At 43.2% G+C, this 70,400-nt stretch overlaps 6 protein-coding genes across 10 annotated transcripts in view; 1 reads left to right on the top strand and 5 right to left on the bottom strand.

Annotated features, from left to right (window-relative positions):
* Positions 1–2,649, bottom strand: part of LOC133129624 (cytochrome b-c1 complex subunit 6, mitochondrial-like) — a 3,039-nt gene extending 390 nt beyond the window's left edge. Inside the window, exons 1-3 of the mRNA XM_061243839.1 lie at positions 2,496–2,649; positions 1,054–1,191; positions 425–586 (exon numbers count right to left, since the gene is read on the bottom strand). Coding sequence (XP_061099823.1) covers positions 425–586; positions 1,054–1,191; positions 2,496–2,543 — 348 coding nt within the window. The 5' untranslated portion in view covers positions 2,544–2,649. The remainder of the gene's footprint in view (positions 1–424; positions 587–1,053; positions 1,192–2,495) is intronic.
* Positions 2,650–3,564: 915 nt separating this feature from the next.
* Positions 3,565–5,804, bottom strand: LOC133128588 (zona pellucida sperm-binding protein 3-like). Its single transcript, XM_061242229.1, has 9 exons — positions 5,305–5,804; positions 5,117–5,235; positions 4,788–4,891; positions 4,537–4,714; positions 4,336–4,453; positions 4,173–4,258; positions 4,015–4,103; positions 3,809–3,922; positions 3,565–3,730 (listed from the first exon to the last, which is right to left on the bottom strand). Exons 1-9 carry the CDS (start codon positions 5,752–5,754, stop codon positions 3,621–3,623), a joined length of 1,368 nt encoding a protein of 455 aa, XP_061098213.1. The 5' UTR covers positions 5,755–5,804; the 3' UTR covers positions 3,565–3,620.
* A 2,348-nt stretch (positions 5,805–8,152) lies between these two features.
* On the bottom strand, positions 8,153–10,513 carry LOC133128576 (zona pellucida sperm-binding protein 3-like). Its single transcript, XM_061242207.1, has 9 exons — positions 9,994–10,513; positions 9,806–9,924; positions 9,346–9,449; positions 9,095–9,272; positions 8,894–9,011; positions 8,731–8,816; positions 8,573–8,661; positions 8,379–8,492; positions 8,153–8,300 (listed from the first exon to the last, which is right to left on the bottom strand). Exons 1-9 carry the CDS (start codon positions 10,456–10,458, stop codon positions 8,191–8,193), a joined length of 1,383 nt encoding a protein of 460 aa, XP_061098191.1. The 5' UTR covers positions 10,459–10,513; the 3' UTR covers positions 8,153–8,190.
* A 4,192-nt stretch (positions 10,514–14,705) lies between these two features.
* Positions 14,706–21,743, bottom strand: pif1 (PIF1 5'-to-3' DNA helicase homolog (S. cerevisiae)). Of its 5 annotated transcripts, XM_061243375.1 has the most exons (14): positions 21,669–21,731; positions 21,412–21,458; positions 20,503–21,133; positions 20,226–20,355; positions 19,846–19,971; positions 19,235–19,388; positions 19,024–19,138; positions 18,554–18,660; positions 18,075–18,214; positions 17,616–17,722; positions 17,444–17,531; positions 17,091–17,233; positions 15,453–15,644; positions 14,706–15,142 (listed from the first exon to the last, which is right to left on the bottom strand). In XM_061243375.1, the coding sequence occupies exons 3-14, from the start codon at positions 21,058–21,060 to the stop codon at positions 15,089–15,091; spliced, it is 1,914 nt and encodes a 637-aa protein (XP_061099359.1). In that variant the 5' UTR covers positions 21,061–21,133; positions 21,412–21,458; positions 21,669–21,731; the 3' UTR covers positions 14,706–15,088. The 5 variants fall into 5 exon arrangements, with proteins under 5 accessions (XP_061099359.1, XP_061099358.1, XP_061099360.1 ...); XM_061243374.1 differs by lacking the exon at positions 21,412–21,458 and having other exon boundaries at positions 21,669–21,743; XM_061243376.1 differs by lacking the exon at positions 21,412–21,458 and having other exon boundaries at positions 20,503–21,151.
* A 14,837-nt stretch (positions 21,744–36,580) lies between these two features.
* On the top strand, positions 36,581–51,613 carry LOC133128932 (prostaglandin E2 receptor EP4 subtype-like). Its single transcript, XM_061242740.1, has 3 exons — positions 36,581–37,429; positions 38,024–38,479; positions 51,491–51,613. Exons 1-3 carry the CDS (start codon positions 36,581–36,583, stop codon positions 51,611–51,613), a joined length of 1,428 nt encoding a protein of 475 aa, XP_061098724.1.
* Positions 51,614–51,799: 186 nt separating this feature from the next.
* LOC133128931 (artemin-like) lies at positions 51,800–59,423 on the bottom strand. Its single transcript, XM_061242738.1, has 4 exons — positions 59,378–59,423; positions 58,324–58,412; positions 55,248–55,428; positions 51,800–52,218 (listed from the first exon to the last, which is right to left on the bottom strand). The coding sequence occupies exons 1-4, from the start codon at positions 59,421–59,423 to the stop codon at positions 51,800–51,802; spliced, it is 735 nt and encodes a 244-aa protein (XP_061098722.1).
* Positions 59,424–70,400: the final 10,977 nt, after the last annotated feature.

The raw sequence follows: 70,400 nt of genomic DNA, 5'->3' as shown, positions 1-70,400 counted from the left end.
GTCCATTGCACCATAAGTATAGCTTATAGACATTATAACTTGTGTTTGATTTGCACTTTGTTGTACGTCGCTCTGGATAAGAGCGTCTGCTAAATGCCACGTAATGTAATGTAATCTATAAAGTGTCCTTCAAAACAACATAATTACAGTAAAGGTTATTTATTTGTATTGTTTTTTTCCGTGCACCTTTTACTGATATACCCAACATAACAAGACGTTTCTCATTTTTGAATCTGGGAAGCAGAATATAGCAGCCCTTAACATTTCTGTTTATATATACTTGACAACATGCCTTACGTTTTATTTCTGATAAAAAACAGCACTTCACCGTTTCTGCCAATGCACATCCCCCGTGATGGTTGCAATCGTGTGGTTGTCAAGACACCCGTGTTGATGAGATGCAGGCAGTAGCCCTCTTACTCACACAGTGGTCCCGGGCGTGTAGGAAGTCGAAGAGCTCCTCCGTGCAGTCCTCCTCGGTGTTCGACCGCGAGCTCACCCTGCTCTCGCATGCGTCCAACCTCGCCCGCACGTGCACACAGTGTTCCGTCTGCTCGCATTTCGCACGGACTGTGTCTAAGGGGTCCTACAGGCGGCACACAGAGCCTTCAGACACCCAATAAGGGAATGTTCTCCTTATGTGCTATATACACACACCAACATATATGCACATGCCAACATACGTATGTGTGCGTAATTAAATACACTATTTACAGTATAACAGAGTAAGCTAATTAGTAATACATAAAATGTAGAGAAGTAAAAAGATTGTATAACTAAAATACTTATATTGGTAGTATTTTTAGGTTGAGTCTTTGAAAATATTGTACAGTAGTTTCTATCATCAAAAGTAGCAGCTGACACTGCAAAATGGCAAATTCCTGCAAAATTTTGGATAAATGTATTACTTCTGCGTTTTAACCATTTGGCATATATAACATTAGCAGATTTGACACTGAACCTGATGACCCCAACTGACAAAAAGTAATCACTGTTATGCACTCTTTTCACAACCCAAAGCGGGCATTTTTTCAGCGATCTTCAGATTCGTACCACCAAATCTTCCTCCTCCTCTTCATCTTCTTCATCTTCTTCATCCTCCTCTCCACCTCCCTCACCTTCCTCACCTTCCTCCTCCTCTCCACCTCCCTCCCCTTCCTCATCCCCCGGCCCTCCCTCCTCTTCTTCCTCCTACAAAATACCAACAGCAGCTGGTTAGGAAAAAAGCATTTTTCTGATAGGTAATGGTGCTTAAAATGAAGTAGCCAGTTAGCAAGGCAGGCAAAATGTATGTACCAGTAAACATCTGCAGCCCAGCGTGCTATAATTAGCCACGTAAGCCATGTGTATGCTATAGGTTATACTTGCACTCGTGTATAATTATTTTAGTATTCAGGATATTTTAGCTGGCAACCGTGGTACGCTACTTGGAAATTTGATTTACTCTTCATGTGATCCATCTATGTGTTCGATCTAGGACTTGGAATTGCACTTTCCTCTAAGATCTCCAAAGCACTTGTCCCTGGTTCTGATTTGCACTTTATTGTACGTCGCTCAGGACAAGAGCGTCTGCTAAATGACTAATCTAATGTAAACCGTTTTGGGCAGCTGCACGCATTTCAATGCTTCAAACTCCATATAACATGATAATCAGATGAATGGTTATACCGGCCAATCCAGTTCGCACAGTCAAGATTGCGACATGCTTGCGATCGCGTATTAAACAATTTAATCAAATGTACAGCATCGCTCTATTTAGCTTCCGAGGAGGACAAGAGAGAGAGACCTGAAATGTCAGTGTCGCAACTCGGTAGCTTGGGTAGCAAAAAAAAAAAAAGACTTTCATTCACACTTGGTAGGGTGGTCCCAACGCAACTTCCACGTCGGAACCTCGGGGTGCGTCCACCCAGTTCCACCTTCTCTCACTTCTGAACGTATGTGGAGGAAAGGAGGGCAGGAGACGAGTGGAGGAAAGAAAGAAACATTTTCCCAAGTATTGGGACGACAGCGATTGGGACGCACCCGGCATTTGAAGGCAGCGCATTTCGTTAGCTATAAGAGTGACATATGGCTGTCCCAGTTATACTACAAGCCGATTTTTTTTTATTTCACGAGGAAAAAACGTTAGATAGCCCAGCTGATAAACATTTAGCCGCTTGTAGGTTCTTAACTTATTTTGCTGTTGATTACATTGCCAACTAACCGTTAATTTACATTACTACTAGGGAATTTGAAATGTACGTTACAGGACTGGCTAGCTAATTACCCAACATAACAGTAACTTAGTTAAATAAAAATAAATGAATGAAAATAAAAAAGCAAGCTAAATAGCTAGCACATCAGGGTAGCCAAGTTAGCTAATTCGCTAAAATCACAAAAGGAATTGGCGACGAGTAACATGCTAATGCAGGCCTGAACCTGACGGGTCAGAGTTCGCAGACTGTCACACCAGTTATGGCAGTTGACTGCTCTTTAAAATGATTTCATAAGCATACCTCGTCGTCAGGCTCTCCATTTGTGATCATTTTCTCTTCAAAAACCATCGTTGGAGGTTTGGCTTGCGTCACTGAGGTAGTTAAGTATTGCCTAGAAGCAGTCAGGGACGAGACAGAAGCTAACGCTACCGTCCCCGGATCTCTTCTGGAGGACGTTTTAGGTCACATCCAGGAAACTACGAGATTCCACCGGAAGTGTTTTCGCCTTTTTCCTCAAGTCAAAGATTGTGGAGGGAATTTTTAAGATACAACGTAGTTACAAGTTCAGACTTGTAGTTGAAACAGAACAATCTGTCAGTCGAACATTTACATGACTATTCAAATAGAATACATGACACAGCAGGGATGGGAAGCTAGTCCTAGAGGGCCAGTGTGTAGTTTGTGCTTAATTTTCAAAACCTTAGACACAAAACAGTCAACTTGTAACACAGACTGTCCCATGTTCAAAACCTTGCATTGTGCATTTGTATCTTTGAGGAAATCTTTCACTTACAAAATCATTGGAGAAACCTTTAGCATGAAATACTATAGGAACATTTGTTTAGATTGCCCAAACAATACCTATAGCTTCACAGTTTAGTTTTACAATACAGGTTTCAATATGGTTAAGAAAATAGTTGAAACCATAGAAGTGTAGAATTGAACAGAATTAACTAGTGCTGCAATTTAAATTTTTTGAAGATATGGTCAGCATTTTGGTAGTTGTGTGTATGCAAGAATTGGCATGCCAAACTGGGTTTTTAAAATTGTAATTATAGCTACAAAGTGGGAAAATAAAGCAACTGCAGCAAAAGAGTCCTCTACCACATAGCTCTGCGTCACACCATTCAATCTCTAGTCTACCTTGGAACATCTGCCAACTCCATGTGGTTACTCCTTAGCTTTAACGAGACTGAAGTACTTGCTACTAAAGGAAAGTAGTGGCCCTATGGTTAAGGCACACATTCCCAGAAGCAACCAAATATGTTGCTACATCAGCTGCAAATTGCAATGGACTGACCAAATTAAGCACTTGCTAAAGCAATTTAATCCACAACTTAAACTGTATTCTTCAGGGAGAGAAGATGCATTTCACAAAAGGGTAAAGTTTATTAATTTTATTAACCAAACTCCCAGCCATGAGCATTACAAAGCTGTAGATTTGGATCTCCTGAGCACCATCACCAGTGCAATCATGCAGACCAGTCCCACTGCAGCCACCACTCCAGCCATGACCACAGCATCAGGGGAGAGACCTAGAAAGCGGAAACCATTTCATTGACGAGGAATTTGCCAGATGGCAAGCACTAGATGGCAATGATCAGGATGGATACCTGCTGCCCTGTGATCTTCTGCCTTCAAGGGAGTGCTCAGCTTTGGCAAAACTTCATTAGTAGGTCTCTGGACAGTGATGGGTCCTAGGAAGGCACTGGCACTATACTGTGCAGCTGGAGAACAAGAAACATTCATACCTTGCCAAGTTTATACATAAAAAATTTTTTTTTAAAAAGTTGAGCAACATGAGACCAACGGAAGTCACCTGCAGGTTCCAGACTCCTGCCCTTCCTCACAGCACAGCCAGTGTCACAGCAGCTACATACCTGGTCATCTCCAGAAGCACTAACCCACCTGCAAGAAGGACAGGTTAGTCAAGCAGGGGATGTAGTCGCTTGATCATGTACATGGTAGATGACCAACCCATCCTTTGACGGAAGGAACGAGCAGGCCTTCCCCTCAGAATCCGGCAATGCTGCAGTGGCTCTCAGGTGACAGAAAATGTAGATCTACCAAGAACCAGAGAAACGTCAGTCACAGTGCAAAGCATGATGACCAAACGCATGCAGTTGAAGGCATTACACACCTCGCTCCTGGTCTCCTGGGCAAATCGGAAGGCATCTAGCTGAACTTGCAGCTTTTCATCCCGTTTCCTGGACTGGAACTTGGAGCGGGAGCTAGTCAGCTTGGAATCAATTAGACACCTGGAACAAAAGCTTAGTCCTCCACTTGCAGGACAAGTACATATTTTTTGCAGGGGTGGGACCTGAAGGCTGAACCTACTCACCCTTGGTAATCAATAAATGCATATCTGGGGACTGAATCCATGCTGGGAGCCAGAGTGGCCACACAGGTGTCCATAAAGACACGGAGGGGCACATGATTGGCCTGGATCACAGAGGCTTCAATGTTAATGAGGTCTCCCAGGAAGAACACGTTGGATGTCCTCTCCAGCTGCCAGTCATCTAGCATTTATGGAAGGGTAATGATCAGTGAAAAGGCAAAAATGCTGCAACCAAGCATTAGATGGCAACTCACCAGCCATGAGCCTCAGGGAAAAGACAAGGAGATCCTCAGCAGACAGGGTAGAGTGGTAGGGAATCCAGGTTGGGTTCAGTGCATTGCTACTCACATTGTGCAGCCTATGGAAGTAGCAAAAGGGTTAGCGCTATGGTCACAACAATACAACCGTTTCATGGTAAAATGATTGAGCAGTAGTCTCTTCAGGAGAGAAAAGACTATAAAGCTTATTCAGTGTACCAGGACATTGAGGTTAGACAGCCTTCCAGAACAAGTGACCAGAACCCCACACCAACATTTGAAGTCCCAAATATGGGCCATGTGCCTAGTGACAGGAAATGCTTCACCTCATGTAATGGCACTGGACACCAACCACTGCGTCACTGGTTCTGATGATGGGAGTATCCCCAATTGCTTTGGGTTGGTAGTTGATGGCAAACGTGTAGATGAGTGTATCTGCAGTCATCTGGAAAGAGAAAGTGATTACAGGAGTCACTGGCACACCACCATTTCCAGCTCTGCAAATGCTTCATACCGTCAGCGTGCTGCCACAAGCATGCAGCTCAGCCACAAAGAGGAGATGAGAATGATCCTGTCCAACAGGCCCACAGCCTCCCAAGGTGATGTCAGATGGCTGGATCAGAATACCAATGCCAAGCAGGTCCACATCCACTTCCAACTGCACTAAGGTTTCTCCACAATGGACATGGACAGAATCTGGCCTGGGTAGAGTGGGTTCCAGGATGGTGGTTCCCTTGGGCGCCCCAATAGTTGGGTGGGGTGTGAATAGACCCGGGGGAGATGCTGGCCTTCCAAAGGTTGGCCGGGCTGTGGCAGGTGCCTGGGTGGTTGCCGGTTTTCGGTGATACCAGGGGGTTGTTGCAAGACCGTGGGGATTCACAGGCTCATGGGACTGCCGAGCATTACATAAACAGCCAAAAAACCCAAGAATCACGATTCCAATACACAACCGCTCACCCGCCATGATGACTCTATGTCTGCATTCACAAAATCCAGCAATATCCCTGGTGCTTTGGTGAGGTAATTTTATACCCAGCTGAATGTCATTGATTGGACTAAATGCTTCAGCCTTCTTTCATCCTCTCTTGCTGTAAAGCATTAATCAAGCAATTTTACCTCTTCCAATTTGTCCAGCTGTTAATTTCAGTGTGCATGTGATTGGACCTACAATTGATTTCACCTGAAAGTCACAAGTAATTAATTAATTTGGTGATACACAGAATGACCACTCAAAGGGTACCTCATCCTATGTGGAATGAATATTTAATTTACCTGCCCAGCATTGCGTAACTAAGGCCTAATTTAGTCACCCTGCCAGAGCCATGGCAAACTCAAAAACATGTGGCAATTTACCTTCCCAAATGAAACCTGGCAGTAGGGCTGCAGATTGAAATAATTGAGTTCACCTGGCCGCACTTTTGAAGTTAGAATCGATGCTCCTGCTAGACTATCGTCGAATGTGCTTTGACGGAACTCATTTGGCTTATTCCAATTGCTTATTCTACTCCTTGCTCCACCCACAGGGAGAGGCAAAAAAAAAAAAAAAAAAAGGCTAGAACCACAGACTATGGTCTGATGAATTGAGAGGAATCCTGTTGCCCACTGGCTAAGGTGCATAACTGGGACCTGGAAGGTTGGCGGTTCAAGCCCAGGTATACCTGTGGTTAGATATGCACAACTGTAAAGCTCTTCAGGCCGCATTGCTCTAAGGGGGGGGGGGTTGTTTCCTCCTTAGTCTTATCAACTGTGAGTTGCTTCTGGTAAAAGCTTTGGCTAAATAACTATTGTTTTTGCAAAGAACATTTTAGAAAGAAGACAGACAAAATATGTTCACAATACATTCAAAGATATTGTGTCTATAAGCAGGGGGAAAAAAAGCAGTCCCATACATTGACAAAGTATTTTGCTTTAAATTAAATTAAATTTTAATTAAAGATGAAGGTTTTGGATCATTGAAGTGCTCATTTACTCAGCGTTTGCTTGTCCCCCCCGCTTTCCAAAATATACTAAATTGTCAAGGAGATGATTGACTTTACTAACAGGCTTACAAAGTACTAGCAAGCCATGAAAAATCGGTCTATATGAAGAAAAGCTCATCCTCAGTTCTTTGCCACACCAAATTGCTATGTAGTTGAGCTTGTCATCAGCTCACCATTTGAACTTAAACTAAGAATTGGCTGTCTTACCCTCAGGCCATTTCAAATTATTTGAACATGTGTATATCGGACAGCTGCTCTAATTTTTAATGTGGGCACTTCCCACTACTTACAAAACCGTCATACCCCTGCATAACATTAAAAAATGGAGCATGTCCACAGCAGTAATTTAGCATGCAAGTGTTGCTTGCATGCAAATAGCAGTCCATCCCTAATTTAGTGGTATTCAATATTGAGGTGGTACAAAGATTGTGTCTAAGAGGATGCTTGAGGCATTGGTGACCTCAAGCTGGCAGCAGACTGAAGTCAATTGCAAGGGCAGACAAACCAGTGGCTCTACACAGTTCTTGGCATATTAATCCAGAATTTAGGTTTATCCAACTGCATTAAACAAGATTTAGTTGCAACTAGTGGTACTTCAGCAATCAACTGAAGCTTGAACCTCCAGCAGGTAATCCTCCATAAATTTTAGAACGGAGCAAATGTTTAATGATTGAGCAAGCTACAGTGAAACTAAAGGTTTAGTCAAGAAATGGTATTCCTATTGGGTCAAACCATGTAAAGACCAGTGAAGCTACTGGGCCCGTCTTCCCATATTCCACCTGGTGTAGTGGGAGGTGGGCAATGGGGACTGGTCCCCAGATCAAAAGCAATGGTCCCAAAAGCCTGTCCTACACTTGTGCATGCTGGTTTGTTCAAACGAGCTTATGAACATAATGATTATGATTTTCTTTGCCATTGCAAAGCCATTTGTCAACAGTTTAAGGTAAAACCCTCTAAACCAAAGAGGGAACGATTACCAGCTTGTTCCTTTTTGAATGGAAATTGGAGAACAAACAGCATACAGGGGCATGCCAGGAAGGAGTTTAGGAGCCACTGGAAGTTGCATTGGATAGAAGCAGCCAAATGCCTGATTGTATAGGCTACTGATTGGTTTCACTACAGTGAAACCCCACTTGTGGATCAAGTACAGAGTCACTGCAGAATAAAACCTGCAATTTAAAAAAAAAAAAAAAAAAAAAAAAAAACCAAAACCTAGCCATTTGGAGATATGCATTCCAAAGCCCCTTCCTACTTGCACATGCCTACTCATCTGCAAGGATAGGCGTCACCAGTACTTGAGCACACGATAAAGCAATTTAAGCTACGTTTTCAAATTCGTATTCTGGTAAACCTACAAAGATTAGGCCAAGAAATAAGGGGGGGGGGGGAAGTCATGTTTATTCATTATCCAAACATGTGGGTTACAAAGCTGTACGTTTGGATCTCCTGAGCACCATCACCAGCACAATCATGCAGACCAGTCCCACTGCAGCCACCACTCCAGCCATGACCACAGCATCAGGGGAGAGACCTAGAAAGCAGAAACCATTTCATTGACAAGGAATTTGCCAGATGGCAAACACTAGATGGCAATGATCAGGATGGATACCTGCTGCCCTGTGATCTTCTGCCTTCAAGGGAGTGTTCAGCTTTGGCAAGACTTCATTAGTAGGTCTCTGGACAGTGATGGGTCCTAGGAAGGCACTGGCACTATACTGTGCAGCTGGAGAACAGGAAACGGTCACACCTTGCCAAATACAGGTAGAGCAAAATGGTCATTTTATAAATCAACTGAAGTCACACCTGCAGGTTCCAGACTCCTGCCCTTCCTTATGGTACAGCCAGAGTCACAGCAGCTACATACCTGGTCATCTCCAGAAGCACTAACCCACCTGCAAGAAGGACAGGTTAGTCAAGCAGGGGATGTAGTCGCTTGATCATGTACATGGTAGATGACCAACCCATCCTTTGACGGAAGGAACGAGCAGGCCTTCCCCTCAGAATCCGGCAATGCTGCAGTGGCTCTCAGGTGACAGAAAATGTAGATCTACCAAGAACCAGAGAAACGTCAGTCACAGTGCAAAGCATGATGACCAAACGCATGCAGTTGAAGGCATTACACACCTCGCTCCTGGTCTCCTGGGCAAATCGGAAGGCATCTAGCTGAACTTGCAGCTTTTCATCCCGTTTCCTGGACTGGAACTTGGAGCGGGAGCTAGTCAGCTTGGAATCAATTAGACACCTGGAACAAAAGCTTAGTCCTCCACTTGCAGGACAAGTACATATTTTTTGCAGGGGTGGGACCTGAAGGCTGAACCTACTCACCCTTGGTAATCAATAAATGCATATCTGGGGACTGAATCCATGCTGGGAGCCAGAGTGGCCACACAGGTGTCCATAAACACACGGAGGGGCACATGATTGGCCTGGATCACAGAGGCTTCAATGTTAATGAGGTCTCCCAGGAAGAACACGTTGGATGTCCTCTCCAGCTGCCAGTCATCTAGCATTTATGGAAGGGTAATGATCAGTGAAAAGGCAAAAACGCTGCAACCAAGCATTAGATGGCAACTCACCAGCCATGAGCCTCAGGGAAAAGACAAGGAGATCCTCAGCAGACAGGGTAGAGTGGTAGGGAATCCAGGTTGGGTTCAGTGCATTGCTACTCACATTGTGCAGCCTATGGAAGTAGCAAAAGGGTTATAGAAGGGTGCTATAGAAACCCACAAAAGTGACCATTTTATGGTTAAACAGTCCAGAAGTACTTGAAACGGTCTTCACACATTATCAATGTGTTGGGTTAGTGCTATTGGTTATTGCTCAATTGTTACCATGTTCACTACAAAACGATCTAGAATGAAGTACTACAGACTATTCAGTATCTAAGACATTGAAGTCCTTTATGCAGGAGGTAGAGTAATGTTTTGCAAAGAGGCAATACTGCATTTCAGGAGAACGATTGCATGGAACCAACACAACCCCACACCAACATTTAAAGTCCTTGACATGAGCCCACTGGAAGAAATACTTCCCAACCTCATGTAGTGGCACTGGACACCAATCACTGCATCACTGGTTCTGATGATGGGAGTATCCCCAATCGCTTTGGGTTGGTAGTTGATGGCAAACGTGTAGATGAGTGCATCTGCAGTCATCTGGAAAGAGAAAGTGATTACAGGAGTCACTGGCACACCACCATTTCCAGCTCTGCAAATGCGTCATACCGTCAGCGTGCTGCCACAAGCATGCAGCTCAGCCTCAAAGAGGAGATGAGAATGATCCTGTCCAACAGGCCCACAGCCTCCCAAGGTGATGTCAGATGGCTGGATCAGAATACCAATGCCAAGCAGGTCCACATCCACTTCCAACTGCACTAAGGTTTCTCCACAATGGACATGGACAGAATCTGGCCTGGGTAGAGTGGGTGCCAGGATGGTGGTTCCCTTGGGCGCCCCAATAGTTGGGTGGGGTGTGAATAGACCCGGGGGAGATGCTGGCCTTCCAAAGGTTGGCCGGGCTGTGGCAGGTGCCTGAGTGGTTGCCGGTTTTCGGTGATACCAGGGGGTTGTTGCCAGAGCGTGGGGATTCACAGACTCATGGGACTGCCGAGCATGACATAAACAGCCAAAAAACCCAAGAATCACAAGGCCAATACACAACCTTCCTGCCTCCATGATGCCACTATGCATATTCACAAAATCCAACAATACCTATGGTGTCTTGGTGAGGCCATTTTATACCCAGCTGAATGTAATTTATTGCATTAAATGCTTTGTCCTGCCTCACTAATGTTTCTCCACCCCTAAACCATTAGTCCAGCAGTCTTACCCCTTCCAATTTGTATAGCTGCTAATTGCATTGTGCCTGTGAATGGCATTAAAATCTATTTCACCTGTAAGGTCCAAGGCATTCATTCATCTTATAATGCACTTAGTGACCAGTCTAAAAGACGTCCTGGTCCTATATGCAGTAGTTATTTAATTTAGCCATTAGCCATTTAGTTATCCAATCTAGTGACTGATCAAGCAACCCAGTATTTGCCCTTCCAATGCTCCTGGTTGTTGAAACTTTTATTTGTCAATGATGTAAGGTGACAAAGGTTGTACTGTATGCATATGTATAGACAACTTCCAAAGAAGGCAAGTGTTAAAAAAAAAATCCTGATTATTCGAGAGCTGATATTTTTTGACATATTACTGGCTGACAGTGTAACATACTTTTCTTTTTCCTTAAATAGTTATTAGTTTCAAACTAGGTCTTCGGTTGCAGCCTCTGATGAGCTGTCTTCATTTAGACATATTTACACCTCAAGACTTGAAATTAGATAAACTAATGAAAGAGGTTGCCTTTTTGATTGATTACATTATAGTGTGTCAGTTAAACAAGCTGGATCCCAATTAGTGCAAGTGCATACTCCTGATCATAGAACTTGATCTCAATAAGCAACTACAGTGCTTTGTTCTAAAATAAAGGGGAAAATGTGAAGGAACTTCACTTGATGAAGAAAATGGCTGTGATGGAAACCAGCATGCATGGGAGTACCCCATGATTGAGCACGGACACCTTTGTATCAGTTAATCTCAGGGGTGCACAACAAGAGCCACTTCAATTCAAGCCAAATCTTCATTCTTTTATTTGCTCAATCATTTACTTCACGCTTCTTTAAAATGATAAACCACAGCTTCAGACTAATATATAATATGATATAATGTATTGTATGATATAGCATAATATCGGTGTAAACCAGGGATGGGCAACTCAAGTCCTGGAGAGCGAGATGTGTCTGCAAGTTTTTGTTACCCTGGCTCAATCAGCTCATTAGTCATATGAACCATGACGATTCTCTCAGAGATTAGATAGCAATAAAACGCAACAAGACTAGAACACTTATCAGGTGCTGCTTATGTCATGGAATCATGCTGATCAATGACAGATCATATAGTAAATGATTGGTATAATTAAATCATTAAAAGCAGAAGTTGGTCTGAAATCCTGAAACAGATACGGCCTGCCTTGCCCATCCCTGGTGTATTCAACTGTTTAGGAACCTAAGCCATGGTAATTGGTTGGAACAAAAACCATACTACCGGCCCTTTGGGAATGGATTTTTGGATACCCCTGGTTTATCATAATGTTTATTAATTAATTAACAGCTCAACCAGATCTCTAGCTGTTGAATGGGGTGCACTTTGCAGGGATTAGAGCAGTGGTTTCACTCCTGGTCCTGGAGAGCCGCAGGGTGTGCTGGCCTTTGTTGTTACTCAGCACTTAATTGATTGATTAAAGTGGTTAATTACACAGTTAACTCACCTCACCTGGCTTCTTGGGTCTGAATTGGTTGCTGATCTTTAGACAAAAACAAAAACCAGCAGACCCTGCGGCTGTCCAGGACCAGGAGTGAGATCTATATTACAGTGAAAACCTACAGCACAGTAGATCTCCAGGAACATGCTTGTTAAGCCCTGATCATAAACATTTTAGCAGAAAGTTTTTGTTAGTTAAGAGATAAATAAAGGAAGGTCTTAAGAATTAAATAGTGAGGTCAGATGTAATTTTGTCCCGTAATATTCCACAAAAAAGTTTTTTATTCATTTTTTCCATAAATAAATGTTAAATTTGCAGTCATAACACCTGTGTACTATCTATGACAGGGACGTCCAGTCTCATCTGAAAAGAGCCCTTGTAGCATTGTGTTTTGGCCCAGCAATGGTCTTTATGGAAGGTATTGATTTCTGATGACTAGCCAGCTGGTATAAGGGCTTTGTGGGGTTCATGATCTGAACCAGGAAAATGCACTTAAAGAAACTTCAACGCAGCTTGTATGTGCAACTAACTAGTATTTGTCCCACTGCATTGAGACTTGTATGAGTGAGAGCCGGAACAGTGAGATGCGTCATTCAGGCAAATACCTGAAGATACTGCGGCACACAAGACCTGTAGTTCAAATAGTTAGCCTTAGCCACAATCACAGACTGAGCCTTATAGTTACATGTTCCAGTCTGGCTTATATCCTTAGCAGACTATGGCCAAGGGTCCACAGTGGGGGCGACATGGCTCAGGCAGTAAGAGCAGTTATCTGGCAGTCGGAGGGTTGCCGGTTTGATCCCCCGCCCGGGCTGTGTCGAAGTGTCCCTAACACCTAACCCCCATATGCTCCTGACGAGCTGGTCGGGGCCTTGCATGGCAGCCAATCGCCGTCAGTGTGTGTGTGTGAGTGTGTGTCAGTGTGTGTGTGTCAGTGTGTGTGTGTGTGAGTGTGTGTGAGTGTGTGTATGAATGGGTGAATGGAGAAGCATCAATTGTACAGCGCTTTGGATAAAGGCACTATATAAATGCCTGCCATTTACCATTTACAGTGGCAGGCCATAATTAGCCTTGTATTGCCAGGGGAAAGATGGGCTTAAGTTTGGATACTAATATATCAGTTCTTCCCATCATGGTCTGTATGACATAAAATAGTCACTGGCCAGTATTTGAGCAGAGAAGGCAAAGAAAAGTTAATAGAAAGACTAAGAAACATGGACAATAAACTACTGTGAGCATGGTTTCATTGTATATCCACAGGGTGGCAGCAGAGCAACAACTTTGGACTCAATTTAAACCAATAAATTCTGAGCCGCAAATAATTTCTTCATATTGCTTTTTGTGATAAAATACTAAATATCATGCATAATAGACAACATGTGTACCACGTAAATGTACACAGGCCTGCATTCCTAGTTAATATATACCATCACATGATTAAGCTGCAGCATTAAATACAGCATTGGTTGTACTTATAGTACAAATAATGTTATAATTATGCTGTTAAAATCTAGGCGGCACAGATGGTGCAGTGGGTAGCACTGCCGCCTCACAGCAAGGAGGTCCTGGGTTCAAATCCCGGTCGACCGGGGCCTCTCTGTGTGGAGTTTGCATGTTCTCCCCGTGCTCATGTGAGTTGCCTCCCACAGTCCAAAGACATGCAGGTTAGGCTGATTGGAGAGTCTAAATTGCCTGTGGGTATGAGTGTGTGAGGGAATGGCATGTCTGTGGCGATGGACTGGCTTCCTGCCTTTCGGCCAATGTATGCTGGGATAGGCTCCAGCCCCCCTGCGACCCTTTTCAGGATAAGCGGGTTAGGATGGATGTTAAAATCTAGTAGCTTTAAAGAGTTCAAGACTTTGTAATTGCGCCAGTGGTTTCATTGTTTTTAAGAATGCCCCCAATTCATATGAGCCTAGTTTCAGTACAATTGCACAGCCAAGAAAGATGAGGATCGAAAGGGGGCACTTGTTACACTTCAAAACCAGTGCCTTATTAGTAGCATAAGTCACGTGCAAAGCAGACGAAAGACATACAATTTATATTCATGGTCTAATATCTCGTGTCAAGGTGTCAATTACAAGCTTAACAGTCAAAATCCACAATCACAGAAGTTGAAAATCCCATGTTTGCTGTCAAAAGCATAGGATAAACTTCCTCAGTCGTGACACAGTATATGCCCATTAAAGAAAGCTTGACTTATTACCAAGTCATGTCATGCCTTTGAGCCAGCCACCTCTATATGTTATACTTTTGCAGACGGGATTAGCATTTCATACAGTAAATCTTTAACAGGATAAAGCTACGCTGTTCAGAAGCTCGGTGTCTGGGTCTCGAAGGACATGGGGAATAGGGAAAAGGAAGATGAACAGTATCAATTTGCCAAGGTAATTCTCAATTTGAATATATTCTGTTAGAATCCTAACAGCAATTCATTCTGTTAGAAAAACAATAAGACTAGACCAGCGTGCCTTGCATGCATGAGTTAAGAACTTGCCGACCTGCTACATGTACCTATTTTTCAGTCAATTCTACATATAGTTATATCTGTAGCATAAGAATTGACTTTCAGTTTGGTGACAATACAGAGCAGTTAGGAAAAAGAATACAAAAGTAAAGAAAATTACAAGAATTGATTAAAATCACTTTTATTAAAAACATAAATTAAAAACAGTTGAAAATGTCAATAAAACCTTAGAATATATTAAATTAGATGGCGTTTTTAAAAACTCTTAACTAGCATAGAAAAATAGATTTCCATATTTACAATGTGGACGTGAAATCAAGAGCACAACCGTAAATGAATGCGGATCCTTATCCTCCAGTTTACACACGGTTCATGCAGCCCTTCCTAGTGTACAGGAAAAATAGCACAAACTGGTAACTTGATTCGGTTTCACTCCAAAGGTAAAAACTTGAAAATGCGATGCCTTGAATAAAAGGCCCAGGCGGGATTGGAGGCGTAAAGGATAGGTGCACACAGTGCACACAAACGGAGGCTGCAGCAGCCCGTTCTCACAGACGCCTGTTCTCCTTGTTCCCTCTGTCCACAAACCCCTCCATGGAGGCCTGGAAAACAAAACGGGCAGGAGACGTGAGGACACCGCACGCAATGCACGGAGCACAGACAGGCACAGATTCTCTCGACTTCCGCCTGCCTCGTACAGGTAGCACCCAGGGGAAGGCAGAGACAGGCCCGTCTTCAAAACGGCATGAGAGAAAATCTGAACTGTGAATCAGCGAATACAGTGAGACAATACCATGACGAGCTCAGGGACTCAGAGGGGGATAAACCTCAATGACGCACCGCAGCGACGCCACGCCACCGCGTTTGCGGCCACCGGACGCCGGCGACGCCAGGGGGCGAGAGGGCACTGACCTGCAAGAGCATCCTCTCCTTCCGCAGCCGCTTGTAGAAGACGATCACTTCCGGGTCGGCCCGCACCACGTGGGGGTCAAAGTCCAACACGCGCAGACCGCCCAGGCTCCGAGCCCGCGACAGAGCCACGTAGGCCTGGCCGCACTCAAACACGCGCGCCAGAGAGATCTCCACACAGTCCAGGGTCATGCCCTATGGAGGCACACAGCCGTTATTTGTCTTGCAGGAAACACGCATGTCAAAATCTTCTCAGAAATGTGAATTTCTATGCAGTATGGAATTGTAATAAGTCGATAATCCCATGCAACTTTACCATGATATGTAGGCAAATGGAGGAGGGTAAAACAATTAATTGTCAGAGTAAATTTTTTTGTATAATGCTAGACCATTTCATACTGAATAAATGCTGGCGGATAATGCTACGCATGTACATTTAACAAATTATTGCATGTCATTATGCCAATATTCTTTCGATTTAAAAATGTACTCCCTTATTGAATTGGATCAGAACAGGTATTGACAGCACTGAAGTCCTGTCAGAAATCCAGGGCGAGTTTGAGGCCAGCAGCTCTGCCATTTTCTTTAATTAAGGGGTAAGCTGCACGACACGGGTCATTTTGTGAAATACCTGTGCTGAAAAGCCAATGACCCCAATTACTCCAAAATATCAGTTAATCTGTCCAGACAGACAGACTGAGGAGGACAGACAGTACTCATGTGACTTCTGGGAAAGTGGAGTGGTTTTGTTCAGATTATTTCATTTTATTTTTTTTACTGGAAATGCATGAAGCTACAGCCTTCGGTAGAGCACAGTACTTTCTAAAGGAAATGTCAGCTCTTCTTCCAGATGTCATTTGAAAGGGTTTTGAGATCGAGGAAAAAGCTTGAGCTTGTCAGAGTGCTTGCGAATGAACAACTGTAGTCAGAGTGCAGTACATTACGGCAGGGACACATTTACTCCTGATGGGCCTCATGCAAGAACATTTTGTATCAAATGTCTCTTGCCTTTTCGCCTCCCTATGTACGGCTCATACGAGTGTGCCACATTGGATTCCAAAAAAACTGTCCTAACTTCAGAAAACGTTTAATACAGTGTATACGTGACTGCAGGTGGGTTCCATTTGATAGATGGCCAACGGGATTAACCATTGATAAATGATTATTCCTCCTAAACAGTCCACTAAAATGTTTTATTTTCTCACCTCAAATAATTGAGGTGAGAAATAATGCGGTATCTGAATCATGATTTACATTTGATCGGCAATACCAAGTTTGAAAGTTTGATGAGTTATCGGAGCCAGGCAAGCTGCACTGCAAGCCATAGGAAATTAATGGAATGCGTCGTTTACGCAATTTGTATGACACTTAACTGTTGTTCCTACCAAAGAAAAATCTAAATACGAAGTAAATACTTTGTTCTCTTGTAGGAGTATTCAAATTCTTTAAATTATTAAATCACTCCAAACTAATTAAGAATTAGTTAAATTAGTTTTGTACAAGTGGTTCTTGCATGAGGCCCATTGTCCACAAAAAAGCAGAAGTTTGAAGTCTTGATTTGATTCTATAGCCAACCATAGTGAAGCTCCATTTTAAATATACCTCAGGCTACGTGTGTGACTGTGGAGGTGTACAGCTCACCTGGCTTTTATGGATGGAGATGGCCCAGGCCAGCTTGAGGGGTAGCTGCAGTCGGCTGAGGTACTGCCCCCCCACCTTGAACATGAAGCGCTCCGGCTTCACAACCTCAGTGACGCCACACAGGAACCGCACACATGGCAGGCCTGGAAAAAGGGGTTCATCTGTCCGTCAACATAACCATGGATACACCTTTCAGATATCCAACTTGTCTTGAAAACCACCGACGAAGTCTGGGCTTCCATTTTATACTAGAGCCCTCCGAAATATTGTAAAATGTAAAACGTCGTAGACAAGGTCCTCTCCAGGTTACATAGTATTAGTCAAGGACACATTCTGCCAACCAACAACTGTACCTTTATTCCCAGGCTGGAAGGAGACTACCACACCCCTTGCACCGTTGACCAGGCCTCTCTCCACATTCAGATTCTTTGTCAGCATCACCTAGTCATGAAAGAGATAGTTAGGTCCTGGCTCATTTAGCATGGCTAAGCACTGAAGACCAGCCAGGCTGCCATTGACCCTCACCTGGGCGCCCACTTTGAGCTGCAGCACCCGTCCCACTGGACTCAGTGCGTCAATGGTCCTGACCAGCTGAGGGTCACTGTCTATTGCCTCGAAGACCCGTGTAGTCCCTAAAAACAACACCCAAAATAAACAGGTAGCACAACAATGCATGCACCAATCCTTTACATTTTAGAAGTAATAGGGTATACCTATAGGGCAAAGAAACAAAGTATTTGAAGGCAGGCAAGAAAGTATTGTTTCTTAAATTGGACAAAGGCTAATGGGTTAATAAAAAGTAAGTTAAAAACCACTGAACATTGCCCATTGGGCTCCACAAGACAACTGACAGGAAAACACATAATCCAAACACTTTCAGCGACTCAGGAGTAGACACTAGCCATCAACACCCTAGAAGTGGGATACAGGACCGCACTGCTGGGGATGAGACTGCTGGATGGGGAAACAATTAAGACCCCAAACCTGGTAGCTGCTGAAGCTTATTCTCATTGGTCAATTCAACGTCGTCTTTGTGCGTGCACAGTCTGGTTGCTAGGATACCGTCCCTCTCGATGCGGTGATAGGCACTCTTCAGCAGCTTGGCAGTGACTTCCTCCGTGACTCTTGGGAAGACATTTTGAGGGACAGAGAGAGAACATATCACCAGTTCTGTGGACCCAGCTTGGGAGACCCAATTAACTTATTATGAAGCAAGATTAGCGGCTGTATCATGAAGCACGATTACTGATCTAGAAGGATAACTGCCCCCGAGTAAAACCCAGAACATCGTCTGATAAACAACAGTTACAGGTTTTACTGAGTGCAGTAATCCAGCCAACAAGTAATCCTGCTTACTTCCTGTGATACATGCCCCATGTGCATCCGAGCCAGACCTCTCTCCGCTGGGCATTTGGCAATTTGCTGAATGCTCAGAAGCATTGTTGCCTGTGCTGCATACACACCTGCCCACCCTCACAGCCTGCAGAAGGGAGATGAAGGTCTGGTCTGTCTGTCTGCGCACATCCATCAGCTCCAGGTTCAGGTGAATGCACTTCCGCCAGCTTTTCGCCTGATGTGGAGCGGGTCAGGAAAACACCACACAGCAGTGAGTTCCCCCCCCACTCTCTCATTTTCACTTTCCTTATGAAAATCCGTAGTCATGATCACAACAATGCTGAACTTTTGGTGGTTTTCCCAGTCAGGAATGACATGACATGCAACAAATGTATTCATACCGAGTTTTGGGGATTCTACGAACCAAAAACAATGACTAAGTGCTTGTGATGCCAATTCATGATCGCAAACCACAAATCGCTGTACTTCCCTCCCTCCCCCCAGCTTCTTTCAATAAATGTAATTTGGTACTCTTACTGAACGCATTCCTTAATGACCTTATTGCCACGGATGGCAGTTTTCCTCCACGCACACTCACCTGGAAGCAGAAGTCAGGCCTGTCCTTTCCCTTGGTGACTGGGGGCAGTTGGAGGAAGTCTCCACATACTATCAGCTGGATGCCTCCAAATGGCTCAGTAGACCTCTTAAGGGACCTGGAACACAGTGAACAAGGCCGAATCTCATGAGTACGGCTCGGAACATACATACAGAACATCCTTTTCTTACACAGTGGAGGAAGGGAGGCCTACCTGGCAATTATCTCAAGCTTGTCAAAGAACTGGGCCTCCACCATGGAGATCTCGTCGATGACGAGGTGTCGGCAGCTTGTCCAGTGCTGGAGGACCCCAGGTCGCTGGGCCAGCTCCAGGCACTGCTCCAGAGGAGCGGAGCCTGAGCCAATCCCTGATGGGGGAGGGAGGTTTTATTTTGAATAAAATAATTTCCATTTTGGTCAGTCATTACAGGATTCAAGATTCTGCAGTAACCAGTTTAAATTGACAGGATGGTTTCACAAACTGAATAGGGCCGATTTATCTGCATGCCACTTGATGCATTTTATTGACTGCACAGTACTGGCACAGCCTTTGAAGTGGTCTCTTTGGAGGACCTCAGAAGCAATGAAACTGATGATTAAAATGTCAAATCTGAAATCGTTTAATTCCATTAAAACACACATTACAATAAATTAATAAATTAAATAAAAATCAACCAAGTGAAAAATATTTGTTTGTCAACAATACAATATAAACCAATTATTTGATCCCTCCCATCCAATGTAAGATGCCCACAGCTGTTCTCTTGAATTCAGGCACCATGTTGAGGTGATCAGCAATTTCCTCTCCCCTTTAAACACCCTTACCGGCAAAATTATGCAAAGTAGTTCCTCCAATGTGGCAGGCTGCCACACCCGTGCTGGCTGTGGCATAAGTGCTTTTGGGAGGCAGAGACCCCACAATCCTCTTCAGCAAGAAGGATTTCCCTGTACCTAAATAAGACAATCACATCAGGCTGGGCCAGCCTGCTTATTTCAGCACACAACAGAAGAGAATGCAGTGCATTCAAACATGCAGTACAACATATTTCACTCATTTGTAGTAAGGGTAAAACTCACTCACAGTAGGGGGGTAATTTCTGTGGACATTAAGACATCAGTCAGCCAGTCAGTGAGTGAGACAAGTGGTTGGTCAGAAACAGGCAAGTCAGAGAAGCAGTCACATGAAAATGGGTTCTGATCATTACCTGCACTGCCAGTAAAGAAGACGTTCTTCCCACTTAAAACGGCGTTCAGAACAACAGCCTGCTCTTTGGACAGCTTCCGCCCCACAGGCAAGGACAAAGTTGGTTTTTTGGCAGGGTGCAGTGATTTCACCTAGAATAAATTCAAGAGGGTACCCCATAAAGCTTTTGTGCAGTCATACACACAAGATTTGCTCTAATCCAGTTTTTAATCGCGATCATACAAATCATGTTTTGCTTTAATCGTCCCTGTAGAGACCTGTAAAGATTGTGAACATACCGGGCTGCATTCTGTAGAATCCGGTCTTTGCCTCTTCACCTGCTGCCCAGACGGTTTATTCCCGGCTCTGTTCGCCAGGCCTTTTGCGGGCGGATGCGCGTTCACTTTGCTTCGCAGCGCATTGGCCTTGTCCACGTCTTTCTGTTGCAGGGGACTTATTGATTCGAAACTGCGAGGAAGTCCAGCAAGGAGCTTAGATCGATCCCCCACGGGTTTGCCAGTCTGCCAGGCTTGGTGCTTAATACTTAAGGTCTTCAGAAAGATGCGTAAACTGTCTGGCGGACAGTCAGAGAGCAACACTTGTATGTTCTCCGGCAGCAGTTTTATAGTGCTTTTGCCGTCCCGACAAAAACGAGTGAAAAGCTGGAATTCGCGGAGTGTAAAAGTTTGCGGCACTTTGCCGTCGTGGACCCGCAGGACGATCTCCTGAAATTCATTGCGTCCCAGAGTCACCGTTGCTCGCCGAATTACTTGGCGTTTGATGGCTTGACCAGAAGCGTTCAAACGCTCCACTGTGGCACAACACTGGAACTCTGCAGAATCTTCCCCGTGGAACATCGCGAGGAGTTCGTGAGAATGGAGACTTGTAGGGCAGTGTAGCAGGTTAGACGTTGATCACCGAACAGTCAGCCTGCAAAACAATTTCTAGCTGATCATATTCAGGAAATAAAAAAATCACACAATTAACCAAGAATCGCTTGCCATGACTACAGTTTTGACTATTGTATGGTGTCGTTTAATGATTGCTTTCTAGCTAGTATACCGTGCCGTGTTACTGTCCAAGCGATCAGCTTTACGAGTAAATGGAAGATGAAGTTGTATCAAGACACATTTCATAATTAGGTACGTGCCCCGAAATCAATTGAATTTCGGATACAACTCGTTGGGTCGTCGCTTGCGAATGCCAACCTCATCTTGAGCAAGTTTCCATTAGCTGGTTACGTTCACTATTGTTACTGCAACAATAGAGAATAAAGCCACTCAATCAGATCACTCACCATTCAGATTGCGCAGATGGCTAGCTAACACAGCCACATCAAAACGCAAAGGTAACATGCTTGGATTTTACTAATATCGTTAAATAATTATATGATATCAACTCATCTCTACAAAGATAACTGTTTTTTCACATTTGTTAAAATTACCCAAACAGAAATACGCCTTACCTGCTCTGATGTGAAACAGCTGCTTGCTGTAAGTAAAATGCAGCTTTCAAAAATGCCGGCGTGTGTAAAACAGCCAATGAAAATAAGGCAACCGCTTAACCAATAAACGGAAGGACATTTAAAACAAGACCCAATCCGCACTAAGGACCGCCCATTGAACTGTCAATGGGACCGCCTCTTGCCGTGGTATTGTAAGAAACACCCACTATCGCTTTCTCTTCAGTTAGTTTTGTGCTTGCACCGTATTTCTACTGATAGTTGACGACTGATTTGATGTGTGTAGTTGTCGATATACGAATAAAATGCCAGAGTTATATAGAGCACTTAGGTGGCCTTTCTTTCTTCATGTCGGTATAACGTCCTTATTAATTAACTAGCCTAATGATATTTTGCTGCCCCTTCTGGCTTCGAATTCTAAAATTTTGGTTAAAATTAAGTTTTTTTTCCAGCCTGTTCTGCGGGTTTGTGTCCTCAAAAATAGAAGCCACAATCTGAAATTATGCCGAAATCGGCACACTTCAATGGTAAGCAGGCTGTCGGTACACGATTTTATGTCTGTGACAGGGGACATTTACGGTATTTAAGTTTTTTTTTCAGGAAGTGGTTAACAAGCGCATCTTTCCATTACATGGCACATTGGTTAGCTCAATGAGGTGATTTTCCACATTTTTATATAAATTGCACAGTGAAGAATGTGTGACATTTGGACATAAAGTCCTATTTTAAAATATGAAATATGATATGCACTCATGGTAGACCTACTATTCCTTGGCTGTATTATGTTTTAATTGTAAACTCGCCACACTCGCAAAAGAAGGCTCTTGTCCCTCCTGTGTAAATAAAGGTTAATTGATTGATTGATTGATATTAGGGCAACTTCATATTTAAATTTCAAACGCAAAAGTTGTACATTATTTTCACATGGATAGGCTAAGGTGAAAACGAATATGTATTCAGCGCACATAGATGAATTGTATGTGTCCACGATGAACATCAACAAAAAACAGATTTCAGTATTTGGATTGAGAAGTATTGCCTGGCATTTAATTCAATCTGAGAGCGATTTGTCAGTTGCAGGCATTACTTTAGAGCTCCTAAAGTGTCCCAGGACCATTGCTTTTTTTTCAAGCAGTACCACCAACAGTATTTCCCTCATTTCCGCTAAAACCCATTAAAATTTCAATTTCACTCTCTGCTGCCTATTGAGAAACTTCGTCACTCAAGTCTGTTTGATGCATCGCGTTGCAGACTGCTTTTACCGTTATCACTAAAAGTTAAAATATGAGACTCGTTTTAATAGCTTAGTCATCCGACAGTAGTCAGTATACATTGTGATATGAAATGTAATTTATACAGGAAGAAAATAAGGCCACATTTTTGCCCGGAATTGTTACATGCTAGTAGTTTTCCCTGGGTGTATCGGCCGATGTCTTAGGTATGGGTTTGAACCGAGACAGAAGAATTCAATCTGTTGTATGCTGTCAGAAGGCTACAAGGATTCCATTAAAAATAATGTAATCTGAGAATAATTCAGCCCTTTGGAATGCAGTTTTCAACAGTATGCGAGTACAACAAAGCAAGTATTGAAATTCCATTAGGCCCTTCCCAGATCCATATCAGTATGGTAAGCAATGTTGCAACAATAGTTAATCAGACCTATCTCCTTCATCTGATTAAATTCAGGCTCACAAATCATCCAGATGGTGTTTATATTAGATTCAACTTAATTAAATGCCTTCTCTGCATTTAACCCATCCTAGTTACCTAGGAGCAGCGGGCAGCCATAGTACAGTGCCTGGGCTTGTAGTTCTTGCCTCTTGGTGAACTCCTGTCAGTGACCTGGTCAAGGGCAAAGCACATTGTTCCAAAAGCCTTCAGGCTACTCAATGTTTTCTTTTCGCTTAATTTTGTGTTTGAGGTCATTCTTTCTGGCAAATCTGCCATGTAGGCCTTTGTTGTTTAAAGTATGTTGTATTGTTGTCCTGTGAACAGCTAGACCTGTGTTTGCTCCTCTTTTTTTTGTAGCTCTTTTGCAGTGATGTGTAGGTTCTTCTGAGCATTTCTCACCAGGTCTCGGGCTATTCTAACTGAAACCTTTCTTGGTCTTTCAGACCTTGCCTTGACTTCAACTCTTCCATTTATCTTCCATTTTCTAATAATGTTTCTGACAGTGGAAATAGGTCGTTTTAAAGATTGAGATTTGTTTTTGTAGCATTCTCCTTCTTGGTGGAAATGAACCTTCTTCATTCTGAAATCCTTGGACAACTGTTTAGAGGAACCCATGTTTGTTAACACCAGACAGAACAGCCACTGCAGTTGGATACTTTTGCATGGAGTTACTTAAAAATTAAGTTCAGCCATGGGATTATTCTCATCTGACTCATTTAAACCCTAACGAGTAAATCACCTAGGTGCCCAAATTTTTGCACCCCACTGTAATTTTAAGTATACAAGTTAAAAATAGTTTTCTTTGCATGTATGTTCAAAGATACATTAGGCTGCTGAATTATGTAGGTATGAACTAATACATATAGAATGGTGTATTGATTATTACTTGTTTAACACAAATGCTAATTATTATTTGCTGTTGCAATAACATTCTGAGACTTCAGACATTTATGACAATTGGAACATTTGGTCTGCCATCTGGAGTGCATAGTCATTTTGGGAGCTGTGTGAAAATACCCAGACATAATCCTAATTAATGTCTCACTGTGTATTTTTCATGGATGTTTTCCTCAACTCTGTGGGGAAAATAATGAGACTGCAGTGTGAATTGCCAGTAATATACAGTGCCATATGTGCACCTCCCTAGCTGGTTAATAAATGGCATCAATAGACTTTATGAGCTGCATTGGCTGTGCTGGCATATGTAGATATTTTGTGCTTGTATAAACCTTTACCTAAAATACCTTATTTTGTGCCTCAATAAACCATTGCTACACCACCTTATTCAGTTGCTTGGCAGACAATATTCCAAGCCAGGATACTGAGGATACTGACCACAATTGAGATTACTGTAAGAATTATCTTCACACTGCAGTCGCAGCAATATTAATAAGAACAATGAAAACGTGTTGCTTTGGGACTACTGGAGGGCATTCCCAGTTGATTCCAAATATAAGGTTTTCGTTTTATTGACTAAGAAGATTAATGATTGCATTAGGCAAACTGAGGCTGTGGAATCCTCATGGGCCTTTTTTGAACAAATGTTGTACTGTATATTTTAATCTTTCCACACTGCAAGAAATAATATTGTCCTTGATATTTGCTCATTCATCCACCTCTGCCCAATATATGACTTTGAAGGTGAATAAATCACACTTTGCATTTGATTGATAGTGCTGATTCTGCTCCATGAAACATTTTGTAACATGGCTCGCTTTTTAAAATAATTTTGAGGAAAAGAAAACCGCATTGAGCTATCAAGAGAGAGCTGTCCAACCACCTTCTTGCAGATGGCATGGTGATTAAAGATTGGGCCAAATATCAGGATTTGCTCTTTACCCTCTAAATGACTGGAATCTAACAGGAAGGATGAAACGCATTACTCTTTTGTGTAAAGTCCCATGGTCTTGTGACATTCCCAATAAAAGTACTTTTCCCAACTTGCAAGTGCAGTGCTTGGAATAAGTGCTCATTGCTGGAACCAACACCATCCCGGAGAGAGCAGACAAACATGTGTTCATGTCCAAAGTACATGAACTCCCTGCCACTTCTAACCATAAATTGAACTCCCACAGACATGTGTTGGAGGAAGAAACTACATGTACAATTGTGTGATACCCTGTGGGGCTGTTGGCCACAATCAGAACTGGCGTGGTCCTGTTTCAAAACCAGGCCACAGGGTACATCCATACACTAGACCTGCACCTCGACAGCCACCCAGCAATCACATTCCCCAGTAATTACATTCTGAGCTCAAACAAATGGCTAATTGAATGCTTATGATGCATGTGCTGATGGTCTATGTGATAGTACTAATATGTTTACTGACTTTTCTGTGAAAAGTACATTAGTGGAGCCTGGAGGGCCTATTATGCGCTATCTTCTCTTTTGAAGGCATAAACAACTACACTGGTTCAATTTTTACAATTAAATGATATTACACTGAGAAAAGGTAGTGTCAGGATTGTACAGAAAAGCCACCTTAGACTTCAGACGGCACAGTGCCCTTTCTCATTTTCAATAATTTAAAAGTATTTCAGTTGGGCTTAAGAGTTCTGTTTGAAACGTTACGGGAAAAAAATGATTCACTCCACCAATGTGAGTGTACATTATTAGAGCTGTCAAAGGGAGGATGCAATATCAGACAATTAAATGTTGTGAGTCTATGCAAATTAATCATTTGACTTTGCTTTCATGACAGCACTGGTGCACAGCCAAAGGTCTTCCTTTTGCACATTACTTTTGTCATTTCTTTCAGGAACACCCAAGCAGCCATTTACAAATGGTGTTGTTGAAAACACACAAAACAGCAAATCAGGCGACAGTTCAGCCATAAAAGTTCCTGATTGGACATGAGGATGAGAACTCTTGTGCATTGCCCATTTCTCAATAAACACAATGTTTACTAGACATCTCTTTCAAGCTTCCTTGTCTATTTCTCTTTTGTTTCACTTAAATCTTACTTTCTTTTTTAATTAGTGCTTTTGCTTATTGCTCCAATGTGAATTTTAGCAAAATGTGAGCGATAACCTATTAATGAGAGATCCAGTTTTCGTCCTGAGAAAGAAATAACACTTGGTAACATCCTCTATAAGTCTTTCGTAACATAGAATGGAAACACAGATGGCCAGATAAACTCATCAGTCCGATCAGTAGCTTCAAAATATTTGCCTTCAGATTCTGTAGAGCATTGACAGGGGAAGCCATATGGTTTTCCTCGAAGCCAAATTGACTTTTTATATATATATTTATAACTCTGGCATTTGATAAACTGCTTTGGGTGAGACAGGAACTCCACATATATTTAATCACAGGACATACTATAGCTCTGACTAACAGAGATGGAGGGGAAAGATCAGAGTTCACTGATCCATTTCCCAACCGACCAGAGGACCACGTCACCACAAGTGCCCAATGATTGATGGACACAGCGTACAAACACATTTCTTATGCACACCTTTTATGTCATTGCAATAGTGGAAATTTTCACCTGGTTCAGAATGTACAAAGAAGAAGTGTAGAAAGGTTTCCTTCAACAATGAATCATAAAATGAGGACAGGTGTTAACAGACAATCCAGGAGCAGTGAAAGTGTGATGAGGAACCTTGGAAATGCACGGGCAGTATTGATCCCCAGGTGATCCCAAGTGAGTTGGTCATTAACAGATTTCGACTTTTTACGTCACTGCAGTTGAAAGAGCAGCCTCATATCCGATCTCAGTTTCCAGGTGTTCATTACGTTTCTCAAGATGAAAATGATGCAGAGAGTGACAGTAATGCATGTTCAACGTTACACTTTCAGACAGACTACACATTTTTCATCTTTGGCTTCACTGAAACAGTGGTGTATGGGAGAATGGCAATGCAGTTAAAACTAAGGAAGGAACTGTCCCCTTGTTGTCTAATGTCCAGTGTTGCATCAATGCTTGCAGAGAACATACAAACCCTGTTGGACACACATATACACTGTCACAGTTGAATTAACACTGGAAGTTTTACTATGTACTCAAACTTTTTCATGAAGGTGCAAGATACTCGATATATCAGAATGTTTCTTATGACAGTGTAGTAAGCTTTATACTGAACAGATGGCCATCTGCATGTCAGAGTTGGTTACAAGGAGAAGGGTAGCAAACAAACTGGGTTGGTAATTAGTAGGCTATACTGATAGCTGATACGAATCTGAATAAATCTGAACTGTGTGTATTACTGCCCAATGGTTACATTTAATACCATTCATACTATAATGTCACTGTATGTGCAGTGCACCAGTCTCCATTGCTTTCTTGACAAAATAATATGGGGTTGAGTCCCAGATTTGACATTTCCGTTAGCAAAGGCACTCTGAGCGAGCTGAAGAACAGTTGGTTTGCTGTAAGATTGTACAGGATCTAAATATTCCCGGAGAATCTACAGAGAAAATAAAAAGAAAAGAAGAGGTTGACTTAAACAAGGTGAAGATATTTCGAATATAGCCTTGCAATGCATAACACACAGTTCCAATCCATTCTCTGATAGACTGCCTCTGCTTTACTTCTTGTTCTTGTTCCTTACAAAGCACAGTTGGCATTGTCAAGTAATTGTTTTTTTTACCATTTTCATTTCATTTCATGAGTCAGCCTCACTGTGTTTAATGAGTCATGCAAAGATGGCTGCTCATTATGACCAGGCATCAGTAATGATATTTGGAGCTGAAATCACTTTCTCATCTAGAGGTTTTATTGGAGCTTTGTTTTCCCCCCCTGGACATTTATAGCATTTCTATGTTAGCACTTTAAAGAGGGTTTGTGGTTGCAGATTTGATTAAGTTATTTTTACAAATAGCTTGTTTACAAAGTAGAATATACTGTATAGTGTGATTTGGATGCCAGAACTTTGATCCCAGGGCACAGAAAAGGCTGGAGAGGAGAATATCAATGCAAGCTTTATACTCTGGAACATTTGTACAATTTCAAGCATAGAAAAGTTTACAGTACATTGATTAGACAGAAACCAAGTTAAACAGAAACCAGAGTAAATCAACCAGGGAAGCTCTGGCTGTGACTGAAAGTGAAATCAATGTCAGTCTGTCAGCACATAGGCCCTTATTGCACTGCTCACATTAGGCTACATATTGCATTTCAGTGCATTATGAAGGGACACAATCAATGACAAAACCAAGGACAGTGCTGGCGTGAAATTGAGAAGCAAAAAGATTATAGTTTATGAAACTGAAAGTTTCTATCCTTCTTTTTTCAGTTTTGGGGGATGCGGCAAGAAATCTGAGGTGACTTGTGGTCACAAAAAGTTGTTTTTCATTCCATTCCAAACTACGGGCACATTGAGTACTTATTATTCTTAGAAGATAATATAATTGAATCGATATTGCTACAAAAACGCCATCGCGGGAAGGTATCCAATATACCTAGATACCTTATAAATTAATATGAGAAAATTACAGATTGACACCTGCATATATACCCTGATTTCGCATGCAATATATTCTTCCTACACTCTTCAATAATACAGGATATAAAGCGTATAATCAAATGTAGCACCGCACGTAGCCTGAAGGTCCAGGATGAGAAATGACAGTGGAGAGATGCCTCTTGACTGCATTTGGCACTCAGTGGGGTCCGGCCCAGGCAGAAAAAGGAGGACAGCCAATTAGCAGCAGCCTCATTCGACTCCTGGAGCACAGACGATGTGTGGTAAGGAGGTTACTTCCTTGATGGGACCGATTGGGCGAGGCTGGCAGGGTGCTCCCGCTCCTCCCACCATCTCTCCCTCCCTCCCTCCCTCTTCCCCAGACTGTTTACCCGCACTCTTCAGGTATTAATCTTTTCTTATGAACTTATCAACACCTCGTTAATCACTCGCTGTGTTTTCCTGGGTGTGATGCAGACAGGCCGGGACGCCCAGTGTCCAGGTGTCATTAATCATTTGTGTCAACGTGAAGGACCCGGGGAGAGCCCTCGACCTGCGGGTTTCTAGGGGTCCGTGAGATGTGATGTCATAATCAGCAGCTGAGGTCTACAGAACACTGAGTTGGGTAATTCCTAAGGCAGAAAAGTATATCCCAGAGCCTGGCTAAATAGATCTGGTGCATAATTCTCCTGATAAAAACCCTGATTACATCACGGCAATAACGTACACCCAACAGCATTGAATAGAAGTAGTTAGGAGTATGCAATGTGGGCCCATCGCATATGGAAAGCAGCATTTTAAAGGGGTACTGTTTAACGATTGTGTTTTCAATAAAATAACCAGCACCCAGGATTATATATTGTGTATTGTGCTTAGGGTTTGTATTCATCGAGGCATGCTACACTCAGCTCAACAGATTGAGTTAACTGCTTTAATGAAATTCATGAAAAGGGCACAGGGGATGCAATATGCAGGAGACTGCACATGCGATGACAATATACCATTAATATTGACTGGTAGTCATTAGATTTATAAGTTCTGGCTGTATTACTTACATCTTCCAGAGAGGATCTTATTTCCTTCTAGTCAGAACAGAATCCGTATGTTCCATCTTTGTAATTACATTTATGTGTGGAACTTGACAGGATGAAATTAAAACTCGAAGCATGAACACTCTAAGGTGTAATGCAGTTCTAAAGGAATCCTACAACGGATGTCAGAATGGGGAAGAAATGTGATCTAAGTGACTTTGACCGTGGAATGATTCTTGGCGCCAGACAGGGTGGTTTGAGTGTCTCAGAAACCGCTGATCTCCTGGGATTCTCATGCACAACAGTCTCTAGATTTTGCAAAGAATGGTGTGAAAAACAAAAATCGTCCAGTGAGCAGCAGTTCTGCAGGAACAAAACGTGTTGTTAATGAGAGAGGTCAGAGGAGAATGGAAAGACTGGTTGAAGCTGACAGGAAGGTGACAGTACAGCAAATAACCACACATTACAACAGTGGTATGCAGAAGAGCATCTCTGAACACACAGTGTCAAACCTCTAAGTGGATGGGCTACAGCAGCAGAAGACCAATAAGTCTAAAAAATAAGTCCAATAAATGCCTTATACAGTGCAACTGGAAGCTTTTCAGCCTGTTGACTGATTTATTTTGCATTTTTTACATGAGAATGATACTCAAAGCTGTGAATGGAAGGTTAAACAAATACATGAAATGAGCTTCCACTGAGTAGCACTATGAAGGCCATGTGTTAGTAAATTCACAGAATTGTTTTATCTTGTGTATAAAACATCGCTTTTAGACATCTGGAGTGGTTCAATGCACAAACCGAAAGACAGCGTGCGGTTTATAACACCAATCATTTTTATTATCAGTTTTTAATGATCATTGACTGTGTCACATTCCTGCATTCAAGCAAATGCATTCCCTATGGTGTCTTTTTTATTATGGACTTTCCCGATTACTTATATAGCCTGACATAACAGCACATTTGTATTTCAAGGCAGTGGAATCACTAATAATGTGCTCTGTGGCCCCTAGTGACCATTAACACTGTTTTACAATCATCGGCAAATAAAAATAGGAACCTAATTTCCATGTGGAACTAAGGGCGACATGATGAAATAGTGCAATATCCAAAAGCCACCTGACACAATAAAGAAGGAACCATTCAAAGCAATGATTACAGTAAACGGCTGATTCGGTCATTCGCAGACCCCGTTGGTTTCATTTAATTTAGAAATAGCTGAGTCCTTTAAATTAGTTTGAAAAATCTGCAGTAGACCAATACAGAAGCAGGTGAAGAATGACTGCCAGGGAGGAGGAGGAGATTGAGAGGGGAGTAAAGCAGGAAAATGATCTCGGCTTAAGACGGATAGAGAATTACACCACAGTAACTCCCTGGTTCTGTGTGTCATTAGCACATTTGCCAGAAGTATGCATCACAGGATAACCATTCACAGGGTGTTGCTGCAAAAGAGCATGTGTGCTCAGTCAACCCTCCCTGTATTAACGAGGGTCAATTAATGAATTAATTAAAACCCACACACTGCAGTTAGCAAAGCAACCTCGTTATTTAATATTACTCACGTGTGTGTATCTTCCTCATTTATTTGCGCAGTGTAAGTATACCACAAAAGACATCCACTAAGATGACCTCCTTAAAAAAAAACAATAGTGGAAAAAAAAACAGTTAAATCAGTTAAAATGTTGGAACAGGTTGAGGGGCTAAGAAGAAAAACGTTTGATAAAACCACAAGGCTTCACGCAATGGCGGACTTGTAAAACCACAATGCTCCACGCAATGGCGGACTTCTCAGTTGCATTCACAGGATGACGATAGTTTCGTTATTTTCCTAAAATCAATAACGTTGAAGCTCCCTTGTGATGGATGGACAGGCACCGCGGGGATATGGGAATTGGTAAGTATGCCTCTCGGCCAAAATTGACTTACGGGAGACGCTGCAGAGCCGACGAGGAGAGAAGAAGAGTCTGCAACAGCCTCGTCTCCCGGGAGCTGCTTACAAAAAGCCTCGGCTACATTTTACATGTGTGCTGTTGAGCAGATTGAAAAACAGCAGGCTCGTTTCACAGCTCTGTGACAACTGCGAAGTATAGATCAGCGCCACAGCATAGGCCTGAGAGGTGTAACGGTTGAAATACGGCAAGCCACACTGCTCTGGGTACTCCAGATATGACGCGACCAATTCACCAATCCGCCCTCGACCCGCTGACACTGCATCAGTACGAAACCGCCGCATTCGTCTGTCAGGCTTTGCAGTTGGGGAAATATGTCAAGAGAGGAGCGTGTGTCTGCTAACGTAATTACACCCTGCATCATCCCCCGCCCCCCGCCGAACACTCTGGCGCTCTAAATATTTACAGAGCTATAACCGCTTATGAAAAGATAATGAAATGCATCAAAAACGTGAAATCCTTTCAGTGACAATCATACCAACCCATCCACGTATGCCTGCTCACGGTATTTGGCGGGGGGGGGGAGGGGGCTGGAGCCTATCCCAGCATGCTTTGGGCGAGAAGCATGAATACCCTCTGGATATGTTGCCAATCCATCGCAGGACACAGACACCATTCAATCACACACTCTGACAGTTTTAGAGTCTCCAATTAGCAGAGCATGCATACTTTAGGGCTGTGGAGAAGCCAAGGGGAACCCCTACGGACACTGCGTGTGTCAGTGCTACTCCAACTCATATATCATCTGTTTCTCACATTGCTAATGATGAAATTAGCTATTTATCCAGCAGAGCTACTCGCCTCCTTCTAAAGCCTCTTCAGACTGAACAAAAATATGCCATATTCCAGAGACTGTACCAGCCAGGGTTAACTCAACATGGAGATGGGTGCTTTTACACTCAGATTAAATGGTAAAGGGTAAATGGTTGGCATTTATATAGCGCCTTTATCCAAAACGCTGTACATTTGATGCTTCTCATTCACCCATTCATACACACACTCACACACCGACGGCGATTGGCTGCCATGCAAGGCGCCGACCAGCTCGTCAGGAGCATTTGGGAGTTAGGTGTCTTGCTCAGGGACACTTCAACACAGCCCGGGCGGGGGATCGAACGGGCAACCCTCCGAGTGCCAGACAACTACTCTTACTGCCTGAGCCATGTCACCCCATAGATTAGTCTTAGGCTTGCATAAGGTTCATGACAAATAAATGACAAAAGGACAATGACTAAAACAGACTAGAACATCCTAGAGTATAATTAAGGCCTGGGACAGGGCAGAAGGTACATAAAGCCAGAGCTATCTGACATTAGGGAGATAAGTCAGTTGACAACTGCTGACTGTAAATTGTGAAATAACAAGTGATACCATCTCTACTGAAACCTTCACCTCCACCAGGGATTCATCTGGCTGATTTCTGCCTCTTCGTCAGCTCCTCAACATGCACACTTCAATGCTTGGTATAATCGTGCCATTTAATATGTATACTAAGAGGTACTAATGAAAAGACATGACGGGTCAAATTCAAAATCCTTTTTCTCTGTAAAATCATCATTTCTGATAGCTGTCATTCCTTGCTTGACTATGTGCTGTACAAACTATCTGATGGGTGCTTCCTCCACTAAACAACCATTTGTGGTCTTTTCCCACCGGTACTGTACATTTGCTATAGATTTCCTCGTGTGGTGAACGGCAGACATCCCAGTGCATGCAGAAAAGCACCCAGCAGCACCGGATGGTAAACCCGGTTTCATTGACACGGACAGTATTAAGCCCCTGCGGCTCTCCTAGTCCCCGCTTCATTAGGGGGGGGGGGGGGGGGGGCGCAGAGCGGCAGGGAAGAAAAAGTGATCAATCGGGGTACAAAAAGAGCACCATAAACAGAATCCTCCTCCACCAGCCTACTCCGGTGCGAGTGATGGGGCGGCCCGTTTACCCTCCAGTCACGACGGTGGCGTAGGTGGCGTGCTGACGTCAGAGGCCACAACATCACTCTGAGCGCAGAGACTGCGTGCGTAAGCACAGCCACAGACACCAGTGGAAAGCCGCAGGGACGGAGATCCGACGTCGCGTGAAGAAGAATCCACTTACACAGACAGAGACGAAAGAGCCGGCTGCGTTAGGAAGGGGGCCCTGCCTCTCCTGGATGTGATAAATTCTTTCATTACTTAAGATTAGATTCCCTGTCTTTGTATTACACCTGAGAGGGCAGTGCAGTTGCGTGAAAAGCTCAACAGACGAATGTAGTGGGTTTCTGCACACATATAGGGTATCCCAAGGCAATCTTTGTGATATTTCATCTTTAATACCGTCTGTCTCAATAAAGTTCCAGAGGATCCTCTATTTTATTCTCAAACTTTTGACCATGGAATGATATAACTGCTGCACATTAACAGCCAGTTAAATACTGTACAGCCCTTAAATATTTGGAAACAATTTCTGTTCTTTTTGGTTCTGCACTCTAGCACATCCATCCATCCATCCATTATCTGAACCCGCTTATCCTGAACAGGGTCGCAGGGGGCTGGAGCCTATCCCAGCATACATTGGGCGAAAACTCTAGCACATTGTTTTTGAAATGCAACAATGAATATGAGATTGAAGTGCACTTTAATTTAAGGCTATTTACGTCCATGTAGGAATTACATCCCTTTTCATATAAAGTCCTTCCATTTTAGGGGAGCAAAAGTAATCGGACAGTCGCCTTCTGATTAGTCATGTGTATCAAATTGCCTCCTTAGTGCAAGTATAAGAAAGCTTTCAGTATCTAGTCTAGTTTTGATTGCCCTTGGAGCCGGTTATTACATTTGTCAACATGAGGACTGCCAATGACGGTCTGGGAAGCCATTATGAGGCTGAAAAGAAAGGTGGAAAAAAAAACTGTCTGACACATAGGCCCAACAGCAGGCTTTACAGAACAAACCGTTTGGACCTTCATTCAGAAGACAGAAAGCACTGGTGTACTGTATGCCTGAGATCATTGCCTTGCTGTGGGATGAGGCTCTGACCAAGGGCATTGGAAGTATTTGATTGAACATGAGCAGAGAAGATACTTCTGTACGCTTTAAAATGCATTCTGCAAACAATAACACAGAAGATGAAGAAGAAGAAGAAGAATCCTGAAAGGGCACAGCACTTTGTATCTTGTAAACTAATCAAGAAAAGCCTTGGTGGTTTCTCTACGTCATTTATATGTCATTTTGGCATTCAAGAGCCAACAAAGAGATTCTGATGTAGAGATAGATAGGCTATGGTCTTTTTGATGAAAGGCTCATCTTTTCTCAAGGTGAGAGCCACAGTTACTATTTAAGAACAAACCAAAGGGCGCATAGAAATGCAAATGTGATTTTCCATTATTTTGTTCTCAAACCAATTGTTGTTAATAGATCATGAACAAAAGTTGGATTTGGGGTTCTGGCATGGTGTTTGGCCTTTTCCTTTTTCCCTTCTGTTACTCTGTAAAGGTTTATTTATTTATTTTATTTCATGCGCTACAGAAATAAACTTGAATTGAATTATATTAGAATTTAATTGAACAATAGATCGTGTTGGTTTTACAATTAGACTACTTGTCTACAATTCTTTTTTTTTAATCTTGTTTTTTTAAGTGGCAACCTTTCTTTCAAATTGATACCAAAACATATATTCGTGCATCAAATATGAGTATATGACATTCGCAGTAAATATATAGCTAATTCAGGAGCCACATGTATAAATGATCATATACTTCCTTTAAATGAACTTAAATTAAATTTACTTAAAAGTAACCGTACTTTCTTCCAGGGTCCTCATCGCACTTGTCCCTGTGTTCGATTTGCCTTCCATTGTACATCGCTCTGGATTAGAGCGTCTGCTAAATGCATGTAATGTAATGTAAACGCAACTGTGCACGCTGGTCTATTGTACAAGTGTTTATTCCATCGAAAACGTTGTTCAAATGGCCTAGACTGCACATACCTTGAATTTCTCTATCGACGTATACTATGTAATGTGCATCGGGTTTCTTGTCAAACTGTGACTAATCCTGGCTAACCCAATGGATCGGAAGCTAGTTTGATTTAGCTGACAAACTGCGTCTCAACAGAAAAGTGCGCCCCCAAGAGGGAGCACTTGTCCTTCGCAGAGTTATTTATTCAGTCCATCGATGTAAGGAAGTTTTGATCGTAGTAGGCTTTAATATAAAGTTTTAACCTCCTTGTAAAGCGTAATCTACCAAAAATATTTGACGCACCTTAAATTGCCTGAACGTTGGAATTGCATAGCCTTAGACTATACGAACAACACAGACGGATGAAAAGCTTTATTTAATGTTAATTTATAATAAGTGTTCTAAAGTTAGATAGTATTTACATATGGTTATATTTACCTGTTATAGGCTATGATCCATAATGAGTGACTGTCAAAAAACGGTAACCGTTAAAAAGGTACTATAGAACTGCACGGTTTGTGTTTTTTCACACCTATTTTGTATGCGTAAATGTATAGATCCAAGCAAATGCACCAACATTTAAAAGCTTTAAGTCCCAGCAGTTGGCTAATATTCAATTGTCTCTTGCTGTCATCCAAGTAGCGCTCGTGTGCGCGTGTGGCGTCAGGACAGAGGACTGACATCAGCACCAACAACCGAGACAACGCATAAAAGCTGGTAGCAGCAGCGACCACGGTGCTGCAATAAACAAGACGACGGGAAGATACCTAGGTTCGCACAATAATACGACATGATCAAAAGAACTGAACACGTTTTTTTAAGAGCTTCAATTTATTTAACTTAGGCTAACTGTAGAAAGTTCAGACGTTCAGACCCTGTAATAATACTTCAGCGAATGTTCTACGTGATAGTTACACTGGACTAAATTATGAATACTTCTGTTCATACTGCGGAAACAAATGTCTCAGAATCGGAATCTCTCATCTTCGTACCGGACAACAGTACTTCTCTTTCACTAGTACTAGGGTCCCGCTCCGTAGCTACCTCCGCTACCATGTTCGTGGTGGGAGTATTGGGAAACCTCGTCGCTATCGTGGTGCTCAGCATCTCCAAGAAGGAACAAAAAGAAACAACCTTCTACACGCTGGTTTGTGGAATGGCAATAACGGACCTACTGGGGACTTGCTTCACTAGCCCGGTAGTTATTGCTACGTACGTAAGGAATAGATGGCCCGGCGGGGAACCACTGTGCCACTTCTTCTCGTTTTCAATGCTCTTCTTCGGGTCTGCTGGGATGTCAATATTATGTGCTATGGCAGTAGAACGGTACCTTGCCATTAACCACGCTTACTTTTACTCGCAATATGTGGACCGGACGATGGGCAGGCTGGCGCTTATGGCCACATATTTGGTCAATATTGTACTGTGTGTAATGCCAAGCTTCGGATTCGGGGAACACGTCAAACACTCGCCGGGAACTTGGTGTTTTCTGGACTGGCGGGCGATGACACCCCTTGCCGCTTCATACACATTTTTGTACGGAGGATTCATGCTGGTGTTGATAGCGGTGTCTGTCTTATGCAACTTCGCCGTGTGTAGATCTTTGGTGCGAATGAACCAGCGGACCCGGCTCGTGAAAGCAGAGGCATTCGGAAAACAAGGGGGATCGAGGCGAAGGTTTCCAAAGATTCCATCAGTCACAGCCGCAGAAATGCAGATGTTTTGGCTGTTGCTCCTAATGACAACTGTATTCTTGGCGTGTTCCATTCCTTTAGTGGTAAGTGTAAAGTTAGATGTCATGTGTCAGGTATGAGGTCATCGGGGCAGATACAATCTTATTTCTTGCTGTTAATTGGTTTTAATTGATTGTCGCTTGATTTCGGTTTGAAATAACTTTTAGCAGTTTTAAGATTTGTAGCAAAGAAGATAGCAATCAGAGATATGTCAACAGAAATAATTTATGTTCAGGCTCAACATAATTCCAAGATATCTCACAGGCTTGTCCCAAACTTTGATTATCATTCAGTTAATTGCTTTTGTCCCTGCAGTAAATGTCTAGAAGCCTAGACAATGGCATTCAATTAAATGCTTTGCCTGTTTAATATGCAAATGACACCACATAGCTGTCAAACTATGAAAAATTGCGTTGATAAGTATTGAATTACCAATCACGCTGAACCAATTATGAGCTCAGTGCACTTGAACTGCTTGTATTTTGTCCGTGGGATTTTCATTTTGGGGCAAGTAACGTTTAAATGGGGGCATGTCTTTTTACAGTACTGTATTTGTTTATGTGAAAGTAATATAATGGTTTATCATCGTGTCCAAATATTAGATTCCAAGTCAACATATGTTGTTTTGAAATTAACAGGTGCGGATCTTTGCAAATCAGATATTCGGCCCTGCCCAGTTATCATCTGGAGGAAAAGTGGACTACCGCAAGGATCTTCTAGCAATACGCTTCGCCTCCTTTAACCCCATCCTGGATCCATGGGTTTACATTCTGTGCCGGAAGAACCTCCTCATTAAGGGTTGCGAAAGATTCAAAATGACAATCGGGGCAGAAAGGGACAGAAACAGGCGTAAAGTCGGCTGGGTAAGTGGCACACAAACGCCCCCTTCAGGTGCAAACAGCAACACCACCAGTTACGCATCCATAGCAACGGGAAACTATGGACAGGACGCGGGAAAACCGATAATCTCCAGGACTAAATCGTTTACCGATTTCACCTTACAGCAGCACTGGGACTTCCATACTGCACAACCAAGCTTTCATCCTTTCAGTGTCGAACAGACGGCCGATTGTGGTTCTGTGAAACTGCTGCCCGTACAATCTCAAACAGAGGAGGGCTTACCTGATTTGTGTTACATTATTAAAGAAGCATCCGTCAGCATCGCCGGTGGGAAAGCGCCAACAACAATTCTGTCTCAGGAACTTTCTGGGCAAGAGAGACCAGTTGAAACAGTGACTTGCGCTTTTAGTACACCAGATTCCTGTTGTTCAGAGTGGTGCCGCTAAGTATTTTAGACAAGATTCTTTAATGTATTTTTTCCAGGAACAGGTGGGGGTCATAATTCTTTAACCAGACCATATCAGAAGGATGCAAAGTTTCGTTTTTCTATTGGGAAATCCAGTAAGCAGATGTTCTAGCAGTTCTGTTAAACACCATGACGTTTGCATTTCTTCCATACTCCATATGAACCATGGAGTGTAATCAACCAGGTGGGTGCTATGCTTTACCACAACCCACCTGGGTGATGAACGTTTTCTGCTGTTGATTGCTTTTTCTTTCATTAAATTACATTGAATCTTACCTCATCGCTGTAAAGCGCTTAGAGTATGAGAAAAGTGCTATACATAGGAATTATTATTATTAAGAATTATTATTATTATTATTTAATCAGTTATGGAATACCATTCCCAAAAATGTTGTTGAATCGCGAGGGCTGTGCATATGTTGTTTAGGCCTTTTGATAGACTCACTAAGCAATGTCAATGGCTAGTTCACGCCAATAATGTGTGGGAACCTTATTGATGGGGTCCTGCATGTGTACAGAAAGTGTTGGCTTAAGTGTGTTTCATTTATAAAGTCGAAGTGAATTCAAATTGGAGCCCTAACCACCCTTTGTATGGCAAAATATGCTGATTGAAAAGGTTTCTTTTGAGATAATAGTACATTTTGGTATCTTGTCTTACTGGTGTGTATTTTTGTATTTTGTAATATTAGAATTGTACACTCAGTGAGCACTTTACTAGGCAGACCTGTACACCAGCTTGTTAATGCAAAGAGGTTCAGCTGTTTTTCAGACCAAATGTCAGAATGTGGAAGAAATGTGATCTAAGTGACTCAAAAAATGCTGATCTCCTAGGATTTTCACGCACAGCAGTCTGAAGAGTTTGCAGAAAATAGTGTGAAAAACAAAAACAGGCAGAAATATGTTGTTAATGAGGTAAGAGGCTGACAGCAACACAGATAATCATGCATTAGAACAGTCGTAAGCAGAAGAGCATCTCTGAACACACAACACGTCAAACTAAGTGGACAGGCAACAGCAGCAGAAGACTTAATAAGTGTAAAAATACATGAATACATGAATACCGTAAATCCTCAAATTGTGTCCGGGGTCTTTTATTTACTTAGGCTGCACAAAGCACAGGCCTTTATTTGTGGCAGGCTTGTATTCAAGGCAGGCCTGTATTTATTATTAGGCTTCTGTTGTAGAATTTTATTCTTAGAAATAAAGTAAAAGGCTACAGTTAAAGTGGGCCAACACTGTTCAACACTTCCTGTAACCGCTCAGAAATCAATTAGTGTAGGCTAATCAGGAAACACCATTTGGTAAGTCATAGTGTCAGTCTTAACAGACTTAGTTTATTGCAAATATTCTCAAACACAATAAATCACATACAAGTCCAGAATCCATAAAATAACAACTTGCCAGACAGGCCTTCATGAACAATAACAAATTAGCGTCGATAACAGCAAGTTAAGGATCTTTTTTTTCCTAAAGTGCGTTTTATTGTGAGACATGCGTTTCGTTTGGAGCAGCATGCCGGTAGGCTATCAAAAGATTTTCGCTTTGGTTTGGGATTTAATTTACTTTTGGACTGTTTGATTCTATTGCTATTCTTAGCTTAGGACGCCGCGTTCATTCATTCATTGAACGTGCGCTGTGCTGTAAATACATGGAAACCTTATTGCGTAGCCAAGTAGCCTTAATTGAGTTAATTTTTAATTTTGCCTGATTTACTTTTCTATTAAATTCGTAGACTGGAATGCCTTGCGGCAACAATTGTGTTTAAATGTGGTTTTATTGTTTTTTATAATTTCTTAACATTTTTAAATTAATTTTTTTTATTTTTAAAAAACACACTGATTAACACAAATTGTGTTTAAATGTATACTGCTTCAGCCTTTGGCAAGCTACTTAGAAGCGGGCGGCAAGCGACTGGTAGCTTGAGAGCAACGTGTTGGAGACCCATGGTGTAGGACAACGACTTTTCATTGGCAACAGTATTAAACCAACAAACAATATAAACTATTAAGAAGAGCTCTTTTATTTAATTGAGTTAAATCGAAACAATGTCTTCTAGTGCTCATGGACTGATAGCCCTACTTGTAGGCAATATTACCCCGGGCCCGTATTTGGGGGCCGGCCTTTATTTGTCCGAATCGGCCACGCCCCCGGCTATTATCCGAGGCCCGGCTTCAAATACATTACATTACATTATTGGCATTTGGCAGACGCTCTTATCCAGAGCGACGTACAACAAAGTGCATACCCATAACCAGGGATAAGTTCGCTGAAAGACCCTAGAGGTAAGTACAATTTCAACTGCTACCTGTACAACAAAGATAAGGACAAGGGCCATTTTTTTTTTTTTTTTTTTTTTTTTTTTTGAACAAACAAACAAACAAACAGAGCAAAAGTTACCAAAGTTAACTATCCAAACACTGCTTACCTAGCCAACTAAAAATACCGATACACAAAGCAAGTCACAGAGACAACAATTAAGGTTCACAGGGAGGTAGGGAGGGATGGGGAGAGGTGCTGCTTGAAGAGGTGTGTCTTCAGCTTGCGCTTGAAGGTGGGGAGAGATTCTATAGTTCTGACCTCAACGGGGAGTTCGTTCCACCACCGTGGAGCCAGAACAGACAGTAGTCGTGAGCGTGAGGTGGAGGTTCTGAGAGGGGGAGGTGCCAAGCGGCCTGTGGAGGCTGAACGAAGAGGTCTGGCAGGGGTGTAGGGTCTGATGATTTTTTGCAGATAAGCTGGGGAAGACCCTTTAACTGCTTGGAAGGCTAGCACCAATGTTTTGAATTTGATGCGAGCCATGACAGGCAGCCAGTGGAGGGAAGTAAGCAGGGGGGTGACGTGTGAGTATTTGGGAAGGTTGAAGACCAGACGAGCTGCTGCATTCTGGATGAGTTGGAGGGGTCTGATGGCGGACGCTGGGAGGCCAGCCAAGAGGGAATTGCAGTAGTCCAGGCGGGACAGAACCATCGCTTGGACCAGGAGCTGGGTCGAGTAGGGGGTGAGAAAGGGGCGGATTCTCCGTATGTTGTATAGGAAGAACCTGCAAGACCGGGTCACCGCCGCAATGTTCTCGGAAAGGGACAGTCTGCTGTCCATCACCACGCCGAGGTTCCTTGCACTGGGTGACGGCGTGAGTGTGGTATCCCCGAGGGAAATGGAGAGATCCAGATGGGGAGAGGTATTAGCAGGGATAGCAAATAGAATCCCGGACACAATTTGAGGATTTACTGGACATGAATACATGAATACATAATAAAGTTCTGACTGAATGTATAGATTATAAAGTCACATAGGCTAAAGTTAAGAGGTGCTCCTTGTCCAATCACAGCTGGCTCTCCCATAGACTGCAGTGTGACGAGCTGTCTACAGGAGAGGCATAAATGGTTAGAGTGTCGGGGGAGTGTTTTGAAAGACAATATTTGCAATGCCCTCCTTTTGCAGGTAGAGTACACATGTTGTTATGAATATAGGCAGGGAGAGTGTTTTTTTTTTTTTGTCCTATATCTTTATCTTATATCTTTTTTCTTCCTCTCCTTAACGACCACTGTGATTATTGTTGTTATCCACTGTTTTTCACTGGTACTTGTGGTGTAGTTGGGTTGGAGGGCGTCGCTTGTGATTTTTGTGAGTTGAAGATGGGGACAAGGCTGATACAGGAGGTCACCTGCATAAGTGTTGAAAGGTTCAATGACTGTGTCATCATAAAGTTAGCCCCCTATCAAGAGGGGGAGGTGGTGAGCTAAAAAATTAATTAGTTATTGGAAATAGGACATTAGACAGGTCCATTTTTAGGACCTTTACATTACATTACATTATTGCCATTTGGCAGACGCTCTTATCCAGAGCGACATACAGTTGATTAGACTAAGCAGGAGACAATCCTCCCTTGGAGCAATGCAGGGTTAAGGGCCTTGCTCAAGGGCCCAACAGCTGTACGGATCTTATTGTGGCTACACTGGGATTTGAACCACCAATCTTAACCACTACGCTACAGGCCGCCTATGCTATGCTACAGACCTGACGACTGAATCAATTGAACAAACTAAAACTAACTAAATGGATCACCCCCACAACTACAGACTGCAGACTACCGAAATCCTTCGCAATCAACCCGTTTTCTGTAGTTAATTCTGAACTGCCCAGCACTGGTAAAATCAAGCACAGCACAGTAGGCATATTTGTGTCACTGCTTTGTATAGTTACCTGTGTTGCATGCTCCCTGTACTTTTATGTATATGTAATTATAGTCACTGATTTCTGACAACATGCCATGTTTACAAAAGCTCACTGATTTGAATGTATTTTAAGACAAAATGATTGTACAAAATGTTGTATTTTTAACAAAATAAAACAAAGGGTTCCCTTAGTAAGCCTCACATAAACTTTCAGTGTGCAGTTCATGTCCAGTCCAATAATAGATTATGATGACAAACCTAATGCACAGTGTATTTGAAAATTATCACATTTGAAATTGCATAGGATAACAATACCGAATCGGACTGAACAGGCTAAATCATTGTTTGATTGTTTTTTGGGGATTTTTCCACCAAACATAAAAGAAAATGTCTGCTGTTATCTAACTGATCTTTGGAACTGAACAGAGAAATAAAATCTCTGTATCTAAGTCCATTTTGTAAATTCTGCTTGATGAAAGTTAAACCACAAAAATCTACTAATACTTGAATAAACTACTTACTAGAAAATCATGCCAATGGTTATGAATCACGTTTACCATTCGTTAAAATTTCAACTTCTATGTATCCTATTATATGTAAAAATATTGCATTTTATGGGTTTTAATTATTTTTAATTAAAGCCAGTGCCTTTGCCTGAAAGCATAATGAGAGACATAGATCAGGCAGGTGATGTTTGGTATTATCATTACAAGTGCAGTAATTCTAAGGTACCACTGGGGGGCAGCATGACACAATGACCGTAAAAATACCACATTGAAAACCTTGACAAATAATAGAAATGAACGCCATCATCAGGACTCAACATGACAATGCAGCTACAAAATGCACCTTGCAGCACAAATTATGTTTGACTGTGGAGTTAAATTATTAAATGCTTCGTAATATTGGTCAGGCTATTTCTTTCATTTCCCTTTATGCAGCATAATCCTGAGCCATACAAAAAATGACCATATGTATGCATACGGTGCTTTCATTTTAAGCCTCGATGAACCAGGAGGAAACACAGCACTGATGTATTTCAACTGGAACATGTTGGCAGTCTAGTGAAAAATCCAGGGTGGTTTGGGGTGTAAATTTCTCTGGCGACTGATAGCGTGTGTATCTTTACATTACATTACATTATTGCCATTTGGCAGACGCTCTTATCCAGAGCGACATACAATTGATTAGACTAAGCAGGAGACTATCCTCCCCTGGAGCAATGCAGGGTTAAGGGCCTTGCTCAAGGGCCCAACGGCTGTGCGGATCTTATAATGGCTACACCGGGATTCGAACCACCGACCTTGCGTGTCCCAGTCATTTACCTTAACCACTACGCTACAGGCCGCCCGCCTGGGTATCTGAAGAAGAGCCTGCAGCTCAGACCTGTACAGCACTCTGATAAGACTCCGTTTCCTATACAATCAGCAAAACTAAGTAAATGCGCATTGATACATTAATTCATTCTTCATCTGAACCCTCTTATCCTGAACAGGGTCGCAGGGGGGCTGGAGCCTATCCCAGCATACATTGGGCGAAAAGCAGGAATACACCCTGGACAGGTCGCCAGTCCATCGCAGGGCACACAGACCATTCACTCACACACTCATACCTACGGGCAATTTAGACTCTTCAATCAGCATAAACAGCCGGAGAACCCGGAGGAAACCCACGCAAACACGGGGAGAACATGCAAACTCCACACAGAGAGGCCCTGGCCGACCGGGATTCGAACCCAGGACCTCCTTGCTGTGAGGCGGCAGTGCTACCCACCGTGCCGCCCTCGCATTGATACAGTGCCATGAAAAAATATTTGCCGCCTTCCAGATTCCCTCTATTATTGCATATATGCCACACTGAATGAGGTCAGATCTTTAGGCAAAATGTAGTATTAGGCAAAGGTAAACTGAGTAAATATTTTTGGCATTCATAAGTTATATAATTTAATATGAATATGAATTTGTATGCAATAATAGAGGAAATACATTTTCATGGCACTGTATATAGTGAAGGTATGAACATGTCAGCTCGACCTCTCCTGTACTCTGTCTTCTTCTGTCAATAACTGCCTTGGGAATCTCTCTGTCCTGTCTCTCTGAATCTGTCCATCTCTGAATCGACAGTCCCGATTAGCAGATTAAATGCGTGGTGTTTCTCAATCGGTTGTGAACATCGTCACACATATTGCTATTCTGTGCAGCACAAGGGGCTGTCTCCCTCAATGACCTGCCATTTATGTCGTCATCACGATCTCCCTGGAAATAAACTTGCACCCATTACATTACATTACATTACACCCCACATGCCAGAACAAGACAAAGCACTCCTTTATCATTCAGCACACTTTACACATTGCAGTCAGCAAACTATCAGCAAAGTGTAGCTTACCTTGTGTGTAAAGGTTCAAAAAGCGCATGCTAGCAAAAAACCCGACCTGTAATTTATGGAACAGAGACATTGTGAATGACAGCCTTTATTTAGGGACCCTCTCATGCCCACATCTGCTTTTAGTATTGCCATCATCCACACCCCTCCACTGAATCTGAATACTGTGTGCCCCTGAAAATCTACTCTAATGTATTCAGACATATTATACACCATGTATAATGCACATGCATATGTTGATGTAAACTGTATAATCCTACATATCCTTGGCGATTTCTGGATGCAAGAAAGAACAGTGCTGTTTATCCATTCCAGGCACAGAATGGATAAACTGTACCTTTGAAAGGACTGGAGCAGGCTGCAAAAGGGAAGCCATTTTAAGTAACTGATCTCTCCTCTGCAATGCATTCAACTCCTGGGAGGAGGAGACCAGGCCCAAGCGGGCTTCTGCCCTCCCCCATGAATGTGCTGTTCTGTGTTATCTGGCTATCAGGTTGCAAAACACTACCTGCAGCTTTAACAGGGGATGAACGACCAGCTATAGAATTACCCCCGGAACCCTGCTTTGCTCCAGGGGGGATTGTCTCCTGCTTAGTCTAATCAACTGTAAGTCACTTTGGATAAAAGCATCAGCTAAATAGAATGGAATTTAATAATGTAATGAACTGGTCAGCCAGCTACCAGCTGTTTCAGCATGGCTGCATCATTTATAACGCTGTTTTGCTGCCAGACTCACACACTCTTGAATATGTTATGATAATCAATCGCAGGCATTGAGATTAAAGACATGGGAAGGCACAGTGAGTAGTGAGTAGTGAGTCTAGCAGATGTAGAGCTTATACTTTCACATACTATCAGTTTGTACAGATCAAAGAAAGTATTTATTAAAGCAAGTCAGGTCAAGTACCTTGTCCAGGTGCACTACAATAGCATCTCCCGGGGATTTTAACCTGTAGTTCCCAAAGGCTAGTTCCTTAACCACTAGACTACACCACCGCCAGCATCAGCATAGTTTACTGCACTCTGGCCAACACACTTTTGGGCCTGTTACTGGATAGGGCCTGAGAGAGAACAGCAATATTCGCACTCTGTGTGTGTGTGTGTGTGTGTGTGTGTGTGTGTGTGTGTGTGTGTGTGTAAAAATTCCCCCCTCAATGGGTATGGCCCCTGGGATGATACCCAAGGAAAGAAAAGGGTGGAGGGCCCCAAATAAAATTTCACATGGTCAGAGGGCCCTGCCTGTTAGCACTGTTTGGTCAGCAGTGTTACTAGCGCTGAGGGGGAAGTAAACTGCGTTCCCACAGAACAGGTCCTGTGTGTGGTTCTGAGAGTGCAGTGAACAGCCTCACCCTCAGCTGGAGATTAAGAGAAGGGGACATGTGTCTCGTCTTGGGAACGAGTGCGGCAACGCCCCCTTTTGGCCACCGGGGACCATGCCGCACACACTTTCTCTGGAGCCTCCAGAAAAAATTAAATAAAAAATGGCAACAGATGAAAACACACTTGTGTGCTGGTTTACAGAGATGTGCAAATGCAAAGCATCACTCCACGTGACACTTGGGGTGATGTGGACTGGCTGAAGGGGGGGTGGGGGTGAAGTGGGGGACTGAAGAATCGGTCAGAACTGGTGTACTGGAGCACAGTCCACCCCTTTACTTGCACTTTGGAGTGGTTTTGGCGTAGCCTTTCTAGGTCATCATCAGACATTCAATGGCCTCTTGGTCTTCCTGCTGCCCCTTCAGCTCCGGACCCAACACAATTCACCAGGGGCTACATTCAAAATAATATGACTAAATGCACATATAATATTTGATTTGTTTCGATACATGGCCTTCCAGTGCGGTTCGTGTCAGGTGCTGTTAGACAGATGCAGTGACTGACTGGGTGATTTTTCACGTCAAGAGTCATCTGACAGCAATGCACTATTTGAAATCTTTATTCCTGGACAGGAAAAAATGGCATTGTACAAAAATAGAGGATACATTTAAAACTCATTACAACAACGACAAGAACAACCAGAACAAACAACAACAACAATAATAACAATAATAATAATAATAATAATAATAATAATAATAATAAATGTATAACTGTTTTCATTTTGAAATACTGACATACAAAACAATTTGTGATTCAACGTTTTATCTTTGTGTTTTGTGTTACTTGTGGAACCTCAGAGTTACGGAACGGCAAGGCTTCAAATCAAGATTTCAAAACAGCAACGGCCACAACAATCAGCCCCCAGAAGCATCTGATGAAAACCAGCTGCCAAATTTCAAAAGGGCTGTTGCGTGTTGCTTGTTTCCAAAGCAAAATAATACAATACAATACAAATAATCAACAAAAGATTACACCTAAAGATACATGGCCACACTGCAATAAATAAAAAAAATGATATCCACAAAAATCCTACAAAATTATAATAAATAAATAACTTAAATGTAATAAATACTTTGTATGTAGTCCTGTACATTAATGCTAGGAGATGCATAGCATCCAGTAGTGTTCGGTTTGTGAAATATGTAAAGAAGCAAAAAGGCACCTCTCTCAACTGGTGGTACAGAACACAGTTGAACCGTAACCCAGCTAACACCCCCATAATGTTCGTTTAATGAATGTTTCCTGCATCATAATGCCAAAGCAGTTCTGTGGAACTGAACCATGCATGCTGGGATATGTCAGTTTGCCGTTTCCATCCAAGACATCATCAGTGTGCTGCTACAGGGGAGGTCAAATGTAATAAGACCAAGACTTTGAGATAGTTTCCACAACTGTGGAACTATTCCTTCAGATAAACAGAGAATTGTACATTGAGAAACCCTTGTTACAGATCAGCTATGAATGCAACACGTTCTTTCCCAAGGAAAATGAGGACAAACGGTGTGTTTTACATTACAGCAGAAAATGTAAAGAAGTGATCACATTCATTCAGAAGCTGGAGGAGTCAGGGGATTTAAAAAAAATCTATATCTGCATTTCGCATTATCATTGCGAAAGCACAAACAATATACATCTTTTGCTGTATTTTTCAATGAACCAGGAATACATTTCCCTTTGTAATTTGGTAAACATCTTGCATTTGAAATGCAATGCAACAAATGTGCCTGCATGTAGCAAGCAAATGTCTATAACAGCTGATTCTACTAGCATGTTGAAGTGAATTCTACCCCACCAAAATAGTGCAAAATGTCAAGTTAATGGATGATTTTATTGCAATCCCTTATAATATGAATATATTTGAGTCATTTATGTCTCCAGTAATTTACCATTTTGATCACTGTATCATAGCACTCCTCCACACCAACATAAAGAAATTGGTAGAAAATGCAGTTTGTGGTCGTTGTCTTTTTTCAGAATTGAAAGAACATGCAGTTATCCGGACTCTAGCAGCAAGACACGTGAAGTAAAGCATTACAGTACAATGAAATCCTGAGAAACCGAGAACAATATGCCATTGTGCACAGAAAGCTAAGATGACATTTTGGTGGAAAAGGAAAAGATCATCTTTCTTCATTTAACCGACTGCATCGTTCCAGCAGTTCAGCGCGACCGACTGCATCATTCCAGCAGTTCAGCACTATTGAGCATGTGCTTTTAGGGTCCCCCAGCTGCACGCAGTCCTCAAATCCTCCTACATCCACCTCAAACACAGGGAAATCAGGAACAAAACTGGCCCACAGTCCTGGCATGCTCGTCCTTGTCTTTATAACTATAACGGATGGACACATTATGATTCATCCAGCCTGAGGAAAGGGTGTCTTTGGAGCCAGTTAGGAATTAGACGGAAAAGGCTCCATACATCTCCTCAGACTCGCACAGTGAAATAATAATCAGCCATTCTTGCTGTATGAATTCCGTTACCTATTTCACACTGAACATATATAGTATGAACAGCAGGGGGAGCCATATAAGTACAATTCCCCTGTAATTTGAATTCTCCTCAGCAAAACATACTGTGTCACACTAACCCATTAAATATTTTCTTCAAATAATGCCTAGCAGTTGGCTACCTGGAGTGCTTCTTTACCACTATTGACAGTAGCTGAACTAAGAGTAAACCTGTGGAAAAGGACTGCTGTAACACTGTATGTCGTATTTGCATGCGGTATGTAAACGGTGCAATCTCTGAGATCAATTTGCCGTTGCGGTCAAAGTGGTACCTGTGCGCTGCCTTGCAAATGGCCAACTGTCGTCTGGTGCTTCACTGCAGGAAGTGGCTGCCTTTATCATTTACAGTCTATGTACATTAAAAACATCAAACAATCATATACCACTAACCAAAAAAAACAAAAAAACAATTAACCCTCTGTCCTGATAATATTTATGGTTTATGGCAATATCAATATTTACAAAAGAAGCGGGACATCTTTAAACCTGGAATCTGTTCTTTCTGAGCTATCCACTGTAGTTCACATCGGACTTGGGCACAAAACAAGTTCAGAAATGAAATCCACCAGGATTTTTGAACTGTACGAAAAGGCACAATAGTGTATGTACCTATGACTTAAAATTAATATTTTACTAATTTAATGCAGGCACTAGTAAATATCTGTACACTCCTTTATATGGGTAAATGAGTTACAATATTACAGCGATTACTCATTATTTTAGAATGTTACCTTAGAAACTTAATAGAAATACATCGGACATAGTCTGGAAGACAATATAATTTCCCAATCAACTGAATGTAAAAAGTGGTTCAATGACTCAAAATTGTGATTGTGAAAAAGCTCATATGAGTCCTATGAGTCAGACTTACAGGTAACTGTGGGGGCAACCAAGATCACCTCACTTTACCCCATCCTATCCTATAACTATTTTACTTGGCTTAATGCTTAATAATTCTGACAGTACACAAGAATCTCAGCAAAAGGAATGACTTGAGAATGAAAATGACTGAGAATTAAAACGCTTGCAATTCTGATGTGAAAATATATACATTTCAAGAATGTGAGTTCTTCATATATTAACTAGTTATTTATATTTATGTTGCCTTGTTTTTAAATAGGCCTCTCTCTTTTATATAACTATAAAGCAAAAAATTATTTAAATGAGTAAAAATAATGTAATCAGCCTCTCCATGAGAATCAGCATTGATTCTTGTCAGCCTGGTTTCAAATGATATGTCTCCATTTTAGGGACCTGTAGCCTATCTTTCTTGTATATAGACAAAACGTACCGTAATTGCATTTGCTAAGCATTTGTAAATCTTAGTGTCTACCGTAATCAAATTTAAGGTATTGCTGTAGCAGAGTTTGCCAGCCAAGGTTCTGGAGAGCCGTGGGTTTGCGGATTTTCACCTTTTCCTTAAGTTCATGTTTAGACGCAAGGGACCAGGGCAGGTGTAAAAGCCTGTAAAATCAACTGCTTAACTGATCAATTCAACTGATACTGTAGCTCTCCAGGACCAGGGTTGGCAACTACAGTATGGGTTTTCTGCTGACTGACACAATTATGGATGCATGATCAAGACAAAGTAATGAGAAACTTGCAGATAATCTTGTATGTGACTTCTCCAACAATAAACCGTATTAAGCCACAGAATGATTTATAGGTCTCTGAATTTACCCAACTGCCTCTTACTAGCAGAAATTTCATGTAATTGTGACCAACTGATCATCCCAAATCTACAGTTAAAGTGAAAGCTGCTCCAATCCTCTGCTAAGTCCCAAGTGACATGAAATCACCAAGCTCTATTATTAGCCGGTACAGCAAGTGGTGTAAAGTAGGCGCTGAAGGCCAAACATGCTGTTCCTATGAACTCATGTCAGATGTCAGGCGTTACATCACATTGAATTAAAAACAGCAAAATCCACCAAGAAACAGGAAGTACAGTATAAGCTAATAAGCTTCCCACCGCTGTCATGTACATAGATATAAATATATACGTGACAAAAAAGCTTTTTCCATACCCCCTGTCTCCAGATGAATCTTCTTTGTCAATCCGAAAAAAAACCCCCTCCAAATCATAGTCCTTATAGTTTGTCCTGTAAGTCTCTTGCCTTCAATGTGGCCCAAAACTCATGACATCCACTCAGATGGCTGCAGTAGACACTGACCTCGCCCACAGTGGTGGGTCTTTCATTTCCCGAAAATAAAAACACACATAGCCCTTACATCATCCCGGAATTAAGAGCCCACCCTGTTTGTTTGTTTTGTCACCATCATTGCTCTTTGACATCTCTTGTGGAATTATGGGTAATGCCTCCTTCCTGTCCAAACGCTGGGTTCCTGTTCAGCCTGCCCGGCGCACTGCTCACTCTGGTGCACTGGGGCCCCTGCACGTCAAGGCCAGGGGAGCACCTCACGTCACGGCAGAGTGGAAACGCACAGCCGCCTCGCCCGTTAGCCCGTTAGCCTAGCCCACGTTGCGTCCACCAGTCCTGCTCTCCGCCACGGGCTGCCAGCGGGAACCTCCCGCCCCCCCGGAGCCTCCCTTCGCTCCCCTCCCTCTCCGGCCCGGCTTTGGGAAGGGCGGCTCCCTCTCTTCTTCTCCCGCCTCCGGTCGTTTATTTGCCTGGTCACCTCCAGTCCTCCCGTGCCCCGGCTCACCCCACGCAGCTGCAGTTGGCAGCCGACAGCCATTTTATGGTCCTCCAGGTGGTCTGCGCGTCCATGAAGGACACCGTCTCGTAGCGGGTGGGCCGGCAGCAGGGGTGGGTGCTCAGCCTCTTGGCGGAGTGCTTGGGGAGGCTGCCGTTCTCCAGCATGGCCTTGAGGGCCAGGTCGTAGTTCTGGCGGGCGCTGTGGCAGCTGCCCGCGCAGTACTTGAAGAGGACGATCTCGTCGGAGTCGAAGCCCAGCCCCAGGTCCCGGACCCTCATCTGCCTCTTCTCCAGCCGGCAGTCCCGGCTGCTCTTGGGCCTCCTCCGGTTCTTGCGAGATCCCCTGGACGGCGCGGCCTCGGAGGGAGAGCGCTCCCACCGGCTCGGCCGGTCCCCCTCAGTGTCGGGCGGCGAGGGGCCCCCTGCGGGGAAACAGACACACCGAGTGAAGACAACAGGCTCCCGAGAGCGGCCCTCCGTTCAGGTCTAACCGCACGAGGCAAATGAACAAGTCAGTTGCTTTCTGAATTCTCTGACATTCTGTGACAATTCTTCTTTTATTCAATGGGAGCAATGCAATTCACCTATGTGACCCGGTCTATCATAGTTGTTAGCTTGCGAGGGCAAGTTTCATGTACATCAATGCTTATGCAAAAATGTAAACAATAGTTTGGTGGCACTTAGAAATGGGACACAACTCCCTTGATATCTGGAGTAGAGAGATAACTTTGCAATCGTTTAGTTTCTAAAACTAAAAATTTTGATAGAGCAGGTCACATAAGCCCTGGTAGCTGAGGTCATCAAACAGCTAGCTACTAGTGGTTTTAAAACCTAGCTTGAGCCGCTTTTTTCAGCAGAGTGCACACAGCATAAGAATAACTTGTAACATAAAACCATAAGCAAAGCATATGTTTGTGTTGATTAGAGAAAAAGCTGAAAATGATTGACCCAGAAAAGCACTAGATAGGATACACACACCAAACTGGGAATATACAGCAAGCCAGAGGGTTAAGGCATGGAGTCAATGAGAGAGCAATGACATGGGATGGGAGCAGTCTGCAGACAACCAGGTACTCTCTGACTACCCATCGCTAGCGCCGCTAATGAATAAATGCAATTGTGAATATAACAAACGATATACGTGTGTTTTCTTACACACTGGTAGATACCACTGTGTGGCCGCTGGGTTCAGTTGTGGGAGGGAAGCAGGCCAATCCAAGGACCATGCCTACTGGTTAAATAGGCCCACACCTGGACAGCATTGGGAATTGTCCACAGAGTTAAAAGTGTGCTTCTTTCCACAGTAGGCGGCTGAGACTGGGAAACCACAGCCACCGAGAGAGAGAGCTATGCGACTGGCAGTGTGAGCTGAAGGGCTGTTTGTTTTCATTTCATGTGTCTTTTATTTCAGTTTATTACTTTCTTTTCCAATCCTGTGAGAGTGACGGACAAAGCCAGTTATTTTGATTTGCTCGCTCTCTGTGTTACTCCAGCGAAAACCGACTTTTCCGTATCGCCCTGTGTCTAGCTCTTCTGTCCTCACAGGGGACTATCACGGCATATGACACACTGCTTTCATTACATATACACAGTTCCATTGGAAACTTGCTGTCGTTCCTGCTTATTTTAGATGAATGGTCACCCTTTTTTGCAGCAGTAACAATAGCAAATCCATAATTAAAAGCTTAAAACTAAGGGGTTCATACCCTGTTTGGTTTACGGGTCAGTCCATAACTGTGAACATTTGTGTCTCTGAGGTTCTACTGTACATTGGATCAGGGGAAAATTTAAGGGCAAACACTGTAAAAATACCAACCTCAGGCCTGTGTTTACTGACACGGTTTGAACTCACACATCCCCAGGAAAGGTAAACAGAGATGGGAAATGGGTGAGAATGCATTGTGAAACACTTCAGATATGTACGTGCCCGGGTTTACACAAGCCTGCAGCATGCCACAATAAATCAAACGCATCAATACAGGATAAGATTAAGGCTGTAATTCTTGCCTTCTTGGAGGCATTGCTCTATATGCAAGTTCTATATGCACTCTAATCTTAATGTATGAATTCCTGGGATTGTTGACAACCCGTAAATTCCACGACGACACAGTCAGAAGTTTCTTCCAAGAAAGGATGAAGAAAAAAAGTGAGAACCTCACTTTTGGGCAGCTTCCCAAAAATCCCCTGGCTTACTCACTGTTCTGCCATTCTTGTCATAGTGAGGCACGTCTTGTCGGACAGGACCTCCCAAACTTTATTTGAAGCCCTGCATCAGGAGCCAAGTATGGATGCCAGAAGGAGACATTCAAGAGCCCTAATGTTCCATTTCTGACAGTCTGTAAAAGTGTCGGCTTCAAGGGTTGCAAGTTGAACAACAGACAACTGCTTGACCACAACCCCAAGATTAATGAAACCGGAATAAGGCAGTACATTTTGTGCACAAATGGTATGGGCCCATAAATAGTAATAGTAAGTTACTTACTAAATAGTTTAGCGGTGCTTAGCTACATTAGTCTGTGATTAGAGCAAACTCGTCATGAGAGATACACAACCTTGCCACACAGCCGTAAGTTTTCCAGTGTTCAGTACCAGTGAAGTTCATTTTAGCTGAGTCTAAACTGCAATAAAAATACTGTGGCCAACATGCCATAGCGATACCATTATAAACCACGCAAACGCTGCAGTGGCTGCTGGTTGAATAGACAGCAGGAAACATGACCGTAAACGACAGCTTTGCTCTTAGGATAAATTACCGCGTTTCCCTCACCACTAGGCCAAGACCACTTGGGCTGCCAGCCAGGGGAGAACAGGCAATATGAGAAACGAGAGCCTAAAAGAAGGGCTGGTGACCAACATCTTACTATGTGTGGGAAGGTATGTTACCATGACGAAGGCCATGTTAGGGGGAGAAACTATTAAAGTTCAATGCTGCATTACAGTTTAATCACCAGTCAGGACCCAAACAGTGATTCAAATCGCAGGTCTCTCAGGGACGCGGCGTGACCAGCGTAGTGTTTATTATTATCGCTGCACGCAAGAGGAAAGGAGACAAATGGCCCCCACGTCTAATAAAAATGCAACAGCGCGTGTAATTAATGCACGCTGAGGCCGATGTGCACACAGGACAGGGCCTCAGAGCATCGCATTATTTACACGTGGCCGAGACCCCGCGTTTTTCACTGCTTTACGACCGATGACGCCACGCTTCAACGCCGATCTCCGCTGAACCCCTGCGAAGGCCCACAGAGGGAGTTGTAACTCTAAATAAAGTTAAGAGAAAAAAAAGAAGGTGGCAGGCTTCACTTCTGCGGATGCAGCCTTAAATAGAGCCGTTTCGCTGATATGGAGCCGAGCGTTATCGCACTGGACGAAGGCCAGGGAAATGGAAGTATCAGCAGCGCGGGGAGGCTAATGGTTTGGCACCGCAGATTAGGCAAGCGAGGTCACTCACCGATGGAGCCGCCCCAGAAGGAGTGAAGGTCGGACCCGTCGCCCAGCTCCTCGATATCGGGCACGCCGGAGGGCCAGTGGTGCGCCGCCAGCCTCACGGCGTTGCCGTGCTCCGACCTTTGACCTCCAGGCTTGACGCCCTCCACCAGGGCCAGCAGAGAGGACAGCACCCACAGGATCACCTGCAGAGAGGGGCCACGGGCACGGAGCTCCGTCGTTACCATGGAAACCGCCGGGGTGGCTTCACACAGAGTCATTACTTAAGGTGATTAAATAAACATGCAGACACGTTCAAAAAATTTGGGGTGGGGGGGGGGTTTCATTGTAGGAGCTGTGGGAAGAAGTAAGGAATTAAACTGCACAGTTTGAATGCGGTCAGCTTTCACAGTAACCACACTTACTATTTTAAACGCTATTTTCACTGCCTTGTCAATTTCTTTGTATCTTATCTGAATAGAGGACTATAATCTTTCCTGCGCCGTCTTAACATTCTTTTTTTAAACGTGCTCTGAACATGATGATTGAAACTAAATGTATTATATTGTTATAGTTAGCAGTTTATACATCAGTGTCACATTACGTACTATAAGCAGTAAATAAGTTGCATAAGCAATTTCTGTGATATTGTGACTGTGCCTCGGTTATGCAGAACACAAAGGATCAAGTTCAGGGTATGACTGGCATCTACAGGCACACAAGGTTATTATTATGTGATTGCATGGCAATCATACAGTTACATACTCCATTTAAGCGAGATTCATATCTCCATGTCATGGGCAGTTCATTGTGCAGTGCTGTGCAATACTCTGAGGTGCTCTGTGGCAATGCAAAGCAAACAGAACAGTCACAATGCTGCTGTAAAAGGCATGAAAAATGCTGTGGTAAGAAGTAAAAAATATGTATCACCACTTTTGTACAGGACCTGCTGGCCAAATGTGTCCATTCACTTTGTATATGGATGTGAATCATGGCATTGAACACTCTTACACTCTTTGGCTTGATTCCATTGATAAACACTTTTTTATTCTTTATGGGAGTGTGAAAACTCCCATACAAAGAGCCATTTTGCCCGATAAAGAACCATTTAACGAGGTATAGGCATCTTCTATGGAATCACAGGGTTCCTATTGGAACCATTTTTTTTTAGAGTGAAGGCTCTCACTCATAACCGGCCGTTGAATCCCAGCGTCCGTACGCACTGGAGTCAGGCATGAGAAGCAGCACATGCTCCCAGCACACCACTTTAGAACAGCGACACTACGCCGGGACCGAAGAAGCACTTGCACAGAAACACTAGCAGCCTATCAACAATCCCCCGCTTTCTATCGCAGTAACTTCCAGGCGCTGATAACGACTTGTTTACGCGATGAATTTGAATGTAGTCACCGGGCTCAAACGGGACTCATCCCTCCTCTGTACATAGTCTTGTCACAGCTTGTCTCGGAGTGCCTTCGATTGATTTACGACACCCCGCCCCCCCCCTGCCCCCCCCGCCCCATTGAGACTGTCAAACTGTGAGCGGCAGTGAGTAAACCAATCCCCTCCAGTCCAAACAGTCCCCGGACATGAAAGCGCTCCCTCCCTCCCTCCCTGAACCGGGGCAAGCCTGCGGACATGCAACTGCTCCCACTACGGCGCGATGCCTTCGCTTATTAATCACTCAGCTTTCACTCAACACCCGGGCCCTGTGGGTTAAATATTTAAAGGGAGCCCACGGTTTGCAGTGGGCGTTCCCACAGCTGTGCACATGTGGACAGAACAAGCCTACACGTCAACATGCGGTTCAGGGAAGGGGAAACCGCAAGTGATGTCATAATTGGGAACCGAGCAGGCCGTCCGTGTGTCTACTTGCAGAATTTCTGAGTGTTTTCTTCTGATGTGAACGGATTCTAATGTGAACGTCTGAAAACATAAACCAGCTGGCGGGGGTTGTCTAGTTTGGATTTACCAAGAATGTATCACTGAATTTAAAAACGTTAGGAGTAATCTGATGTGTAAATGTTCTTAATTTAAGTTTCTTCAAATTGTCATTGTAGCATGCTGCATGCGGTACGGATTTCAAGAAGCATGTCACATCAACATCATGATTCCTCACGTACAACATCCGGACGATTTGACCACATCCACCTGCCAAACACTCCACCTAGTTATTTCATCCAGCACATGGTAATGTCCCATCTAGACTACTGTACCTCTCGTCCTGCAAGCCTGCTGTGCCACACAGCCACTACAACTCATCCAGAATGCCGCTGCCTGACTTGCCTTCAACCTCGTCTTCAAAGTTCTCGCGTGTCACTCGCCTGCTGAGGCCACTCCACTGGCTGCCAGTCGCCGCCAGAGTGAGATTCAAAGTCCTGACTCAGGCCTACACTGCCGCGAACAGGACAGCCCCTTCCAACCTGCAGGAGATAGTTTAACCCTCTACACGCCAACTCAGCCACTCCGCTCTGCCACGGCACAACGACCTGCACTTCCTGCCACCCTTGTGAATGGCACTCGCGTGTCCTGACTACAGAGCTTCTCGTCCTTAGCTTCCCAGTGGTTGAATAGCCTCCCCCATTCCACTACACACTGCTCAGGCTCTGCCCACTATCCACCACGGTCTGGAGACACATCTCTTCGGACTGAACCTTGACTAACTCCTACACTACTCCTCTGCAGGGTCACCTCCAATCATGTATCACTTTTATTGTGATCTTTTAGCCCTTTCATGTGGCACCTGTATCTTCATCTTGACGTTGTAGCTTTTTAACATACATATCTCTTGAAATCATGCCTCGCTTCTAGCTTATGACATGCCATAACTCCTGATTTAGCTTATGCTTATGGTGAGTACTAGACTTCATGGTTCATGGCTATGGGTAACTGACATGCTATGTGTCGAATCATACCTTATCGCACCTGCCAAATAGATGTAATGCGAATCATTGTCTTCCTACACAAACCTTCAAAAACCTTGTGAGGGCAAGTTCACAGGATCAGAGGTTCCCGTTCGCGTTGTGCATTCCATGTTTAAGGGAAGGATCTGGGGAAAATTCCAATGTCCTGGCTGCACTCTGACGTATGATCGCCTTTACCTTCCAGTTGGCCAGGTGATAGAATGCACCTGCCGATGACATGCTGGCTGAGTCCCCCGTCCCGCCGTCTCGGTCCCGCCTCTTCCCATCTGCACACAGGACAAGGGAACACCCTGCTCAGTAATTTAATAAGGACACGTTTGGATTTGAAACTTTCAGTCAGACAGAGTTACCCAAACACACATAACGCACGTGGGTCGCACTAAAAACACGCCAGCCTGAAAACTGATCACAGGCACCGGAGGTCATTTCTATCAGTTCTGTGTGCTTAAGTGTCAAGGCTTTGAGGACTCAGGCAGGCCACAGTGCTAGTGCCAGCTTGCCCACAGGAAGAGATACCAAACCTCCTCCTAGTCCAACAACACCACCTTCTTTAGAAATCCTGACAGGGATGTTCTTAAAGAGCCAGATATGTTTTTTCGAGGGGATGGCAGGAGCTCGGCCTGATGTATTGGCAGTGATAGGAGGTAACGTGAACCTCGTACTGTAATGCTGCGGCTTTTCAATTGGCTTGTCAATACAACACTAGCCAAGTTAAAATGTTCCCATACCTTCCCCTTTTCCAGTGGATTATTCTTTTTGTCCAGGGATTCTCAAGGGACCCCCGCAGACACACCCAGTTCACCATCCTGAGTAACAGAGGCAATAGGAGCCTGTATTCTTGGGATCCATACAGAGGGCAAATGCCACCCCTTTGTAACCGGTGTGTATTAATACACACTGGCAGGCAGTATACATACCAGCCTGTTCTTGCAAGTCACTATGACCACCTCAACTAATTCTGAGTGAAAATACACAACTGTTTTAAACACATGCCCCAACTCATGCAGTTGTTGCTACTTGGACATTTAAAATAACCATTTCACCATTTCCACTGTGTTTGTAGTTGTTGCAGTTTGTATTAAAAATCATGGGCTGTGTTAAAAACTACATCCTAGGACACTACACATACTAAATTTGAGGCTGATTTTCATTGAAATGTAATACTAGTTGTATGCTGAGTATTGCGGTTTCGAATACAGCCATGGTTTACATGGTTCCTCTAACACCGCACCGAATACTATACAGTCGTGAAGTTTCCTCACGTAGCGGCACGACATTCCATCCCTTCACGGCTGATTAACAATATTCATAACACAACGCGTATTAATCTTCGCTCCTCACCGCCCACAATGCAACGTGGCCCACTGCCCCAGGTAATTCTGCGGAACTTAGAGCCGCCTGCCAAGCCAAAGTTAATTGGATTTTCTTCTGAAGGCCGTCTTGAAGAGGTTGCCATGGTGGACAGGTGTGGCCACCTGCAGAGAGGGCGATAAACACACCTTCCCCCCGGTAGGAACAGCAGATAGTGCCACTAGTTCAGGTGCCAGCGGCGCAGGCTAATTATTTCCCATGTAATCCCTGCCAGCAGGCTTTTAAAGCACCCTCAGCCCTGCAGCCCAGCAGCGTAGCAGAGTGGAGTGAGAGGGAGACCTGACAGTTTTGTTTTCACACTCCTGCGTTAATGTGTCCGCATACATGTGTGGCTGTGTTAATGCCCGCATACGAGCATGTTACATTACATTACATTACATTACGTGGCATTTAGCAGACGCTCTTATCCAGAGCGACGTACAACAAAGTGCAAATCAATCACAAGAACAAGTGCAAAAGTAGACCTGAGAGGACAGTACAGTTCCGAGTCCTAGTGTAAACAAACAGAAATTCAGAACCCTTCAACTTTCAAACTAGCATACCACTGTTGGCAGCTAGAATACAACAACAGCCAATAAAAACAACAATACCTATACAAGTAACATGTGTGAGGGTGTGTGTTTAGCGGATGTACATGCTGGTGTATGTGTATGTATGCGTGTATGTTTATGCTGCATGGATGTACATGAATGTGTCGTGAGTGAGTGTTTGTGAATGCATATGTGTATCATGTGTGGGTTTCTGAAAATGCACGTGTGTGTGTGAGTGAAGGTTTGCTTTGCGTGTCTGTAAAAGAGCAAGAGAGAGTTTGTGAATGTGTGTGTGCTGATGTGCGTGTGCACGTGTGTACGTGTGTGCATGAGTGCAGGTTTGCATGTGTGTGTGCATGTAAATATGTGTATGTGTGTTAGTATATGTGTATGTGCGTGGGTGTGTGTAGGTGTGTGTTCTTAGAGGGGGGTGTGTGTATATGCAGGTGTCTACAGGTACGCAGGTGTATGTGCGAGTGTGTGTTCATAGACATGTGTGTATAGTATATACAGGTGTCTAGAGCCGTGCAGGTGTGTGTGTAAGTGTGTGTGCACATCTAGTGGTGTGACAGGCAGTTAAGCGCAGATCCCAGAGCAGCATCAGGGGCCTTGCTGTTAACCACACGTCTCTGTGCCAGAGAAACAAACCGCCTCTCTCCCCCATTTCCAATCAGCGAGCACTCAGGATTAATGTGATCCTCACCGATAAGACCAGAGCACAGCCTCCTGGGTTAAACTGCCGGGGTCCAAACTCCTTTAGCCGCACCAGCGTGGCACATTTCCCCAGATCAGATTAAGCCAATCGCTCTTTTGCGCATTCCTTGGCTCCTTCTGATAGGCAGTCAGGCAGTAGTGTTACAATCTCTGGCAGCAATTCAAAAAAAGAATATCGCTATACATGGTATGTCCACTGACACATAAAAAAAATAAAACAATTACCCCCATATAGGAATCGAAGAAGCTGCGCGTGACTTGCAAACTCTGTACAGTAGATACAAAGGGCACGGCTTTAAAGTTTATAAATAGCCGTTTATCACACGTGGAGAGATATAAATAGCAGATAAATCAACAGTGAGAGAGCATTATGTCCTCTCAGGCTTTTTCGTGTCGGTTTTTACTGCTGGGAGTTTCTAAAAATAGCCTGGGCAGTTTGTGCAGACACCACTGGCCCGTTGCTTCACGCCGACAGGATCGCACCCGGGGGTATTGAACAGAGGCAATCAGAAAACAGATTCCCCTTCAAGCTGAAAGCATCCCGCAATGACAACACTGCATTACTTCACTCTTACTTCCACCATTATTACAACTACAAACAAACACGACTGTTACACAACTGTCGACAACAACTATTAGCTACACTACTTTTCCAATAAATGTCACCGCTGCAATACCGCTCCAACAAACATTACTATCATTATTACATTACATTACAGGCATTTAGCAGACGCTCTTATCCAGAGCGACATACAATGAAGTGACGTCTTTCTAAGAACCGACAGACCACAAAAGCCTGACTCTGATTTGCGATAAAGAGTTTAAAACAGGACTCTTTTTTCCTTTTTTCCCAGTGTTGGCACTTGTGGGGGAAGTCTGCTGAAATTGTTAAACTCCTTGGCATTGCTGAGCTGTGGCTTTAGGACTACTGCACAGGGACCAGGGACATAAGTTCTGCCTCCAGGAGGTAACACAAAGTGTGTTTAACCTCAATAAAGTCTGGGAGATGGTGGAATTTTCCTGATATCTGGCGCCAGCGTTTAAGGCGAGAGGCTGTTCATATTTTATCCCAGTCTAGTTTACATCAGGCCGAGCACGCGCACCTTTGGGATGAATTAGTGTGAGGTTTATGGAAAACGAGAGATGAACACCTTCTCCATAATCAGCTCAAATGACTTTGGGGCAAAATAAAGCTTAAAGCAGCTCAGCTATTGACCACAATCTGACCATTTAAGGCTGCTTGTGGCTATTAACGCTGGAGATTTAAAGGGCAAATATTCAATGAATAAATTAAACCCTGGGAAAACAAGTCTGTGGTATATTATAAAACATACCTGCCCCACTCCTCATGCACAAAATTAAAATGGAACTTGTCTTTCCAGGACATTTTTTTAAAAAGCAATCAAATAAGTGGTAAATTACATTGAAGCAGAACACACAAAACAATCGCACTGCAGAAAACTGCAATTATCATACTAATAATATTTTAGTGAAAAGGGAAGTAATTTAAGCTACAACTGAACCAAGTAAAGGCACATGTGCAGACAGGATTGTTAAAATTGTTTTATGGAAACAGAATTTTGTCTTGGTGTTGGGACCAATACATGATGCTCTATACATACCGTATGGCACATACTTCAAGTAAATCAATCCTCACGTTAGGTTGTGTCCTTGGAAGGCTTTAAACATTAGCCACACAAAATAAGGCAAAAAAACAGAATGCCATGTCCTACGATAATACACTCTTTTTGCACTTACACATTACACTTTCCTGTGGTTTCCTTTTAAAATGCTTTTTCACCTTTTCAGTTGACCTGACATGTGGACATTTTGAGTGTAAATTAAGTGCATGTGTTAACAAAGCCACGTTAAGGCAGAGCACCGACAGCGGGTTTGGTGAACGACCCTTCGATCCCTCTGAACGGTCCCCCTGCTCAGCTTTCTGGGAGTCAAACAGGGACCAGGAAACAAAGCGTTATCCTTGACCTCCCAGCTACCCTGGCCTACTTCTGAGGATGAGGTGATGGAAACTCCCCGCCAATTTGAGAAACAGAAACCCAACACTGGGCAGCACCACATCGCCCCACACCCCTGATTTAGGACTGGTGCTCTATAGGTAGAGAGGGCCATTCGACAGGGCTCATGGTGCCCCCAGAGGAAAGAAAATATGAAGGCTGAACCTGCATGTGCTTATAAGTCCAGAACAGGGTCTCTACGGGCCCCTCTTTTCGTCTGTGTTAAATCTGCGCCGTTTACACCAAAACAAGCCCTGTTTCCAGGGCATGATGCTATAACAGGATTTGTAAGGGTCCAGCGCTTTTCTACCACATACATGTTTTAACAAATAGTTTCAAGGTCAAACCTTTTAATTATCAGGTTCTGAACGCGTGAAGTCGGCTGACTGAAAGACTGTACGTCACGTTTAGCCTGGCATCACTTTGTGCAAATCCTATAAAGCCAAGAGAAAAAAACCTTAAAGCTGTGTGAGAAACTCTATTATGTTCACAGTGATGCTCTGATAGCTTGTATTGCAGTTTTGAGGGACCCCCCCCCCCCCCCCCCCCCCCCACCCCACATTGTAGTAGTTCTTTCTCATAGTGATTCACTTATCATTTTCGACAGGAATAATTTCTGTGACATTAATCAAAAAAGGACACATTGCACACATTTTTTACACCACAGAGCTAGCGGAACCCTTACAATTCCCTGGCGTAAACTCCAGCTAGACCAGCTTGAAATGACCAGAAAACATAGCTTTCAAAACATAGCTTGAGCTGGTCAAACCATGTTAAGCATGGAGCTGTTCTGAACTGGTCAACCAGCTATACCAGCTGTTTCAAAACCTAGCTTGACATGTTTTTTTTCAGCAAGGATCACTTACAGAAGAAAGAACTGCCAGTCCTGTGTGTGTGCTGTTTTATTGTAATTTCTTCCAGGGGTCTCCCGCGGAAATAGGTACTAGAGGTACGCCCTTTGCCAGGTCAGCCTGTCATTAACACTGAGGAGGTGCAGCAGGGGAAATACATTAAATCAAGATGGCAGTAAAGGATACCCACTGAAAACAGAGACAAAACGAGCACTCGGGCATTCCACTGCAGTTGATTATTGCCAGACTCGCCTCCTAACCGGTATGCAAACCAAACTCCTCAAAACTCATAATATGTCTTGTTCCTTCTAGTAACCTGTACCCGGACATACTGTAAGGAACTATGACAGGTACTGGAAAATCACCATTTCCAGTTAACACAAAAGCAATAAAAATGTGAGCCAAACATGAACCTTATTACCGTTCTCAGTTACCAATGTGCCAGATTTATATGGATCACGGGGAATCAGAGCTTTAGGAACAAATCTGTCTTTGACAAATATATAATGTTACAACCTTGGCAATGGAGTGCATTTTACTTTTAGCTGTATAAATGCATTCTTATTTTCCTTGGGAAAATCTGATGGGTTTGTAATTCTCTCACACAAATAACTAGTAGACAAAACAATCCTGAGATAATCCATCTGAATATGAGAAGGAAATAAATAGCAAAAATAATATTGTTGCTGCATTATCACTGTTGTTATTGCTGCCATAAGAGCTGTTATTATTGGAAAGGGTATTATATTGGAAATTCTCATCTCTGGTTGTGTCTCCATTTGAAAGGATCGCCGCTTGCCCTATGAACTAAGGCATACTCAATTTTCAAGAAAAATGAAAAAAAATGCTGAGGTACAGTATGTACTATGTATCTCACGCACACACATACACTTTTAGATTTTTTGAGAAAATATATATTTCAAATATATTGGAATTATATGTACGTATATGTATTTTTATAAATGAATAATTATTAATATATCATTAAAAACACACTCTCACACAGTCATGCACACACACACAAACATACATACCTTTACTCAGATATACACACGTTTACACACATACACATACTGCAATTGGATGAAGCATGTCACCTGCCTTCAAGCTTATTTACGACGGCTATTCTGGTATTGAAACCTGCTACCTTCGTTACATGTCCATTTCCCTCCAAAACCGTTCTGCTTCACTGCTCTAAAACCGTAAACAATACAGTGCATTCACAAGCAGTAAGGTACAAATGCATTAGGCGGATCCATTCATAGAATGCAGATCATGTACCACAGAAATAAACTTTACGACTCGTCGTGATATCGTTTAGTTAACCATCTCATGCAAAGTTCGGTTAAGTCGAATGATAACACCTGAATCAAAGATTCGGATCGACTTACTCAAGAAGACTTCTGATACAGGGCTTCCCATAGGTTTCCCAAGGTCAGGTCTGAGGGATGTGTAAGGAGGGCAGATCAGCTCCCAGCCTCCCATTCTACAGACTGCAACTCTCCTTATTTTCACATTCGACAAACCAAAGGTCGCCTGCAGCAATTAATTTACGATAGCTGTGCCTACTGCATTTTATGTCGACGCCACCATAGTGTTGCTCATCCGATTCAAGACCGTGACCTTAGGTTGGATTCCTATACTGATAGAGTAGGATATGAACAATCTTTATTATGAAAACAAAAAACTGCACAAAGCTGCAAAAGAGTAAAGGTTCAGTGGCAACAGTAAGGGCGTGGTACAAAAAGAGAAAACTTTGATTTATTATGGAATATTATATTTAAACCTGTCGGTGTTGAAGGAATGCAGTGTCTCCCATGACGGAGACAATTCACCTTTATCCAGGGAATGCACCTCAGTCAGTTCCTCCAAAAACAGTGTTTTACATCACAAATGAGCGAACGTATAACACCAAGAGAAATAACGCAACGTTTGCACAAAGATTTCCTCAACTTCCAACGTACTTATTCATTTAAATGTATGAGTCTACATACTCAGTTTTAATTGTCTTTTATCTTTATTAGCAGTACATAAAATCTGGGGGGCATCGGCCCCGGATAGATACAAATGTCTTCAAACTGAAAAAGACAGTCAGAGCCATGCCAATGCTGCGGATTACAGGACATCAAAGCACCAAATTCTGGGAATTCAGAACTCCAAAACGGGACAGAATCCCAAACGGGACCGTCTCTTCCTGGACAGCTACCATTTTCCTTGTGCTTCCACAGCAGAACATCATTGCAACATGTTTTCCTGGCTCAGAAATGTCGCTGTGGGAAAAATATAACCGTATGCTACGTTGTTTCATGGAGATTATGCAACCGCACTTCATGCATTGTACATTGTACTACAGCCCGCCCAGAACCCTGAATACAACTCCTACTTACATGCTATTATTATTATTATTATGATTAATAATAATAATTATTATTATACACCTTTATGCTACAGATGGGGTGAGGAGAAGCAATGGCAGTTCCTTCAGAAACGCCTGATACATGTGATAGTGATTGTTATCAGCTAAAACAGAAATGCACTGAAATGCACAAAATTGATTGATTTTCAGTGTAAATGAATGCAGATGAAGATCGATTCACCTTTTTTTTTTTTATTACTGTTTTGATTAGGATTTAATGGATATGTATGAGTACTCGTTTGTGGTGATGAAAACAGCCAGCCAAGTTGTCTTCCAAGCTCAGAGAGATTGTGGGAAAAGTAATTTCAAAGGTGCAGAGTTCAACTACAGCTGCTCACTGACCACCAAATAGATTCAATACACATTAAAAAATGGAAAATATTCTTATCTCCTGTTTATTAATAAATCTTTTCTTCTAGAAATGGTTCTCAGATACGCATCTCTCCACTGTGGTGGACCAAGTTACCTGGCAACAGAAGAGTCTGTGTGCTTTGGTTGCATTATGAGACCTAAATGTTTCCCAAATCAAGGTACTGAACCCAGTTCAACTTTTAAAACCATGCCAGTCCAATTAAAGCCCTGGCATACAATTCTATGCTACGACCAGCTTGAAATGACTGACTACCAGTTGCTTCAAAACATAACTTGAGCTGGTCAAATCATGTTCAGTACAGTTGGTCTGAGCTGTTCAGCTACCAGCTGTTTCAAAACCTAGCTTGAGCCGTTTTTTCAGCAGGGAGTGTTTATTATTAAAGGCCATCAAGCCACACTGGCCTTCAAGTAATCTGAAAAGTCCTTTCTAAATATTAAGAATTGTGTTTGACAGTGGGACTTGGAACTCATCTTCAGATGTTCTTAAATGACTCTTAAGAGTGGTATAACGTTGTTTTCTTGGCTTTACAAGGCTAAAGTTGAGGGAATGGTGCCAGAGATCACATGGTGTTTGTCGGATAGTGATTACGTCTGTGATAAAAAACACATTTCCAGGATGGCCAAGGCTGGACCAAATATGCAGTGTTTCAGTCTGATTTCTACAACAGACATAAAAAGGCAAGTAGAATTCCTAAATCATACAGCTTCAGCAACATGAACTGACTCACAAGAGAGGTCAGACATTAAGGAAAATGTCAGAAAACAGAAATTACACATGCTGTGGTCCTTTTGATTTAGATTTTTACTGTGGGAAAAAGGACCATAAAACCAACACGGGCTGTGCTTTGTATGTTTCATGTAAGTACAACCGAATATACTGTAGCTTACGACGCTAGCTGCAGCATTCTCACTGAAGCTTCTCCTGGAAATGGGGTCATTTTAGATCTTTTATATGTATACCGTTCTCCACCCTTGTCCCACACTCTCCAGGGAACCTTCCCTCGGCATGACCAGAAACAGGCACCCTTCATGAACCTTACACACCACCTTTCACATGAAACCCAAAGCGTGCAGGTTGAGCCACGATCTCCCACACGCAGGGCGTGTGTCACTACCGCGGCAGAATGCAGCGGTGATCCAGCACTTAACCGCAGGCAGGTGCACGCTAACGCTCTGGCCATGTGCGCTTCTTATTTCACTTCACAAACGAAGCGGGCGCTGTTTACGTTCGCCAGGGCGCGGCTACCGAGAGCACGGCGCGCATGGGGAAGTCTGTGGTCTGCGACGCCCCTTCTCCTCCCCGTTAGCGCCACGGAATGCCAATTTAAAAATCGTTCAACAGCAAACATATGCAGGAGGGCCACGGAGTCCGCCGTTTTTCAGCACAAGTGACTCATTTGGATTCACGGACTGACTGAGGAGTCCGCAAACCTTAATTGGCCGCTGTCGGAAAAGAAAACACGACTAGCAGCGGCCCTCCAGGACTGAAGCTCCAGCTCCCATCCCCTGCAGAGCAATGACTGACCCGCATGCACCTCAGCCATGTTTACACACCGAACTACAATCCAATTATAAAAGGGACACTCATGCCCTGTGGCAGTTCTGATGCACATGTCCGAAAAAAACACTGGGCCCCGGGTGCTAATCAACAAACTTCAAAGTGACTGCCCTGCTCCGGCACAAAGATGTTACGCGATCACTGCTGGTATGTCCACCGACAAGCCGGCAAACCCAATATTCAGGAACAGACAGTTGTATGAGGAGTGGATTTAAATTCCAATAGAACAGCATTTCTAATGCATGGTGTGATACATTATCCAATCATTTATTAATTTAAAAGCCCCAGTATCTGTTCCAGGTTAAGGTAGTCAGAAGACACCTGCTACTCAGCTGACTTTTAATGTTCATTCCAGAACCTTCCCTTGCTTGAAAATGCCCACTCTAGGAAGTGTTCTTTCCATCTGAAATTTTAACCCAAAATTATGGGGGTTTTTTTGTACAAGCTGAATAGTATTTTTTGCAGTTGTCAGCGACAAGTAAATGTAACTGAGTGAGAGAGAGAGAGAGAGAGAGAGAGAGAGAGAGCAGGAGAGAGAGAGGGAGAAAGAGAGAAAGAACGGGAGAGAGGGGGAGAAAGAGAGAAAGAGCAATAGAGAGAGAGGGAGAGACAAAGAGAGAGAACGAGCAATAGAGAGAGAGAGGGAGAGAGAGGGAGAGGGAGAGAGGGAGAGAGAGAAAGAAAGAGCGAGAGAGAGGGAGAGAGGGAGAGAGAGAGGGAGAGAGAGAGAAAGAGAGCGGGAGAGAGAGAGTGGGAGAGAGGGAGAGAGAGTGCGGGAGAGAGAGAGACAGAGAGAGTGGGAGAGAGGGAGAGAGAGAGCGGGAGAGAGAGAGACAGAGAGAGTGGGAGAGAGGGAGAGAGAGAGAGAGAGAGAGAGAGAGAGAGAGAGAGAGAGGGAGCGAGAGAGAGGGGCAGGGGTAATTTGCAGCAGTCTTGTCAGCGATAGCCTGTGGAAAGTGACAGTAATGAATTGGAATGAGGAACGCATAAGTCACTGGAATGAGAAATGAGCAAATAGATTGACTGGACTGCAGAGAGAGCCGTTTCCTAAAATCCGTGAATGAATGACTCAAGCTGTCTCTGAGAGCAGTGCACTGTGGTCACACTGATGTCGTACATCATTCCACGGCCCTCAGAAGTAGAGATCTAAGCAGCACGTTCCTAAATGGTAAATCATGTTCTCTGACTTGCGGCCGCCGGGCACGCGGAACACAGACTGATTGAGACACGTTCTGACTATCCCAGTCCGTATCTGTTGCTGCTGTTGACTTAACATCTGAACCAGAAATATGCTGTTCATGCAATACAGAGCTTTCTCACGACTTCCTCATACCGATCTGTTTCCGATTTCCATTTGGATTCGATCAAGAAAAACCTAACTCCATCGCTGTGCATTTCAAAACACGCTGACCCATAAACATTTATACTATATAACTATATATCTGTAATGATACAGCATATTTAAGGGCAATCATGTTATAGACTTACATATCGATCTAGTTAACAGTCTGAAATGCACTGAAATGGCAGCAAAGCCTTCTGCCCTCTCCATAAACACAACACAATCAGCAGTGAACCCTGTTGCGCATTTTGCAATCCACTTTTGTCTGACTCCAACACCTCAGTAGAAAACCACAATCGTCCTAGTTAGTGGTAGTGGTTAGTGGCAGGAGTAACCGAGACCATTGGACTTTCCAGTCAACAGCAAAGCATGTCTGAGAAACATGAGGTGGCCTAAATGCAAGTCCGACCACCCAGGTTTTCCTGCTTATGGAAATAATCAGACAGCAAGCTGAAGAGGTGCACAGAAATGGTCTTATTGTAACTAAGAGAATTTTAAAAAACATTCCTACTCTTCAAAGGGAGACACCACTTGCTGTCCTGCAATCCTTACTCTAAGGCTGAAGATTAATTTTGCGTTGGATGAAGCCTGGAGCCTTAACTTACTTCAATAAACCCAGGTAAATAAACCCTCATTCCCTATATTCCTTTATACTGTACAACTGTTTGTTTCCGGTCCACTAATTTGATTGGACAAGAGGCACTCCATGAGTTCCAATATTCAGTACCAACGTCACTCCAACCTAATCACCATACAGGATCCCTCCGCATTGTTTACAGAATTCTATTAGCTGCCGTAACTGCCTCGCGTTGCTAGGTAACTAACCCGTCAGTCAGTCAGTCAGTCACTCAGCATTTGTTTATAGTGTTACCTGGCAATGCAAGACAGCTTAGAAATATGCAGTTCCCCAGAGCTGCTGTAGCACTACGTCCTGCGGAGATTCTTCTGTGTTCCTGGTTCAGATTGTCACCTTTTACTCTCCACGGCAGGTTCATAAGCAGGCCTGGAGGAAAGGCCCCCATTTCCATAATTCCAGGTTTCTCCCAAATTCGAAATGACTGCAAAATACAGACATGCCATTTCAA

The sequence above is a fragment of the Conger conger genome, chromosome 5 (genome assembly GCF_963514075.1).
Source record: "Conger conger chromosome 5, fConCon1.1, whole genome shotgun sequence".
NCBI lineage: Eukaryota > Metazoa > Chordata > Actinopteri > Anguilliformes > Congridae > Conger > Conger conger.
Note: the sequence above shows the minus strand (reverse complement) of the source record. Positions and strands in the feature narration are given on the sequence as shown.

Coding starts and splice junctions, on each gene's coding strand:
- pif1 (XM_061243374.1), bottom strand. CDS start 21,060: ATGTTCCACGGGGAAGATTCTGCAGAGTTCCAGTGTTGTGCCACAGTG. Junction 17,532..17,615: donor AGCTCAAAGTGGGCGCCCAG/GTGAGGGTCAAT, acceptor TTTCATGACTAG/GTGATGCTGACAAAGAATCT. Junction 15,645..17,090: donor TCTCCATCCATAAAAGCCAG/GTGAGCTGTACA, acceptor GTGCCTCCATAG/GGCATGACCCTGGACTGTGT.
- LOC133128932 (XM_061242740.1), top strand. CDS start 36,581: ATGAATACTTCTGTTCATACTGCGGAAACAAATGTCTCAGAATCGGAA. Junction 37,430..38,023: donor CGTGTTCCATTCCTTTAGTG/GTAAGTGTAAAG, acceptor TGAAATTAACAG/GTGCGGATCTTTGCAAATCA. Junction 38,480..51,490: donor GTTCTGTGAAACTGCTGCCC/GTACAATCTCAA, acceptor GTTCCTGTTCAG/CCTGCCCGGCGCACTGCTCA.
- LOC133128576 (XM_061242207.1), bottom strand. CDS start 10,458: ATGCATAGTGGCATCATGGAGGCAGGAAGGTTGTGTATTGGCCTTGTG. Junction 9,450..9,805: donor GTCCAGTGCCACTACATGAG/GTTGGGAAGTAT, acceptor CTACTTCCATAG/GCTGCACAATGTGAGTAGCA. Junction 8,301..8,378: donor AGAAGATCACAGGGCAGCAG/GTATCCATCCTG, acceptor TCTGCTTTCTAG/GTCTCTCCCCTGATGCTGTG.
- LOC133128931 (XM_061242738.1), bottom strand. CDS start 59,423: ATGTCGTGCCGCTACGTGAGGAAACTTCACGACTGTATAGTATTCG. Junction 58,413..59,377: donor TCACGACTGTATAGTATTCG/GTGCGGTGTTAG, acceptor TCCTGTGTGCAG/ATGGGAAGAGGCGGGACCGA. Junction 55,429..58,323: donor ATCACCTGGCCAACTGGAAG/GTAAAGGCGATC, acceptor CCCTCTCTGCAG/GTGATCCTGTGGGTGCTGTC.
- LOC133128588 (XM_061242229.1), bottom strand. CDS start 5,754: ATGGCGGGTGAGCGGTTGTGTATTGGAATCGTGATTCTTGGGTTTTTT. Junction 4,454..4,536: donor GCATTTATTGATTACCAAGG/GTGAGTAGGTTC, acceptor CTTTTGTTCCAG/GTGTCTAATTGATTCCAAGC. Junction 4,259..4,335: donor CCCAGGAGACCAGGAGCGAG/GTGTGTAATGCC, acceptor GGTTCTTGGTAG/ATCTACATTTTCTGTCACCT.